This window comes from Sminthopsis crassicaudata, chromosome 3 (assembly GCF_048593235.1).
Source record: "Sminthopsis crassicaudata isolate SCR6 chromosome 3, ASM4859323v1, whole genome shotgun sequence".
Lineage (NCBI taxonomy): Eukaryota > Metazoa > Chordata > Mammalia > Dasyuromorphia > Dasyuridae > Sminthopsis > Sminthopsis crassicaudata.
In genome coordinates, this window is record NC_133619.1 from 220,311,483 (window position 1) to 220,383,571 (window position 72,089).

General features: G+C 34.3%; 1 protein-coding gene across 1 annotated transcript; it reads right to left on the reverse strand.

The window, feature by feature from the left end:
• Positions 1-13,956: 13,956 nt before the first annotated feature.
• On the reverse strand, positions 13,957-36,252 carry MSL3 (MSL complex subunit 3). Its single transcript, XM_074300009.1, is given in 14 exon segments — positions 13,957-14,650; positions 17,496-17,580; positions 17,905-18,004; positions 23,539-23,648; positions 25,385-25,647; positions 27,672-27,830; positions 30,304-30,464; positions 31,206-31,328; positions 32,346-32,434; positions 34,694-34,794; positions 35,070-35,165; positions 35,550-35,632; positions 36,063-36,134; positions 36,136-36,252. Coding segments are annotated over 14 exon segments (1,644 nt in total). The 5' UTR covers positions 36,238-36,252; the 3' UTR covers positions 13,957-14,550.
• Positions 36,253-72,089: the final 35,837 nt, after the last annotated feature.

Consider the following 72,089-nt stretch of genomic DNA (forward strand, 5'->3'; position numbering starts at 1 on the left):
TGAATTATTTCAAAAGTTCTAAGGGTAATGGTCATTTTAATAGGATTTGCTTCATCAATGGGGAAACCTATCTTCAGTTTCTTATAGATGTATCTTTCCTGATCAATTAAGCCCTTTGCTGATATTAATATTTCTGTTTACTTATTCCAAAGTAAAAACACAATAGAAAATGAAAGAAAGTAAAACAAGTATGGTGCTTCCTTCCCATACTTGGGTTCAGGCCTTTATTGTGTTTTTGGCCTTTACTCAAAACCAATTGTAAATCCATCTAAAGCAAGATCCAAATCAATCTGATTTCTGAATGACCTGTGCCACTGCTCTTTTCTATCCATGCAGAAGGCTAAGTAAGGATCCAGGTAGATTGAAAGAGTTTTTTAAAAGATTTTTTTTCCCCCAAACTCCAGAAAATTATTGATTGTTGAAACTTTTTTTATCATGGTCTCAGTGAAATACTACCAGGTTAGCAAATTAAATTGATGACCTGGAAGAATGAGCAAAGTACTCAAGTGGCTTAGAAAAAGTTAGAAATGTCTTTTGGTTTATGTCTACTCTGGCACATGGCTCCTTATCCCTGTTTAGCTTTCAAATATCTTCTCCCAAGTGTTTTATCCTTATCTCATTGAATTTTCCATAATCCTGAGGGAATAGTACTAAATAATTTCTAAGATTTATATTCCTCATTTCTATTGTAATTTTCTACCACAGTCTTTTTTCCATTTCAACCAAGGAAATCAACTTGTCATTTCTAGCCAAATTGCTTTAATTTGCTTCCATGTCTTTATGTAAATTGTTACTCTCTTTAAAAGAAGTATGAACCTCCTCTCTGTTAATAATAGAAATGAGAAAGTTATAAGAGATTTCTAGCTCATGTCTTCTACAACATCCCTGAAGAGTGATCTTCCAGGTACCATTTTAAAATGTTCAATACAGGGAATTCATTATCACAATAAAGTTACACATTCCATTTTGAGATGGTTCCAGGAGTGTGCTGGTAAATTTTAACCATGAGTTCTCTGACAAAAACAAACAAACAAACACATGCACTTTTAAGTTCAATCAACATTATTAACCTTTTCTCCATCACTTTCTTAAGTTTGGACAGGCAACAAAATAAGCTCTTATCAAGGACTGAGCAAACCCTAATTTACAATGATTTTTGCCCACCCTAGAAATTTAATTGTTTCTTGAAAGAATGATCTGATTCCAGCACACCTCTGAAAGCTCTATCAGGTTAAGAAAGTTTTTTGCTATAACAAGCCAAACTATGTCTTCTTGTAATTTTATTTATTTTTACTAATTCTGTCCTAACCCCAGGAGAATTTTATAGAAGGTGGGATTTTAAGGAAGCTAGGAAAATCAATATTAAGATCACTAGGCTAAATAAAGAGAAGATGATTCTATTCTATCTAAAATGTAACTATCTAACACATTAGTTAATGATTTGAGGTGATGGGTTTGGGAGTTATCCTGGTACAAATTTAATTCCACCAATTTTCTCATTTCTAAAATTTTTAAAAAATGAATGATGAGCCAATCATATTCCATACACCTACAATTCTAGTCATCTCTTGAGCTCAGGAATTTTGAGCTGCAGTGAATGAAGCAAATTGAGCATCTGCCCAAAATTCAGGATTAATATGGTTAGCCACAGAGAACCAGGCATCCACTGGTCAGTCAATAAGTAAACACTTATTAATCACCTACTATGTCCCAGGGAGTTTATAATCTAATAGAGAGACAACGTGCAAACAAATAAAAACAAAATAAGCTATGTACAGAATAAGTAGGAAATAATTAAAAGAGGAAAGGCACAGATATTAGGGAATTCTTCCTTTAAAAGGTGGGATTTTTAAGTAAGTCAGGAAAGTTGGTATTTAAGAATTAGACTTCATAAAGAAAAGCAAACTCTTTAGTTGGAAACAGGGCATACTCAAACTTCTGTACCAATCAATCAGTAGTGGTTTAGAGCCTATGAATAGCCATGGTGTTTCATCTAAGCATTCAAGGAGAATATAAATTTAAAGAAAACTTTGAGAGAGAGCCAACAAAACAAAATCGTCCTAAAGACAGATAAGAATGAAATTTGAAGGAATGCAAACAGACAAAAATGGTTACATATAAAGATCATTTTAATAAATTTTTCACCAGAAGGAAATAGAGAACATCCCATTTGAATTTAATGTCATAAACCTGAAGAAGCTAAAAGAGAAAATGATACTGAAGATTAAAAAAAAAAAAAAAAAAAGGCAACTGGACTAGACAAAGTCCACACAGAAGAATTGTAAGTTAAATTCTGATGTATTAGGGAAATCTTAAAAAGGGGAAGATGCAAAGAAATGGAGGAGAAGACAAATTCTATTATGAAATAAAAGTCTCTGAAAATATCAGTAAAACCAAGCCATAAACCTACTATCCTATTTGTGAAAATGTTTTATAACAATAATTTATATACATATCAAGGGTATCTTTAATGGAAGTATAAGAAGGAAACAGGAAAGTAATACCACAAATGTTATTGAATGTCTTTGCAGTCACATAACTGACTAAATATATAGAGTATGTAAGGCCTTCTTTTGCTCAGTATTTGTTGATGACTTTTAAAAGGCATATCATTTGGTAGAGTAAAATACCATCTAAAAGGCACTCTTCAAAATTATTTAAGATTCCTTGAAAAATGTAACAATGAAATAACTTCATTGAAGGGTCCTCTATTATGAGGGATATGCTCATAAAAGATGCTTGCCAACCATATTCAACTAAATATAATTAATTATTAATATAAATAATTCAACTAGAATTATCTTTTCAGTTACCAACAATCATCTCTTAATTGCAATACTTATGGTCTTTTCCCAGTATTATCCTTCTTGACCCAGTGACTGCATTTGACACTGTTGACTAAACTCTCATTCTAGATATTTTCTCTTTTCTGGGTTTTTGTGACAGCACTTTCACTTAGTTCTCCTATCTGACTTTCCATTCTTCAGTTTCCTTTGCAGATTCAGTATCTGTATCCTACACTTAATTGTGACTATTTCCAAAAGAATACTATCTTATTGAGCCATCTACACACAGAGAGGGGACTGTAGGAATTGAATGTGGATCACAACATAATATTCCCACCCTTTTTGTTGCTGTTCATTTGCATTTTGTTTTCTTACTCATTTACTTTTTTTTTATCTGATTTTTCTTGTGCAGCAAGAGAATTGTATAAATGTTTATACATATTGGATTTAACATGTATTTTAACATGTTTAACATATATTGATTTGCTTGCCATCTAGTGTAGTGCCACAGTTCTCTTTTATAATGTCCTGACCCAGTTTCCCTAATTGACTTATTTAGTTACTCTGCCTCAGGTTATAACCGTTCCCTCTTAATGTTAGGATAAAGGCCTTATATCTTAGACCTTAGGCTATAGTCATTCCCTCTTAATGTTTGATGAGATAAAGATCTTTTTTTTTTTACTTTGTTAAAATTAATTTTATAATTATAACTTTTTTTTGACAGTACATATGCATTATCCCTTGTACTCACTTCTGTTCCAAATTTTCCCCTCTTTCCCTCCCCTAGATGGCAGGCAGTCCCATACATGTTAAATATGTTATAGGAGATAAATGTCCATTTTAGACATGATTAGAATATCAGGAGCCTCTCCAGTACTTCCCTCCATTATCCCTTCCTCCATTATGTTTTCTCATTCTATGTGCCTCTCCCCATTAGGGTCATCCCCATTCAGGTACCTCCCCCATTATGTCATTGCTCTTGTTACCCTATAAAAGAATATTGTATCCAACATTCACTGCTGGATTCTTTGAGAAGATAGTCTCATTCAGCCCTGGGACCAAACCATGGATCTATTTGGTCCCAGTAAATCTCTCCATTAAATAAATGATTAAATTATTCTCTAAACTCTATCTTGCTCAGTTTCTCCTGCATTACACTAGGAGAGAGGGTGGAGGGAAGGAGAAAATCTGAAACACAAGGCTATGCAAGGGTCATTGTTGTCAAGTTATCCATGCATATGTTTTGAAAATAAAAAGCTTAAAAAAAAAAAGAAAAAAGTACTCTTATTTCTCTCTCCCCTCCCCCAACTCTTCTCTCACTTTCTGTCATGGTGACTTAATCAGTTCCCAGGGGTTTAATTATCATCTCCATGCATGACTCACAGATCTATATATCCAGTTGCATATTTTTATCTTAAGTTTTAATCCTGCAGCAATTGCTTATTTGACATTTCAAATAACTTGAAAAAAAAAAAATTCATTATCTTTACCTTCAAACGTCCCCTTCTTCTTAAGTTTCCTATTTTTGTAGAAAAGCACCACCATTCTTTCAGTTTGCCAGGCTGCTATCTTCAATCCTCATTCTTCTTTATCCAATATATTCAGTTGCTAAATATTGTTATTTTTACCTTTAAAACATTTCAAATTATGTCTCAGAGGTAGCTTATTAAAATGTCCAAAACTGAATTATCTTTTCCCCCAAAACCCTCCCCTCTTTCATACTTTTCTATTTCTATTAAAGGCACTACTATCCCTCTGATCTCAAGTTTGCAACCTTATCATTTTCCTTGACTTCTCACTCTCTACCTCAAATATCTGTCATCATTTTAACCTTCCCATATCCCTTTTCACTCACATAATCACTACATTAGTTTACGACTTCATCCCTTATCATAACTACCTCCTAGATGATTTCTCCTTAACCTTCTCAACAATCCAGGTCAGATTTAAATACAGATCTGACCTTAAACCTTAAACATAAATCTGACCAGATCATTCTCCTACTCATTCCATTTGTAGCTTCCTCTAGGATAAAATAAAATTTTTTTTCTAATTTGTAAAAGTTGAGTGATTTTTATTAAGCAGGTATAAACATAACCAGGTGGAATCAGCCTTATGCTGAAACTGCTCAGTTTATGAAAAGCAAGGAGAGGTTTATATTATTTTTAGACAAAGGGAAGTGGAAGATGGACTGATCCAGGAAGGGAAGGGTCAGAGAGTTCCTGGAACAGGGCCACCGAGTTCTTGGTGCATGGAAATAAGCATGATAATGGAGAGAGTTCAAGGTGTGAATACAGATAACTAGATGAGCAGGATATCTTGAATCTGCAGCTTCAGGTCAAAGTTGCCCCTGTGCTGATCAAGGGTGGTTCTCTGGTTTTATAAGCATCTTCAAATTCAGTTAGAGTTCACTTGAAAAGGATCATGGGTATGCCAAGCACCTCTGAGACTCAGAAATCCTTCAAATTGGCTGGTTGTTGTGTTACTCCACTGTCTTGCTCCCCTGTGAGGAAGGAAAGTAATGATATTACTATGTGTTAGAACTTCCCTTCCCTATCAATTCCTATTTTGAAATATAAAACACAAGGCACATATAAAGAATTCATAATAGTGTTCTCTTTGCCAAAAGGTACCTTACAAGAAGAGGTTACAAGTAAAATGAAGAGATTAAATAGATGCCAGGTGTGGTAAAAATGAAATAAATTCAAGAGAGCATATAATTAGCAAGGAAAGGAATTTTAACAATTAACAAGGGAAAAGATAAATTTTCTACTAGAACTCACAGGAGAAAGAGAAAACACCCTGAGGTGGGTGTATAAAATTGATTGGTAGGCTAAGTCCATAGAAGAGTTTACCTCCTAAAAGAATTAGTTAGCTATAATAAGGAGAAAAACACCATGGGTCATAGGGGAGGGGGTGAGAAGAAAGACACCATGAGGCTTGGGGAGGAGGGGAGGAGAGGAAAGACACTACAAGGAAGCTAACCCCAATAGAAATTCAGCAAAGATGGTATCAACCATGGACAGATTTATAAGGGAAGCTAAAATAGGGAGGAGAGGGACTAGACAGCATTGTTATTATAACTTGGCTTTCTGATTGGGTACAGTAAGGTGGGGGTTTGCCAACACTTTCATAGAGGTGGGATTGTAAGGCTGATCCCATCAGTGCCCTTCCCTTGCTTGCTTCTAGGAGTGTTATAATCTTCTCAGTATTTCTTTATCAACCCTCCCTAATTACCCTGTACCTCATCATTCTCATATCCTTGAAATGAATTTCCTACTTAGCATCTCATAATTTTACATTATCTCATAATTTTACGTTATCTTCATGAAAACTTTTCTGATTACTTCAAAGACATCTAAGCTATCTTTAACTAGTTTTATGTGTTTTATATATATATATATATGTATATATATGTATATATATATTTCACTTTAAATTTAAGCTGCATACATATCTTATCAATCAATAAACATTTATTAAGCAACAGGCACTGAACTAACACTGGAATAACAAAAGGAGATCAAAGACAGACAGAGTAGGAAGGAAAGCATTCCAGGCATGGGGATATGGGGTCAGCCAGAGAAAATATTCAGAGCCAAGATGGGTATCTTGTTTGTGGAATAGCCAAAAGGTCAATGGTACTGGATTGAAATGATGGGGAGTAAAGAATAAGGAGACTAGAAAAGTAGGATGGGATTTTGTATTTGATCCTGGAGACAGTAGGGAGTCACTGGTGTTTATTGGGCATGTGCGGGGAGGTGTGACATGTTTAGACATAAGAGAAATTATTATTTCTTTCATATATTGATAATCAATTGTTGAATTAAAATTAAAGGGTTTTCCACTTCCTCATTCAGAAATCAACCACTGTGGATTGCCCATCTTATGCAAGACTTATCCAGACAGGAAGCCTAAGATCTCATCAGACAGTAAAGAAATTCTAAGTTTAGGTGAATTAGTCGATTCCTGCTTATTGTCTTTACTCAGACAGGCCTGGGAAAATGTGGAGACCCCCTTTCATCAAATAGGCATATGGATTTTTATGTGTCTTTGACCAAAGCTGAGTGTTTAGTATCACATAACCAAGACTCATTGGAATAAGTCCACCTCTCATTAAAACACTCATTCTCATTATTTTTTAGCTAATCCTAACTGATTACCACGCTCATGTGCATCTTTTTTTCAAAAGGACTTTATAAATATTGAAAGTTCAATCAGCTCTGCCTCTCTGCTCATTGAGGGGAATAAGAAGCCTACTTTGTTAACTGTTTTCTAGATGCAGTTTTAATAAAACGTTATAATTTACCCAGAAAATCTGTCTCTCAGAAAATTTTAATCATTACAGATTTATGCTGTAGGAAAATCACTTTGGTACATTTGTGCTTTTCTCATTAGAATGTAAACTGGGTACAACTAGGGATTTTTTCATTTTTCTATTTGTATCCCTAGGACCTAGCACAATGTCTGTCATATAGTAAAAGTTTATCGATTTTCTCTCATAAAGAATATCCAGTAAAAAATCCAAGTTATTGAAATAGGATTCCCTAGATTGTGAGATCCTTTATATACTCATGTTTTCAGAAGGTACTTTATGAATTCCTCAACTTCAAGAATCCTAAATGAACTCCATAATCACTTGAATGAATTTGGCCAAATCCACATTGGAAAAATCAAGTAGATGAAAAGGTCTCTTGTTTGGAGTAGACTACAATATACCATTCTATCAATATACATACCTAACCTAAGATAAATACTGAAAAAAGGACAATAGTTGAGTTTAGAATTGAATATGAGAATAGGCTAGTTTGCCTTTGGGAAATGCAATTGTTTTTAATTACTCCTCACTTCTCCTTAACAAAAATGCCCAATTTTTTAGACAAATAACAAAACATTCTTTTGATATTATGTGCTACAAGTCTTAAGACTATCATGGTCTTTGAATCATGGAAGTTTTGGATTAAGCAGAGGAGAATAGAGAAATACATGGTTGATATGAGCAGACTGCAATACATTGTAATATTCTCTCTAAAATGTAACGTTCTCTGAGAGCAGGTTTCATGGGGGGCTTCTGCAGGCAGTCCTCATTTCAGTGGAGAAGTGAAGGCAGCCTGCCACCATTTCTCTGGTCTTCTCTAGTTCTCCCTGAATCCAAAGGTTTGTGCTTCAGCCTCCAGCCACAACAAAGGTGGACAATGGAAGGAATCAGCCTCATCCTCCAAGAGAGCTTCTAGTGTGCTTGTCCTTTCTGGCCCTGAGAGCTTCTTGCTCTGAGTATACATCAATCATTATATCACTAGGAAACATTGAGTATATATCAATCATTATATCACTAGGAAACCATTATTTGTTGTAGAATTAAATCAGTGCTAAACTAGATTTAACCACTGTCTCCTCAATTCCATTTAGTAATTCCACTCAGTACCTTGTTTCAAGTTCTGGCCCATAACATCTCCTGGTAGGATTAAATCAATCATACTGAACCAAGCTAAATTAGATAACTATTGTCTCTATCAATTCCACTGACTTAGTACCTTGTAAGAATCCTTTGTTTCAAGTTCAGAGTTCTGGCCCATCACAATACATCACAAAGAATTATGCATATCTAGATGAAATTGAAATTATATCCACTCATATGAAAGTGTTCCAAATCACTACTGATCAGAGAAATGCAAATTAAGACAACTCTGAGATACCACTACACACCTGTCAGATTGGCTAAGATGACAGGAATAAATAATAATGAATGTTGGAGGGGATGTGGGAAAACCGGGACACTGATGCATTGTTGGTGGAGTTGTGAAAGAATCTGGCCATTCTGGAGAGCAATTTGGAACTATGCCCAAAAAGTTATCAAACTGTGCATACCCTTTGATCCAGCATTGCTGTTATTGGGCTTATATCCCAAAGAAATACTGAGTAGGGGAAAGGGACCTGTATGTGCCAAAATGTTTGTGGCAGCTCTTTTCACAGTGGCCAGAAACTGGAAGTTGAATGGATGTCCATCTATTGGAGAATGGTTGGGTAAATTATGGTATATGAAGGTTATGGAATATTATTGTTCTGTAAGAAATGGCCAGCAGGAGGAATACAGAGAGGCTTAGAGAGACTTACATCAACTGATGTAAATGAACAGAACCAGAAGATCCCTGTACACTTCAATGCTGTATGAAGATGTATTCTGATGGAAGTGGATATCTTCAACATAAAGAAGATCCAACTCACTTCCAGTTGATCAATGATGGACAGAAATAACTACGCCCAGAGAAGGAACACTGGGAAGTGAATGTAAAACGTTAGCACTACTGTCTATCTACCCAGGTTACTTATACCTTCGGAATCTAATACTTAATGTGCAACAAGAAAATGATATTTACAAACATATATTGTATCTAGGTTATATTGTAACATATGTAAAATGTATGGGATTGCCTGTCATCAAGGGGGGGGGAGTGGAGGGAGGGAGGGGATAATTTGGAAAAATGAATACAAGGGATAATATTATTAAAAAAATTACTCATGCATATATACTGTGAAAAAAATTATAAATAAAATAAAAAAAAAGAATTATGCATATCTGTTACCAAACAAACATACTACCAGAAAAAGAAAAACAAACAACTCTTATGAGCTAATCACATAAGAAAAAAAGATAAATGATGGACAATTCATTTGTTTAATTAGTATCCACACAATATCAATATTCAGTGAATCCCTTGAGGCAGATTTATGAGAAGACAGAAAAGTTGCCCAGGAAGGGCAGGAACATATAAGTGACAACCTATATCACTGAAGGAATTAAAATCACAGATCTATTGGAGTATTAGAATATTTGAGACAAATTATTGATTTATAGTTTGAAGTCTACAGCTCCCTTTTCCCCCAATCATCTTTACATGTACTCTTATCTATCCATGGCTCCTCTCCTTTTCTTATATAGTTAACATTTTAATTCAAGTGTAAATTCTATCTTGTTGAATTCAGTTTATCATTATTGTCTGTTTAAATACTTCTTGATACTGGCTCTATCATTCAATATATTAGGCATCACTTCCAGCATTGTGCCATCTGCAGATTTTATAAATATTTCCTCTAAGGGAATTTAAATGCAACCAAAATCATTTAACTTTAGAAAATTAGAAAAAAAAATATTGGACTAGATATTAATTTAAGATTCAGGGAGAGAACATTCCCCCCTCTTTGGGCCTCAGTTTCTTCATTTATAAAAAAAGGTTGGCTAGATAAAATTTAAGGTCCTTTGCAATTTTAAACTTCTATGTGTATAAATGCAATTTCATACATAGTACTATCTACATATCTCATTGATCCATTGACAGAGCAGTGTATTCACGTCAAATGCTAGTAAAAGTTAATAAAAAGGTTGTCAAATATTTTATTATGAATTAATCAAATTAATATGAATCAATATACCCAATACTTTTTCCTGAATAGATTATTTTAGTTAATAAACTGAAACTGACCACTACAAGTTTATCAGTACCTTGGAATTCCATTATGAAATTCTCCAATGAATTAATGTTAATCTAATAATAATGTTATCTTCCATTACTTCCACTACTAATGGAATCTTTCCATTACTAATGGAAAAAGTCAATGTAGGGGCAGCTGGGTGGTTCAGTAGATATAGCACCAGCCCTGAAGTCAGTCGGACCTGAGTTCAAATTTAACTTCAGACACTTAACACTTCCTAGCTTCTGACCTTGAACAAGTTAACGCCAATTACAATACAATCTGGTATTTTTCAAATTTCTAGACAATATACTTAACCACAAAGTTAACAGTGACTAGCTTTTGCTGGAGACTTCATTTTCTGAAGAGTATCTTTTTTTGCTTCAAAATTTGTAGTGTTACAAAATTACTAGCAAATCAAAAATGCAAGTGTTTTGTCAAACTTACAAGCTAAAAACTAGCTCACTTTGTAACTAAATTTTAAGCAAGTGGGTTAAAGAGATCTAAGATTCAAATGATAGTTTTCCTTTTTAAAACATTTACAAAATTTGGAGGTTTGGTGAAGAGTTGGGTAACAATCATTAAAGGAAACATCCATGTTGATATATGATCATGGAACCACTGGACTATTGGAATATATTTCATTATTTGTTTCTGCGAATCATTCTAGGTTCTTGAAGGTGTTCACTTATTTCAGAATTTTGTGATATCTGTAATAGTAAATTTCATGATTTTTTAGTTAATGTCTATAACTCCATAGTGTTTATTCAATTTTATGTCTAAATTCCTCATTTTTTTGATTATTTCTCCTGAATTTTCTGGTGAGTTTTTTGGGGGGAGGGGGCAATGGGGGACAAGGGAAATTGTTTCTTTTTTTTTCCATCCCATATTTTTCATTCAATCTTCTCAATTTCTCCCTAATTTTGAATTAGGATTAGGTTTCTCTCTATCATACCTTTGCAAATAATCTCAAATTCATGAACTATTTTCTAATTTTACAGAAGAGGAATGAAAGCTCATAGTACAACAGTGTCATAGCCAGGACAATATACCTATTTCCCCAGTCTCAGTACAAAGCTTTACTACTCTGCCATACGACCTGCCTAGTGATACTTCCACTCAAATATCTGTTAAGCAGATTGGATGTTATTTTGTGGTTAAGACTGGGTTATTTTGTTTTTTCAGGCAGAGATAAGATGGCAGAATAAAGATAGGAATTGACAAAGCTTCCCTCTAACCCCTCCAAATTCCTTTAAACAATGATTTTTTTCATTTATGATTATATGAATTAACATTTGCCATCTACTTTCTAAGGGAGCTGAATTTGCTGGAAAAGATATACTATATAACAAAAACAAAAACAAAACAAAGTGTTGAAAAAGATAATGAAGCAAAGAACTGGAAATAATCTGGCATCTCCATTACATTGGAACTTTCCATTTCATTCCTGTGGATGTTCAACTAAGACCATGTTAACAATTATTTCAGACCCTCATTCAAGATATTAAAAGACAAAAAATGGACATGTTTCACTCAGTTTGTGTTGAGGGCGGATGCTGAAAAAAAGATAAGACAGTTGCCTGCTGCTCTCTTTCTTAAATTGAGTGAGAATGTGTTTCAACTAGCTATAAGGAGCAAAACCTGAATATAGCTCCAGGTCAAGATTGGGATGTTTAGCAGGCAAAAAGCAAAAGATGTAGAAAGCTAAGTAGGTGGACATTTTTGATGGGATTTGAATTCATTAATTCACACTCTTCAAAGTCCAGGAAAGTTAAGAAATAAAGTCACCCAGATAATAGCAAATTCAGGTCTTTTGACAATACAGTTCAGGGCTCCATATACCACATAATAAAATAAATTTATCTGTTTAGTCATTATTTTTCACAGAAATAATATCAGGGTTAGTCTAGAAAGAATACAGAAATACTTCTGTTGTATAAACAGATTACTTAATTTTGAAGTCATTCATAAATGAACCAACTTAAAAACTGATTGTTGGATTTTTTTTTTAAATAAAAAACTTGATCAGATAATCCATTTCTGTATGCCTTGGAACTTTCTGTTAAGTTCTCTTGAAGCAAATGAGCAACGGTATTAAAATTAAAGTAATCCAATAGTCCAAGATTGCCATCTAGTGATGCCCCAAGGTAGTAACATTTGCTCAGAATACTCAAGTATTTCTAGTTCTCATAAGGTTTAGAACTGGGACCAGACATCTAATCCAATCTTTTAATTTTATAAATTAGGAAACTGAAGGTCAAAGATATCAAATGACATATTCAAGGTGATATTTCGAAGACTATAATAACTGACAGAGGCATGATTCAGACAAATGCTCAACTTAAAAATCCAGGATTTTTTCACTATACTATGCAAGTGACAGTGATCACACTCTAAACTCTCCAGTTTTATATGCAATTTCCTCATATCATCTGCAAACTTTTGGTTAGGAATTATAGTTTTTATTCTTTTATACTTTCTCACAATACTAGATGGAAGGTATTCAATTGTTAGTAGTCTATTAATGAAACCAACTAAGCAGAAAATAATTTCAACAAGAACAGGATGAAATTTAACAAATGAACAAATTTTGGCCCCATTAGTTCAATACATAAATGAAGCAATCTGGTACATCGGAAAGAATGTGTACGTTTGGAACCAGAAGACCTACATTTGAATTCTGGTTCTTGCCAGCTGTCTTAACCTTGGACAAGTCATTTCACTTAAAGAGCTCTCATCTCATCTGTAACATGGAGAGTTTCAGACAGCCTGATACACAGCAAATGCACGTATTGACAAATTTTATCTGTGAAAGTAACATTATTTACTTTAGCAGATGGAATAGCATTTTAATGAATATATCAATAAAGTCTCAAACATCATTCTGTTTTTTAAAATCTACTTTTAAGAACATTTATGAATTAACTAAGAGTAGATGATTAATTTTATTGTCAGAAAGAGTAAATGTGAGTTAATATCAAATTGTTCATTGGAGAACATAAAAAGTCACAATCAGACTGAATTAATTTTATTTGGAAATCTTTAACAAGTATACCTTATATGTCAAAAACTATTTTTTTTTTCATTCACAATTTTGTTTACTATTAAATTTCTTGAACAATTTCAAGTATATCATTGGCTCAAAACTTTAAACAACTCTTCCCTAAATCAAGTTGGGAAAACCTTGATATAAGGATTTTAAAATGGAAAGGGCCCCAGAGTTAAACTATTCTGAAATTAGACAACCAACACACTTTTTAATTAGCAAATACTATCCCCCTAAGAAAAAAGGCATCTAAAATGATTCTATAGTTACCACATTTTCACCAACCATCTGGAATCCTTTAAAGAATAAAGCAAAATTCTCTAGTCCTTAGAATAAGATGAATTTTGTCTAAAAGATATATTAATATTTATATAATATAGAGATCTATCAATTTAAACAGATATCAATTTAACAAAAAGTGAAAATATCTAGGGTTAGAGCCAATGTAACTGCTAGAAGAATGAGTTGGTAGAGTGAGTCCAATAGCTTCTCCAGCAGATATATAGTCAGAACAATAGGATCCAAGAAGAGAAGTCAACACAAAGAATATAGTACTTTCAACAAGAATGGCACAAAAAAGCAGCAAGAAGTTATAAGAGGATTCTTCTTTAATATCATCCCCTCCCCTCAAGAAGCAAAATTGCAACAAAAGTCTTTTATTGGTCTGAAAACAAAGGCAATATTTTATTCAAGTAACTGAAAATGTATTTCCAGAAATATAAACCAAAAGCTTTGATTTATGTGTTTTTCCATCCATTTGTTTTCCCTCTAAGAGCAATTATGAAATAAAATCCACAGGACATTCATTTTTCCTCATAAGAATAAACTTAGTTCCATGGCAAAAAAATAAACCTCAACTTCACATTTTTTTTTTTTTTGTGCTGAATTAGATTAAATTATTTACACTTTCATGAAATGTTCTACAACTAATACAGCTGCTCTTATCCCATTTTAAAAGAGAAAATATGCAATTCTAAGCATTAGATGTTTTTGTAGTTCCTTAAGTCATCTAGAAGTGATATAAGAAATATTAGAGAAATTCATACTGCAGTAACTGGGCAACTCAGACAAAAAAAGAGATCCATTTCTGCCAAAGAATCCAGCTGTCTCAGTCTCTTCTTGATCTATCTAAAAAGAGAACCATGCTATTTCCATTGATTTTTCACCTTTTATCAACATGGCAAAGTGACAGTATAAACATCTCTATAGAGAGAATGTTTTTTATATTCTCATCAAAAAATTTAACTTTCAGTAAATTGCCCGGGGATTCTTGGTGCTGTAGTAGGCTTCACATGCAGCAACATAAGCAGATTCAGGGAAGAAATCATCATGGTATTCAGCTAAAAATCTAAAATAAAAGGAAGGAAATTGTTAAGAAATTTTTAGTTTTTATACTTTTACTTCAACATCATAAATGATATTTTATATTCAATCTAGATATTATATAATACATAATTATATAGGTGTTATACTTTATAATAATTATATATAAAATGTGACATTATATAAACTAATTCTATATCACATATATATAATATCAGTCTTATAATTCCAATTTATATTCAATCTTACACAACTTAAGAATTCATGGGAAAAAACAAACAACTCAAAATTTTATCAAAATATTAGAAATCACCCCCCCCCAGGTTCCTTAAAAAAAAAAAAAAAAAAAAAACTCTATACCACACCACTCAACATTATATTATCAACTACATTTCTAGAGGCTAAATATAGTTGAGCACAACATTCAAGTTCTAACTTGTTCTACAATCTAATTTTTTTTTGGCGTAAGGGGATAATTTTGATTTCAATACTCTTATCCTAAAGGGCAGTAAGATGGCATAATGCCTAGGATAATAGAATGAGAATCAGGCAGACATGAATTTGAAACCTGCCTCAATCAATAATTCATCATGTGATTATGGGAAAATCACTTAAACCCTCTCATCTCTAAAATAGTGATAACAACAGTACCTATTTGGCCAGGTCCTAGTGAAGATCAAATAAGTTATCATTTGTAAAGTACTTGCTGTTGTTATTATTTCATTGTGAGAGCTGTCATGTGAATTTGTTTCATTTAAACTTTTTTAAGGTAGACAAGCGTACAAAATAAAAATTCAGAACCTAAACAATGTCTAAGTACTTGGAAATTCAGGGGGAGAGGCTTGAACCTCAGTTACTATTTCTTCATTCTCTTGGTTTTAACATATTTGTGTTTTTTCAGGACAGGTCTTGTGTGACTCTTCTACACACAAATTTTCCCTAAGTGGCACAGGGGATACGAGTGCTATCCCTGGACTCAGGAAAACATAAATGTCAATTTAGCTTTAGATACTTTCTAGCTTTATAACTTTGAGTGAGTCATTTAAGCTCTGCTTCAGTTTGCTCATCTGTAAAGTAGGAAAGAGTACCTATGTCCTAAGATTGAAGTGAAGATAAAATCAGATATCCAAAAAGCACTTCGTAATCTTCAAAGTGCTATATAAATCTTACTTATTATTATATTATGATTACAACAAATTGAAGAACAAATTTCTAATCCTGGAAAGTCCTCCACAATCTTGTTCCAACTTACCTTGCCAGCTATATTTCATACCACTCCCTATTTATTTCTTCCATCAACAGAACCATTCTCTGTTTCCCTTTTCTCATTCAACTCTTCATGTCTTTGCTTTTCCCTATGCTTGTTTTCTTATGTCTACCTGTCAATTCCTTCAATCCCTCAAAATCCAGCTTAAGTACTACAAAGTCTCCTCTAACTCTCCCCACCCAAAATGAAAGTGATCCTTTTATCCTCTCAATTTTCTCATAGTGGTTGGCCTGGAATTTTTCTTTGCACATAAGTTTCATTTATCTTAATTCAACAAATATTAAACCATTTTGTGGAGTAAACTAGATGAGGGGGAGGGAATAAAAGAGACCCTGACTTGATGAAGCTTATATTTACTAGGAATATACAACTTTCAAATACAAAGTATAAACAAAATAATACAATATAATTTTAAGAGAGAGAATGTATTAACAAGTGAGAAGGATCAGAAAAAGCCTCTTAGGAAGTAGAACCTCAGGTATGTCTTGAAGGAAGCTAAAGGTCCCAAGAGGTGGAAGAAAGGAACAAGTGAGAGACCAGCTGAACAAAAAGAAAATGTTAGAGGAGATAGGATGTCAAGTATGAGCAACAAGGAGCTTGCCAGGTTGATTCAAATGGAGAGTACATAAAGTGAATAATATGAAATAAAATTGGACATGTAAGTAAGAGTCAGATTAAAGGATCTATACACTAGAGCTTGAAGATTTTGTATTCTATCCCTGAAGCAAAAGTAGCAACTAAATATTATTGTTCAAGAAAGTGACATGGTCAGATTTGAGTTATTATATTAGTTTGTGTTATTGATATTGTAATATTGCTCTGATAGCAAAATGGAAGATATATTGAAAAGGGAGGAGAACTGAGGCAAAAACAAAAAACACAATTAGGAAAAAGTCCAAATGAAAAGGTCCTGAACTAGAGTAGGGGGTTATGTAAGTGTAGAGAAAGGAAGTGTAAATAAAGAGAGATGTTGTGAAGAAAAAATAAAGATGTGACAACTAACTGGATTAAGGAAGAGGGAAAAATCAAGTTTTTGAACCTGGATTTCTTGAAGGATGACAGACATGAGAAATGTGAAGAACAATGAAAGAGAAAAATAATTTTTATGTCAAAATTGGGATTATATTTTCAATTTTATATTTTCATAGTTACTTATATCAAATTCCTATAAAGTCTACCTAAGGTCTCTCCCTATGGAAAAAGTAAAATTTATCCCTCAAGTCCAAGTCTAAAAGCCATAAAATGTTGGCAAAATCCTTTATTATAGAAGATTCTCCAAGTATACTAAATATACCATTAAAAATGGGATGAATTATGTAAAAAAACAAGTCAACCACAAGATAATTAGTTACAACTGGAAGACTAAGATGATTGTGCTGATTAAATATTTTACCTGAAGAGATATATCAATAAATTAAAACATATTAAATACTTACTGTTAAACAAACACCAGGCATAATAGTAATTGAGTACATAAATTTTAAAAAATGAGACACTTCTAATTCCCAATACATATCTGCTTAAAAAATTATTAAAAGTAATAATATATGTTCATGATATTCTAAAATCACAGCATACATTTTATACAAAAAGAGCAAGTTACCTCAGGAAAAGCTCAAAGTGCTTAACTAGAGCCTTAAGGTTCTTATCAGAAAAGCACATCTTCCCAAGGATCTCTGGAAGTTTTACTGTGAATAAAAAAAAAAAAACAAAACCCACAATCAATAAACCAAGCCAAAGAAGTGTGGTAAATACCTACCCTTACCCCACTTTTAATTTTCTCATTTTGAAGTTTGGTTTTCTTCTACTCCTATTTCTAATGAAAATGACATTTTAAAAAAATGAAATCTTAGCTAGCAATGGTTTCTTTAAAAATGGTGTTGAATATTTAAAACTAGCTTTCACTAAAGATTTACATGATACCCAATAGAAATTTCAAAATAAACCTAAAACTCTAGCTATAACTCCAAACTGGGGCAAACTTTAAAAGATAAAAAATAAGAACTTCTTACCAAACATTCGCAACAAATGCTGTGACCCATAAATATATGAAGGAGGAGGAGGCTGATCACTTTGGGGATAATTTTCTGGCATAAGTTTCCAAGAGAGCACCTGAAAGTAATAATTTAATAGTTTCATGGTTAGTTTATAAAAAACAATGTTTCTGTCAAAGTGACATTTAGGCTATTTCCAACCTGCCTCTCATCTACTTTTATGTTTTTATTTCATATTACTACCCTTAATTTACACAATTAGCTAATCTGGTCTATTATTATAAAATTGCCCACATTGTCACATCTTCTGACTGCCTCTTTACAAGAATGATCCCTAGTGTTTGGAATGTGTTCTTTTCTTACCTCTACCCCTCTTGAAATCCTTAACATTTTTCAAGATAAAATTATTGAGTTTTACTTCCTACATTTAGCCTTTCATCATAAATGTTCTTTTTTTCTTGAAATTACCTAATAGTTTGTGTATCCTTTATATTGCTTACTTGCAAATACAAAATATCCCTGTTCCCCAGTAGAATAAAAGCTGATAAGTTCTATAATATACTTTATCAACTTAGGAGAATTCTGAACTTGGTAGTAAAAACTCATAGATTGAAGTTCTGATTTTTTAAATTACTAGTAATCTACTTTCAGTAGATCATTTAATCCCCTGAGGCTATTTCCCAATATATTAAAAAAAGATGCTATCAGTATAAACCTTGAAGAAGTAATTAAGAAAATTAAATTATATAATATGTGAAACCACTTTTCAACTAAAGTACTATACCCACATGAAATATTACTTATCCTAGTTTCATGCCCAACATTCCCCCCAAAAAAAAAACCCAAAACAAAAACCTTTCTTTTTAATATCAATATTCTCTCAACACATCTTTGAGAAATTAAAATTAGAAATGACTCAAGAAAGTTATAGGTCAATGAAGACAGATTATAATATGCTGCCAAAAACAACTTGGACCTCGATAAAAATATTTTGATTCTCAAGAATGAAATTCAGGGAAAAAGGGGGGGGCAGTAGGGTAATTCCAATAAGTAAAACACTTGAATTGTCTGAAGAGACTGATGTGGGTGCCTAGGTAATCTCAGCAATTTGGACTTTAAACAGCCAGGTAGAAATGATAAACTTTGGTTGTTCCCTCTATACCTTTAGGACTAAATATAAATTCTTATGGGTCACTTAAAAGTTTTCACAACATGGCTCCAAGCATGTCTTTCTAGCCTCATATATTATTACTCTTTACATATTCTATGATCCAAGCAAAATGACTTTATATATAAAATTCCAGCTGCCTGTAGCTAGGCTATCCCTTATGATTATGCTTCCTCCTTGTAAAGTACAGACTCGATCCCCTGGAGCGCTTCAGGGTCAGCCAGAGTCAGGATAAATTAAAGTCTTTGGTCTTCAGGGGAGAAGTGAAGGAGGCAGGCAAGCTGCCACGAGGCTTGCCAAAGATGTATCCTGGATTCTGAAGTCCGGAGTCACAAACCTCTCTCCTCCTCAACCAAGTCCTCTCCCTTCTCTCACTCCACCCCCCCCCCCCCCAATCCTAGCCTAAGATTATCTTACTTACAAACATTCAGCAAGCACCAAAGGTGAAGAGAGAGCCAAGATCCAAATCTATGCTAATAAAGCCATTGTCTCACATCGAATTGGTAATTAGCCTTAAGTGCTCTGCATTCTCAGATTCAAATACACCTATTCAGAGTTTCAGTCCTCTACACCTCCTCACCTTTGTCTCTTAGAAGAATTTTCCCTTTATTGTTTACATCAAAGCTCAACTTAAATTATACTTCCCACATTAGGCCTTTTTTTGTTTTTCCCACTTTATTAATATCTTGCCCTTCCAATATTGTCATGCATTCTGTATCTATTTAATAAAAATAATAACAACTAACAAATACATAATGCTTTAGGATTTGAAAAGCACTTTACAAATATTTTATTTTATTATACTCCCAATAACATGGCAGCTAGGTGTTATAATTATCTTCCTCTCAAGTTTTTCTGACCCTGATAAGGAAATCCCAAAACTCTTAAAACCTCTTTGGACTCTGCCTCAGGGAAGGGACTCCACCCCAAGCACAGTTTCATCCTTTATCTGGCTCAATTCCAAAACCCATTGAATTCTATTCAAATTCTAACCCTGGCTGAAACTCAAGACCAAAGCCACCTGGGACTCCACCCACAAGCCCCTACAGCTTGTCCAAAGCTCTCCTATTATAAAAGAGCCAAACTGGAGTCCTCTTTTTGCAGAGGTCCCAAACATGGAATTCTTACGTCTTCCATGTCAAGGATTTTTGCCCACTGGAACCACCCTGGCTCTGGTGTCCTTCCTCTCTTTACCTAACACCTTTTAACCTTACTTCCAAACCCCATAATAAACCTCTTTTATCAATCTAGGTTTTCAGGTCTGTAAATTCCTTTACAGGGGACTCTTGTGCCGCTAACAGACTTCATTTAACTCTGTATCCTTGCGCCAAATCCAAAAGGGTTGCAGGGGAGCTCCATTTGACTCCCTGTACCCCGAACTTGCCACTAGACATCAATTAAACCTAATTTCATTTAGGTACCCCTTATCTAAATCTCATCAACCCCACATCTAATGCTCTATTCACTAAAGCACCAAGCTAGGTCAGAAGTTTAAGGGCTGCTTCATTTTTATCTTTGTAGTCCCAACACCTAGCATATTTGCTGGCCCAAAGAAGACATTTAATAAATTGACACAAAAGCAGGCAAGAGAAAATGAATACCAAAATGTGGCGCTATATGATAAAAATAGTGTCAGAGTATTAAACCTTACAGTGATCTGGTAAGAAAAAGGGGATTTTGTTTGTTTTGATTTCCTGTTTAAGCTATGATCCCCTTAAGCTAAGAAGGGAATCAAAGAAGGAATAGGATAGCATGGGAAAAAAATAAATAAAGGTGAAAAGGACAATGAAAATGACAAAAGAAAGAAGACAAAGTTTTTCTATTTTATTTTGTTTCTGTTTTGCTTCTTTCTCCAAAAGAAAATGACCTTTGGACTGAAAAGACAGAACTAAAATAGCAAATTAGAAGTTAAGAGAAAAGATTAGTTAAGGAATAGTTTTGGTTTTTTTGTTTTTTAAAGGCCCCTAGTTTTCCTTAATAAAATTATGTCACATACTACAAATGAACTACATATCCTCAATTACTTCAAAGAAGTGGTAGGTATGAACTAGTTGGAGGAAAAGGTTCTTTCTACCCTTTTCCTACATGGAGTCCCTACTTTCTGCTAAAATGGATTCCTGAACATAATTTAAAAACATTGTTTCTTTAAAGTCAGCAGTTATCCCTTTTGCCACTAGATGGCAACATCACACTGGCAAGGTGAAAAGCCCTGAGTTAACATAGTCAGCTGATCAGAACATTTTTCTCCTTCAAATAAGAAACAGATGAACCAATCACATATAATTAAATATGGGTATTTTATGCCCTTCAGATAAACTCTGTAGAAATTGTAGGTGTGGAAAAAAATTTTCCCCTAATCAAATATTGTATTTCAATATTTTTCAAACCATACTACAAAGACAGTTTAAATGAACTTTACATTATGTGTTTACAGACATTAAAATAATAATTTAAGAAGATTTTACTGGAAGCATTTTGCCAGTAAATTTGAGAACCACTTCCATTCCATAAGCCAAATTATTCTATTCACTTTATCTGAATTTGTCTCCTTGCTGAAATTAACTCTTCCACCCCATAAGAAAGCCAATTTTTAGTTCTATTTTCATATATTCTAAAATTCTATTCCAAAACCTCAGTGGCAAAGAAATTTGCTTTGTTACTACTCAAAGCTATCCTAACAAGGCACAAAATATGATAGGTGCTTCCAAGCTGCAAAGATTCAAGTATGACCTGATATGTCATCCCACTGTGGTTTAGTGAGTAGAACACTGAATTTGGAATTAAAAAACCTGGGATCAAATACCAGGTCTATTACCTGTGTGAGCCTTTGTGGTTCTCAGTCCTTTAATCTATAGACTGAGGAAGTTGGATTAATGCATGGAATCATTAATTTAGAGAATGAAGGAATCTTAGAGGTTATCTTAATGCAAACCTTTCTTTTATAGTTGAGGATACTAAAGCCAAGAGAAGTTAAGTGATTTGCCCAAAGTTACAAAGGAAGGTCCTTTTTAACAAGGTCCCTCCCAATTATGAATCTGTGAGAAGTTCAGAAAGTTTCATCACCAGGCGACCGGCCACAATGCAATGAAGTTTTGGCCAGAGCAACTCATAAAATTGTCTCTAAGAGCAAAGGAACTGCATTTGTGGTTGAAATTCTGACTCATTACAGTGTTTTATATGTACCTCCATTAAATTTTTATTCTGCTGTATTATCATGGAAGGGAATGACCAGGGATTGTTATCAAAAGCTACACCAGTAGAGAATATCCTATAGAAAGTCCTTATAAAGCTCAAAAGGGTTATCTGAAGATGACCCTAAATATGCTAAAAAAAAGCTTACCTCCAGAAAGCCAGCTCCTGAGCAAAATGTAGTAAGGAAGAAAGGTAATAATTGTAAAAGGGAACATACTAAGACAAGAAGCAGTTGTAATCTTTGTCTGGGAAAGCATTCACATCAATAAATCAGGGATTTCATAAAAGAATTGAATAAAAATTCACAAGTATAGATCTTATCTACACCAATTAAATAAGCACAATGGCATTTCAGTTCTAGAACAGACTTTAGAAATTTGGTGCATGGTACTCATTTTAAAATGAGGGAACCACAACACCGAGATTAAGTAACTTGATCAAGCTCAAACAACTAACTGTGGCAATGTCAGGGTCTAGGAACCTCTGACCTTCAAAGCCAATACTTTTTATATTGTATCTTGTGGCTTCTGTTTTTTTGCAGTATTCTTTCTTTTGACTCCCAAACTTATTTTCCTTATTCTTTTTTCCCCTACCAGTTTTTCTCATCTTATCACCTCAGAGTGAAAGGCTTAAAGAAAGAAGAAAAGCTTCTAAGAATGTGGTGCTTTCTAAAGTCTGTAAGTGGGTAAAGGAGAATAACAAGGCATGAAAGATAAGTTGGAGCCAAGGGCTTTAAATGATGAGGAGTTTCTATTTGATCTTAAAGGCTAAAAGAAAGCGTTTGGAGTTTACTGAATAGCTTGGTCAGACTTGAACTTTAGGAAAATAATTTCAGCAATCATGTGGGGGAAGGATTTGAAAGAGTTAGAAAGCTACTGCAATAATCCAGGAGAGAAAGAAGTGAGGGCCTGAACTAGGATGGTGGCAATGTGAATAGAGAATGGAAAATAATATTAACCTTACACTCCTTGATATTACTGAAGGTATAAGGAACTAGAAAAGGATGTGGCCAATTGCATATCAAAAATGAAAAAGCATCCATGTGCTATACACTCTGAACCCAACATGCTGGGTCATCTTCCATGGAGGACTTATGAAAAGTAAAACAGCACAGAATAAAGAACAAAAAGGTGACCTTGAAGCTAGAGCTCAAGATCTGCCTCATATGCAGGCTGGTTGTCTGAGCCAGAGCAAGTTAATTAATCGCTCAATAACAGAAACAACTCTCTAAGACTAATGTTTTTATCCTTCAACTATTATTGATGATGAATTCTAAAACATTAGTTCTTTACCTCATTTAATTCATTATTTCTTCTACCTTCAAAGCCAGCAAACACTGCATTCCCCTCTTTGCTAGGAGTCAAAGTAATAGGTGATGATGATCCACTATGTACTGGGGTTTCTTCCAAAAGATGGGAGGGAAAAAAGATAAATTCAGCTGCAAACTATACATTCCATTCAATTAAAAAGTATACATCATAAATATCTCAATTATGTATCATGTAGTATCATGTCTAAATCTTCATAAACTATAAAAACCATAAGGAATAAATCTAAAATAGATAATTCAGTTGTTATTCAAAAATCACAGTGATACACAACCCAATGTATTATAATTACTTTGTAGGTTTTTTTAGTCCATTTGTAATTTCTACCTCTACTGGGCTTTATCCTCTGATTCTCTTTATTCCTCTTCTCCATTTTTTTGATAGTAGTGTGAACTCTTCTAGATAGCGCTTGCTATTTTAAACTTGTGTGCCTAGAAACTCCAGATAAAAAGAACTGAATTTGGCTAAGGTGGAGTAAAAGGCTCAAGAATGCCTTCACTTGACTTTTATACAAAAATATTCATCTTCAATCTGTATATTTGCCTTAAATTCAGCATTAATACAAAAACAGCCACTGAATTCACAAATCTGACAGGAAAAAGCATAACTATACAGCAAAAATTAACATTTACAAAGAGTTTTAAACTTTTCAAAGCATTTTCCACATTTAATCATTATAATAACCCAGTGATAAATATTATTACCCCCCATTTTACAAAGAGGGAAATAGAGGCTGAGACTTCTCCAGATCACACAAACATCAAGTGGCAGAAGTGGAGATTCAACTCAAGAATTCCATAAAACCAAGTCAATATTCTGCCTAACTTAACTGAAAAATGGTTTAATTTCATTTTTCTCTGTCATAATTTAGAATGGCTATGACTAATAAAATCAAATGTTCAATAGACCAGTTTCACCATTCTCATCCCATTTTATCTCTCACTATGCCCAAGACCAGAACCCCAGAAAAACTATAAAGGCCAAGTTGTTTCTTAGTGTCCTTAGGAATTCTATTTGTATCTTCCTAAATTGTTACCCCCCTTTTTCTCTCTTTATATTTCCACATTCCTCATATTTTTCATAGCTCATTTCAAAACATGACTTCATTCCATGAAGCCTGACCTACAGTAATTTTTGACCATTCCCATAACAAATGTTAAATCTGGAAAACATTTTATTACATGCTGTCTTATATTTAATTGCACTTTAAAAGTTTCAGAAATGGAAACAGAGACCCAGAGGTAGGGGGTCAGTATGGGTTAAAAAAGGGAGAAGGAGAGGGAGAAAGAGAGAAGAGAGAAGGAGAGAGAGAGGGAGGGAGGGAAGAGGAGAGAGAGAGAGAGAGAGAGAGAGAGAGAGAGAGAGAGAGAGAGAGAGAGAGAGAGAGAGAGAGAGAGAGAGAGAGAGAGAGAAAGAGAGAGAGAAAGTGGGAGAGATCTTGACTCCTTAACAAGAATGAAAACTAAAGGGCTAGGAATCTGTCTTCTATTTTTTTCTTCCTCATAAAAATGTTATATATTCTATTAGTAATTAAGATTTTCTGAATTTAATTATGATTTACTTTTTAACACCAAAATGAAATAAACTTCAGGAGAAGGTAAATAATCCTTAAACTAAATCTTAAACTGTTTTTATTTGTTGAAGTTTAAATCTAATCAGTTTTAAAATATACATTTTGTAAAAGTAGAAGCGTCTCAACAAGAAGAGCTCGTGTACTGGATTAGCAAAAAGGAATAAAAAATACAAAATAAAAGATTTTAAATGTTAAATTTTATGAAGAGAATAACTTAATAAAAAACTTTTAACTTACTCTTTTCCAAATGCAGAAACAATTTTGGCATTGTGGCAGATGTGTCAAGATGCCTTCGCTTAGGCTGTGGAGAAGCACTGCTTTCAGACAGCCTGTCACAGCTGGATGTGTGACGTGTAGAACGCCTTAGAGATTGTAACATCTCTGGTTCCGCTTTTCGTCTTTTGGGTGTTGCAGGCTCTCCTGTAGCAGGTTGACTGTCTGTAGACTGAGGTGTTGGTGGATTTAGCAAGGGTGGACTTGGTGACAGTTCCTCCTGATTCCTAAAGAATAAAAGCAAAATTCTTAACTACATTAGCCACCAATAATAATTACAAAGGGTTTTGGTTTTTTTTTTTTGTAATGGGAAAATTTATCCTTTTATATCATGTGCTATGATAATAAAGGAACACTGACACAACTGAAAATAAATGTGTTTTAAAATAATTTAATTTGTTTTTCAATTGTGTCCAATTCTGTGACTCCATTTGGAGTTTTCTTGGCAAAGACACAGCAGTAGTTTGCCATTTCCATCACCAGCTGCCTTTCTTTACAGATAAGGAAACTGAGATAAACAGAATTAAGTGATTTGCTCAGAGTCACAAAACTATTCAGTGTCTGAAGGTAGACTTGAAACTCATTAAGATGAGTCTTCCTAACTCCAGGCCCTGTGCTCTAACCACTGTTACACTTAGCTGCCTTTTTTTACATTAATCTAGTATTTTATAGTTATAAAACACATATCTTACATACCTTATTTCATTTGATCTTTGCAAAAAACCCATGAGATAGTCCAACGAGTATTATCTGTATTTTACAGGCAAGAAATCAAAAGTTACAGTAATGGAACACTAGTGGAGGAATTAACTCCAAAAAGATATCTCAATAATCTTTCCAAGTATCCTGAGAAATATATAATCTTTGTATGGCTTCCCTTATATGTGTATGTACATATATGTCAATTGATCAAAAAATGTGCATTTGTTACATGAACACATTTTGCTTAACAAAGAGCAAATTGCTGAAAAAAATTTCAAGCAAAAATTAGATTTACTAATTCCCAATACTCCTATTAGACAAGGACTAGGATGGACAAAATTAATGAATTTTAGAGTCATGCTCCTCTAAACTTTTAAGAATAAGAAGCTAAAAACAATGTATTGAGAATGTTCATTTTTTATGGTTATTAAAAAAAATCAAATTAGATCTTTAGCTTAATTTTAGGTGGCCTATGGGATAAACATAATATTGTTTGGTCTAAGTTTTGCTTACCTGAACACATAATAATTCTTTGGTAACAGTGCCCCAAGATGAAGTTGAGCAACTTATGGTATATTAAAGGAGATATATGAGGTAATTCCTATTTCCTTTACCAATACTGGACATTAAGCAAAATAGTGAAATAGGTGAAATTTTTTGTTGGCAATCTCCTATTACTTTTATAGGTTTCTTTTATTCTCTCCTGACAGTACCATCCTATTACACAATAATAGAGAGACAGATGCTATAAAGATTGTCCCTATTTTACAGATGAAGAGAAACTGAGGTGGACAGAAATTAAATAACTTTCCCAGAATCACACAGCTAGTAAGTGTCTGAGGCTGATTTTGAATTCAGGTCTTCCCAATTCCAGATCTAAGATTCTCTATCTACTGATAAATAAACTGAGGCCCATAGAGATTAAATGAGTTGAACAAAATCACTCTGGTTATAAGTAACTAAATCAAGATCTCTGATCTAATTCAGTGCTTTTATACTGAATTAATAGAAGACAGGAAACAAGATAAACTTCTAGAAGGCAAAGGCTTTTTTGTTTGTTTGTTTGTTTTTTAATTTTTATTTATTTAAAGTCCCAACAGAGTGCATCCACATGTAATAGTTGCTTAAAAGATATCTGTTCAATTGAATTACATATCGGAAATCTCTAAAGATTTCCAAGGTAGTGTGTTTACTAGGAGAAACTAAAAAATTGCCAGAGGAATGAAAGTGATGAATACAGCAAGTACATGGTTCTTTTTGGCACACCACTTTATAAAAAACTATATTGTTTCAGGGAAGATTTAACCTAAGTTCTCTAACTGGAAATTCACTGAAGTGATTTAAAAATATAAAAAAGATTAACGATAGTTAAGATTGCATGGCAAAATGTTCATTTTGATATCAGTCTAAAAGAAAGACAGCGGTGTCCAGAAAAGAGCAAATATACAAGTAGCAATTTTGCTGAAGAATAAATTTTTTGAGAAAATTATTTCAATTATTAAATTTCAATCATTTGGGGGAAAAAAAAAAACTAATGTATATAACTTACCTATTTGTATTTGTTGCACTTTCCTTGATTGGAAGAAAAAATTTTGATGAAGTCACCTTTTTATATTGAGCTTGTTCATATGGATAAAGCAAAATCAATGGCAGAGTGAAATCAAAGGTTATCCTTAGTCCATCAACCATTTCCTTACAAAGCTCAACACTGAGATGTTAAAAGAGAGAGAAATAGTTTAAATATATTTTGTAAAATAAAGGCTAAAGCTGACAGTTAAAAATTTCAAATATATGAATAAATACCATACAAATGAAAACAGGAAAATTAGGTTCTAAATTCTCTTACTTTTATGAAACCTCAAAAAGATATTCAAATTTTAAAATAAGATATTTTAAGATACAGTAAATTCTAAACAATCACAATTTTATCACCAAAGTCTAGGGGTTCTCAAACTACGGCCCGCAGACCCACTGGGTTATGGCAAATGGGCTGAGGGGTGGAGACTGAGTGTGAGTTTTTGTTTTTTACTATAGTCCAGCCCTCCAACAGTCTGAGGGACAGTAAACTAGCCCCCTATTTAAAAAGTTTGAGGACCACTGGTTTAGGCAGTCAACCAATTCAACAGAAGAACGGAATCAATTAAGTTCTATTCCTTAAGGGATATGTGACTTCATACACATAGGCACTAATTGACAACCCTTCTTAAACTTTAGTTGATTGTCTTCATGTGTTAGTGTGGCTAAAAGAATTCATCATCTAGTGGCCAATCTTCTACAAATGTAGATTGCCTTTCTGAATTTAATTATACTCAATCACTGAATCAGTCCTTTTTTGGGCTGATATTTCAAGTCGTTCTAAATAAAAACTAATACTTATACATAATTTTAAATTTGCAAAATTATTTAACCTTTTCATCTTACTTGACTTCATAACAACCTCATAAGGCAAGTACAATGGATGTCATTATGCTCTTTTGACAAAAAGTTTATAGAGGTTAGAAAAAGGCTAATGAGCAATTTGGGGGGGAGGGGGGCTATGATTTCATTAATGTAAGAAAGCCTTTCTACCAACGCAACAGTCATTATTCTACAACTTACATTCTCAGAGAGTCTGAGCTTCTGAGAGGTCTGAGTCATATAGGCAAGTTTTCTAGATTGCAGCAGGCAACATAAAGCCACTCTTGATAGTTCAGGAGAGCCTGCAAGGTTTTCACTCCACATCATGGAGTTATCCCAGAAACTCTATAGGCTAAGTATTGTCAAATTTTAAAAGTTCTAAATCTTGTTTTTAGAAACAAGAGTAAAACAATTCAATTAGGTGAAAAAATGGATAGGGAACTGGACCTGAAGTCAGGAAGATAAAGATTTGAGAGAAATTATCTGGCTTCAGTCACTTACTAGCTGTATGACTCTAGTTAAGACACTTCACCTTTGTCTGCTTCATCATAATAGCAAGATTATTTGCTCAAGATCGTTGCAAAAATAAAATGAAATTATATTTGTAAAGTGCTCTACAAATCTAAAAGGCATTATATAAATGCTAAGATGATGTACAAATTTGGCAAATTTGTACATCAAATTTTTGGTAGGGAAAATACACATATTATACAATCCACAAAGTACCAAATGATAAATTACCATATTTAATACAATATACAATAACCATCATATCTAAAACTGGCAATTAGTGTGCTGCATCCCCACATGGCTTAGAAGGATAATGGTTGTTTTTTTGGCCCCACTTTTGGCTTCAATAAATGGAGTGACAGTGGCTCTAATAGTGTGGCTAAAGAGTGATAGCTGCCCAGTGAAGCCAGCCATGCTACAGAATCATCAAAGAACTTCTATCCCTCTTACTGGTTTTCACATTTCTTCATCTGCAGCCACCTCAGGTTACTGAAGGCATATTCATTATAGTAATATGTTTTGCAGCTGAACCACAGAAACTGTATTGAGGAACATTACTCTCCCCTACCCATCCCTTTTCTGTGGTACCTTCATGAGTCACCTGTAAATATGTATGTTTCTCATGCCTGGCTTGGAAAAGGTACTTCCAGAAGGTCCATGGAGGGCAACAGTTTGTGGTAAAGTTCAATTCACAAACTGCTTGAAATGGGGTTGAGATTCTACCTTTAATTTCTAATACATGGATTAACAATAAGGAACTTTGGTGAGACTGACAGAATCAGGATATGAACAAGGGACAGTCCGAGAAACTTAAGAGCTAGCTGGGCAGGCTAAAGCAGCTGTGGAGCTCAAGTATCATTAAACATCCAACAGGCCAACAATTGCCATTTAAGGCAACATTAAAAAAAACAAACAAAAAAAAAAAAAAACAAACCTATTCAGACAACTTTTAAGATTTATAAATCGTTTTCTTCACAGCTACTGTATGATAGACAATAATACAATGTTATCATCTTTCTATGGATAACAAAATGGAGACTCAAAGAGGTTCCACTGTCAGGCCTGTGCCTCTCACCTATGTGCTGAGCTACTTCTCTTAGAAAACAAGCACCCCCAAGATACTTGTGATTTAAAGAGAAGCAAGAAGACAAAGATCCAAGAAGGGGCAAATATAAAACAGAGCTGAAAACTTCTGAAACACAAGTGTCACCCATTTGAATTCCCTTTCTGCTTTCTCTACATAACAACTTGTCCTTTGGGCACAGTATGCTCACTTCTTTTCTGGTGGGATGTAATGCACATTCATGTTCACATGTGGAGTGGTTTGGTGGTGACGAGATCTTTCGTTGGCTGAGAAAGCTGCATTGATGGCAAAGTGTTTCACATATGATTCCAGAATGGTTATTATGTTAGTTTGGCATGGAAGTTTCACAAGCTATGAGAAATAAACATTTATACTGTTAATCATTCAAATAAAAACAATGATTTCAATGACAGCAAACTACTATTATTTTCTAGCTAACAATTTTTTAAAATCTCTAACTTTAGCTATTCCAACTCAATTTCTCTACTTAATTAAAGAAAAATAACCAATTCTATTCAAGTACACCTTCAAAGAGAAATATTCTTGGAAAAATGAGGTTAAAAAAAAAAAAAAGGAAAATTTCTAATTTTCTAGTTATCTTTTTCCTGACATACATAGCAATTATTTAATTACATCTCTAATAATTATAATATAAATGCCATAAAGCAGCTATAATGATAATTTAAATTTCATCATGATGTATGGTTATGAATCATGAAACAATATAATCTCAAAAGAATAAAAGTTAAGGGTACCACAGAGGACAATAAAAAAATACAGGGCTATTTGTCAGGGACGCTGTAGAAATGAGTCTTGTTTCAGATATGAGCTGGAATAAATGACCTCTAAGGTAGCTTTCAAATCTGAAATATCCTAAGTCCACACAGATAATAAGAGGGGGAAAGTAAGAGTTAGTACTTTAAAATATTTTTAAATATCATTTTATTACAATAATTACTTTTAAAATTAAACTTTAAAAAATATAAATTTTATTCTCTAAATTTTCCTCAGGTACTGTTAAGATTAGTTGAATGTAATTCAAGCAAATTTAAAATATAAGCTACTCCCCAATTTATATTCTCCTTTACATACACGTTTTCGCCTATTAATATAGTAGCAATCTTCTTCAAGTTTCTTCTTCAAAACTTCAGGTATTTCTATACTTATAGTTCTTTCTTCCATGTCCCTTTTTGTATGAAACTCCTGTTCTTCTTTCTGTGGTAACACAAATCCATTTTCAACAGTTTAACACAGTAACACTTAAACTGCAAAGAGGTAACAACTTCCATGAGAGATACCTGAATTTATAAATTGTTAAAACATCTAAAACCCTACAGGTAGCTCTATAATTTGTCTACTACTTGTTTAGCATTGTGGAGTTAAGTTCTCAAGTAACCTGACAAAAAAATGAAAAAAACCAGAAAATAAGAGTATTAATGTCTCCAAAAACAATAAACAATTCTACAATCTAAGCAAATGGCTACAGGCCATATCATCATTTGTCTGATATCACTGACTTGATCTATTTCACCTAAACCATCATCTACCACAATGAATTTGAAAAATGGATCTCTATACCCAGGCAGTCCAGAATCCATGTGCACTGTCATTGAGAAAATTTATCTATTATCTTTGGAGCTCCACCCCAAGACCCAATACAGTTGATCAGTAAATGAGTGTGTATAAACTAGTCACTTTAAGCAGATTATATTGAATGATCTTCCTACATAGCAAATCATGCTTCAGCTTAACCTCCCATTCAAACCATCTCCCCTGGACCCCAATTTCCACCTCTTTAGAATAAAACTCCTTTTCTAGGACTTCATTCCCCTCTAGGTGTAGTCTTCTCCTACATAAGAATGTGAGCTTTGCATCCTCAATGCTCAGCATAGTGCCTTGCAGACTGTAAGCTCACTTTCTTTTACTCATTCAACCAAGCAGTCAAATGTCAAAGGTGACTTTTTTCCTCACATAATAGGAAAAACCATTTGTATTTTAAAATCACTTAGAAAGATTTAATACCTGTACAAGTACCTTTGGACATCCGAATAAATGCAAAGAGCCAATAATATACTCAGTACAATATTGTGAATAAGGTAAATCTTTTCTATTAAGTCAAGTAAAGTTTTAAGAGAATTTTTAAATCTTATAATTAAGCCATGATTCAAATTTGAAAAATTCTGTTATGATAAAAAATATATTTTTAAAATGTCTTAAGTTTTAAATTTTTACCATTTCTGTTTTCTCTTCAATGTCACTTTCTTCACTTCTTATTTCCTCATCTGTTTCTTCACTACTATCTTCAGAAGAGCTACTTATGGCTATATAAAACAAACATAAATCATACTTTATCATAAGAAACCTTTTAGTATACAATTTATCAAAAAAAAAAAGAACTGATTTTAAAAATGGACCAAGTCATAGGACCTCCTCAACGAAATTCCCACTTACTCTAAAAAGAGCAGCCAAACAATCCATATAAGAAAACCCAAACAGATAAAATATACTTATTTCCATCCTATAACATATGATGATTAATCCACTGAATTAGCACCTGCAGTAAACCTAGATGTGACAAATGCTGTGGATGTAATGATCTCAGTCCCCTCCCCCAAAAAAAAGAAAAAAGAAAAATTGTAAATTTTAACATATTTGCATTGTCAAAAATCTCAAATCTCAACATGTATCCTGGTACAAAATATTAATATTCTTCCAGGGATGATGGATGTAGTTGTGAATTTGTTAATAATATCACAATTACTGAAGATCTAGAAATTGTGGGAGAGACCTATAAGACAATGGAAAGATTGGTGGGGAAAAAGTGAACTGCAGTTATTTGCAATGATATCCACATGTAAGAATCTGTGTAAAGAATATGAATGTGTGAAATGGAAAATGTGTGATCATAAAAAGAAGACCTGTCATATAACAAGAGAATAGGATAAAAAGTGACATTTTTCCAAGAACTGTTAAATATAACAAAAAAAATCTAGAAAAATGTTTCCAATTAAATAAGAATTGTACAGGATTAGAAAGATAGATAACTGAATTATGATCTGTATCAGGAGAATCTCCTATCAGTGAGATCACAGATGCATTCATACATTTAAGAAGTAGTAAAATTATTTCCTTTCAATTTTTCAAGTAAAACACAAAAGTGCCAAAAGATACAATTTAATAATCTAAAACTGTTAGATTAAAAAAGGATCCTGTGGCTGAGTACTTAATCACATGTCATGCAAACACAAACATAAAATATGTTTAAAGGAAATATATCAGAACCTCAGGTTTTGCAAAGGTTTTTACTCCCACTTAATGGATTGAAAAAATTTATCTAGAGAATTTAAGTTATCTGAATTTACTTCTCTTATGTCCAATGTTCCTTACATCATGACGCATCTCTGTGGTTAGATAAGTCTTTAAAAAGTAAACTTATCTGGGAAAACATTTTTAGTTAAAGGTTCTGATAAAGGCCTCATTTCCAAAATATATAGAGAATTGATTCTAATTTATAAGAAATCAAGCCATTCTCCAATTGATAAATGGTCAAAAGATATGAACAGACAATTCTCAGATGATGAAATTGAAACTATTTCTACTCATATGAAAGAGTGTTCCAAATCACTATTGATCAGAGAAATGCAAATTAAGACAACTCTGAGATATCATTACACACCTGTCAGATTGGCTAAGATGACAGAAAAAGATAATGATGAATGTTGGAGGGGATGTGGGAAAACTGGGACACTGATGCATTGCTAATGGAATTTTGAATACATCCAGCCATTCTGGAGAGCAATTTGGAACTATATTCAAAAAGTTATCAAACTGTGTATACCCTTTGATCCAGCAGTGCTACTACTGGGCTTATATCCCAAAGAGATATTAAAGAAGGGAAAGAGACCTGTATGTGCAAGAATGTTTGTGGCAGCCCTCTTTGTGGTGGTTACAAACTGAAAAATGATTAGATGCCCATCAATTGGAGAATGAGTGGGTAAATTATGGTATATGAATGTTAGGGAAATTATTGTTCTATTAGAAATGACCAGCAGCATAAATACAGAGAGGCTTGGAGAGACTTACATGAACTGATGCTGAGTGAAATGAGCAGAATCAGGAGATCATTACATACTTCAACAACAATACTGAAGATCAACTCTGATGGAAGTGGCTATCTTCGGCAATGAGAGGATCCAATTCAGATCCAATTGATCAGTGATGAACAGAACCAGCTACAACCCAGCCAAAAAACACTGGGAAATGAGTGTGGATTGCCTGCATTTTTGTTTTTCTTCCCAGGTTATTTTTACCTTCTAAATCCAATTTTTCTTGTGCAATAAGATAATTGTATAAATATGTATTCATATATTGGATCTAACATGTATTTCAACATATTTAACATATATTGGACTACCTGACAGCTAAGGGAGGGGGTGGGGAAGGAGGGAAAAATTTGGAACAAAAGGTTATGCCAGGGTCAATATTAGAAAAATTACCTATGCATATGCTTTGTAAATAAAAAACTTTAATTAAAAAATTTTAAAAAGTAAATTTATTATCTAGTAAATTAGCCAACTTACAGTTTTCATCATTTTCATCTTTTTCTTCGGCAGGAAGACTTTTTAACACAGAGTCAACACCAGGCAACCTGCAGCGTCTCTTCTTCCTTCCTTTTCTTCTCCTAAAGAAGAAAAATTCAATTGAACTTCATTTATGTGAATTTACCAACTTAAATGGATGAAAAAAAAAAAAAAAAAAAAAAAAAGGTAAAATTAAATAAGGTAAATGGTTAGGGTCAGTTTTTAATATCCTAATAGAAGCACCACAATACTCCAACAACTATTTGAAGTTAATGGTTCCTTGTTCATTTAAAAATTAGGCAAATGTCCATTATTAGTTTACATCACATTACTTCAAAATATAAAAAATTTGCACTGACATGAATTTAACACTTACATGCGAGCTACAGCTTTTCTTGCCAATTTACGTTGTAATCTACGATTTTCATCTGTGTCCCGAAGAACATGATCTTCAGCTGCCCATCTATCCCAGCTAAGGAAACAAAAGAAGAAAAAAGTGACTTGAAATATCCAAAATTCTAAAATTACAATAAAGCAAACTCTAAAAAAGCAGCAGGGGGAGAGGGAAAAAGGGATGTCATAGAGCTTTCCCCCCCTCAATTTTAGAAGCACATTCAAATGGATTAAAATCAAAAATTAGACAAATAATTAAGAAATCAAGTATACTGAAAGATTAGGATTCCTTAACTACCCATAGATTTTTTAAACATATAGTCTGCCAAATATCATTCTTTAGAAAATGAAAACAATTATTTCTTGGTTTAAAAAAAAAAAAAAAAAGTGTTGTTAAAAGTTTATTTGTTTTCTAATGTTTTTGATAGTCTCATAATACAGCTGTTCTGGAGTATGCACTTACCTTCTGTTCCAACCATTAAAATGGATCAGATATTCTGGGATCTTTCTGCCCTTCTCATCTTTCCCAACAATAACATCAACAATCTGAAATAAGAAAAAACAGGTGAGATATCATTTATACATTGGGAGGGCATACATGAGAAATTCTGAGTCTGATCAGAGTGACCAGAAATGATTTTTAACAGATTTTTCTCATTTTTTAAATCTGTGCCGGAATGACAATTTCTTCCCAAATCTCCGTGTTTTTTTTTTTCTTTAGTGGATGCATCCCACTTGGAATAGGAAGTATCCACCCAACTACCTTCTAATTGGTCTCCGTGGATTTTAGTCAGGGCTATTTTCTTCACCCCATTGGCCAGGGAACCTATCATTAAAATAACACCAAACTATAGGCAGGACAACTTGGCCTCAGCCATGGGAAAGTCTGGGAGATGTAGTCCTCGGGACTCCACCTCTTTCAAGCTTGAGTTAGAAATTCTGAGCTGGCTCTTTCAACTTTGTCTTTACTGCTTACCTCCAAGACAAAACACATAATTTCTCCTTCGCTGTCGATCACAATACACCCCCCTCCCTTAAATTGGAGAATTTTCTTCTAGTACATCCTTGCCAGAGGCTTCAAAGATTTGGAAGCGGAAGCTACGTGGTGACTTGGGGGCTGCATCACAGAGAACCATGCTGGGGGCGCCCATTTTAAAGTTATACAGGGCAGGCAGCCACAACGGAAGGGCCTATGGGAGGCAGTCGAGGAGAAAAGCAGGCGAGAGACACCAGTGGCTGAGGGAGGGAAAAGCACCAGGGTGATGCAGGCAAAGGGGGGCAGAGGAAGGATTGCTAAAACATCGAAAACAACAGCCATGCCAGAAGGCTGGCGCCAGGGAGCACAACTGTGCAACCAGGGAGGCCCGAGGGAAGCTACTCAGGAACAGAACTGGGAGACAGACAGCAGAGAAATGTAAATTCCCCGTAATTGGAAAGGAAATGACTTGACCTCTCCAGGGGATGTCACTTCTTTCCCACCTACAACCAGAGCTATACCTTAGGCTTCCTCTAAATCAAGACCTCAGTTCTTAACTTGGATGCTGTGAACTTGTTTTTTAAATATAGGGATAGATACATAGCTAGAGAAAGAAGACAGGTAAATAAATAATATAAATAGATGGGAAACAGATGAGAGCTATGGAAATAGATATATTAACAACAGACAGGTAGGTAAATAATATAGATAGGAGACATGAGAGATATAGACAGGAACAGATACCTATAGAACAACATAGACAGGTAGGTAAATAATATAAATAGATGGGAGACAGATGAGAGATATATACAGTTAAATAATATAGATGGAAGATGACAGATTAGATAAATAGGTGGGATATAGGTAAGACAGGTATATATAGGTATAAATAGAAATGAAAAAATATATGTATAGACAGACTGATATGGATGGCTAAAGATAAATATTTCAATGTATTTGGTTTCCTTTGTCATCCTATATTATTTTAGGCATTTAAAAACATTATTCTAAGAAGATGCCCCTAGGTTCAAGAGGGGCACCAAGGGGACTCAAGAGACTAAAACGAGCATATATAGAGGGCTTTAAGGTTTGCAAAGAACTTCACAAAAACGATTTCATTTCTCCTTCACAACAATCGTATGCAGTAGGTGCTATTGTTATCCCTATTTTTACAACAGAAGAAACCCAGCCTGAGAGCTTGACTGGCCTAGGGTCACAGACAAAAACTTCTCTCTAAACAACCCGATCTCGGTGTTCCTTAATTCCTAGAATTTTTTTTTTTCACGTCAGAGAAAACGACCCGTGAGAGACGTATAAATGTTACTCCCTTCTCGTGCACACACCACTCACGTAGGTGGAAGAAAAACGCAAAATAAAAAATAAAGGGATGGAAGAAGCACGAGTGGGTAGTTAAAATTTCCTTAACACAGGATGCTTTTCCACAGGTAGACGGGGTGCGAAACTGCACTCTACTTTACGCAGCCGCAGCGCCACCCTCTTGGGGTCTTTTGGGGAAGAAGGGAGATAAAGTATGAAATACCAGCATGGCCAAGCTCTTAGCCTCGCGCTGGAGAGCGCGCGCGCGCAACCTCGGGAGCCGCAGCCCCTCCCACGGCCCAGCCCCTCCCCTCCGTGCGCCCCCCGCGCACTGCCCTCCGCGAGGCGCAGGGACCTGCCGGCCGGCTCGCTTCCGCGCGCGCAGTTCCCAGCGCCAAGCGCGGTTCTCCCCAACCCACTCACCCACCCGAGCGGTTGGCGCCGGTCCGGTGCCATCAGCGCAGTTGGCGCCCTTTCCCCGGAACCGCCTGGAAGGAGCACGTCATTTTTCTCCCCCTCTCTCTCCGAAGCGTCGTCCTCCCATTCCCAGCCCCGGGGAAACCGCGCACCTATCTCCATCCCCTCTCCTCCCTTGCCCTCCGCTGGCGTCCCTTCCATCCCTTTTCCCCCGTTCCCTCCTCCCCCCCGCCCGTTCGTCCCGCTCAGTGGCACCTTGGCATCGTACAGGACTCGCGCCTTAGTGGGGTCGGGCTCGAAGCACAGCACTTTCTCCCCTGACTGAAATTTAAATTTCATTCCCCCGCACGAGCTCATTTGTTCATCGTGGCAGAGGGAGAAAATCCAGGTCGCGAGGAGCAGTGCGCGAGGTGGGGGTGGGGTGCGGTGGGGGGGGCCGGGAAAGAAGTGGGGAGGGGGAGGTGGCGCGCTGTGAGCAGGGGGGGGGCGGGGGGACGGAGAAAGAGGTAGCTCCGTCCCGGATTTTCCCCCCTCCCGCCTTAGCCCTCCCTCGGCTCCGCCTCCCTCTCAGGCTGCGCTCCTGCCTGCCCCCTCGGCCCCCCCCCACCCGCCCGGTCTCCCAGGCTTGTTCCTCCCTCTAGCTACCTGGCCCGCGCAAAAGCGCGGCGCGCACGCGCTCACCCACCCCTTTTTATTTTTACGCCGCCGCCGCGCCGACGTCGACGGGAGTGGGGGAGGGGGGGTGAAGAGACGGACCCCCCCCAGGGGAGCACAGAAGTGGGGGGCGAAGATCGGCGGGCTACTGAGCAAGCCCGATATATTCGGCCCGTTGGGGAGGGTGGGGTAGAGAAAGGTGCGAGGACTTTTCCACTCCGGGCTTTGGCCGCAGCCCGGAAGAGCGCGGGGTCTGGTGGGGGAATCGGGGGGAGGAGAAGGGGGCGGGTCGTAGTACCGAAGTGATCCCGTGACGTGTCGGCGCGCCAAAGTCTTCGAGCTAGTACGCGTGCACGCGTTCCGATTGCTAAATAGGAACCCTGCTCCTTGCCACACGGTACTCTGGGTTTTGCAAGGATGCCTCTGCGCACTTCCCCGAGCTGTGGCCCGATATAAATCTCCTTCCTCTCCCTCTACTTTTTAAAAGGAGGAAGTTAAACTTTAAAAATTAAAGACATTTTAAAATTGAAATGGAATAAGATACTAAGGATGGGAGGGTTTGGGAGGAAAATTTGCCACGTTCCTGCAATTTCCCACAAATGCTTATAGCAAGCATAGTCAAAGAAAGCCTGGGGTACAAGGAGAACTGCGTAAGATGTTCCCCTACACCCCTGCTTGTACATATTTGATATGTGGGTATAAAAGTTCCCTTCTCCTGTTCAATGGTATGCTGCTCAACATTTTTTATCCAACATGTATTGTACTTAGACTATATAGTAACACATGTAAAATGTATGGTATTGCCTGTCGTCGGGGGGAGGGAATAAGGGAGGGGGGGTAATTTGGAAAAATGAATACAAGGGATAATATTATAAAATATATATATATATAATAAAAAAAAATTTAAAAAAAAAAAAAAAAAAACATTTTTTATCCAGACAGTGCAAGTTTCTTGAGGACAGGAACTAGTTATTTGTATCCCCTACAGATAAACACATGCTTAATTACATTCCTGTGGCCTGATTGTAGAGCTATTTTCATTTTCCCCTCTTGTCTTTCCAGAATAATAGAGTGGGAAAAGCATGTATTTATTGGATTAGAGTCCAAGAACTTGGATTTCCAATCCAGTCCAGTAAACAATTATTAACTACCTGCTATATGCCAGGCATTGGAATGCTTGCTAAGCAAGGGATAAGAATACAATAAGACCTGCTCTCTAGAAGCTTAAAATTGAATTTGGGGAATGGACAGCAAAGGGTATCTATGCAATGCTGAAACTGGAATCAGGTTAAGCAGCAAGTGCAAAGTGGAATGAGTTTAAAATCCATTCTCTAATCTTTACAAAGGGAGGCATTGGGAAGAGTTCTCCATCCTCCAGCCCTCCTATTAGAGGGCAGAGGAGACTGGGAGAGGATTTGTGATGATTCTACCCTTCCTACTTTTTTATACAAGTCTGAGCTTTAGTGTCTTAAAATGTGTACAGGTCTTTTCTGTCTTGTTCATCTACATAGGAGAACTAAAAAGACAAAAAATTTGGGAACCCCAAATGATCATTGCTCCTCTTATAGGTTAGCACTCAGGAATGGAAATTACAACCATTAGCTAGTTAGGGTGAGATCTCTGGTAGAAAGACTAGACTTACCAGATCAGAGAGAAGAGTCCAAAGAAAGAGTGAACTTGACAGTGTAAGTAGCTGACAGGACTTAGCTCTTCTTCAAAAAACAAAAAAATTGGTTAGATAAAATGCTTAGCTTGTGGTGAGGAAGATCTGAGCTCAGATTCAGCATATTAGCTAAGTGATCTTGGACAAATCACTCAACTTTGGTCTGCTTCAGTTTCCTCAACTATAAAATGGAGCATAATAGCACTTACCTCCCCAGATTGCTATGAGAAAGAAATAATGCCTATTATAAATCACTTAGCACAAAGTACATAGAAAATAGTAGGTGCTTCATAAATGCTATCTATTATTAAAACACTTTCAACCTGCAGATGAAATTATCCTTCTAAAAAGATGAGAAAGTATCAGTAGTAAAAATTCTGAGGAAAAAAATGCAGGGAAGTTATAGTTTCTACTTTTTTTTTTTTTTTAAACAAAGTATCTTAAACTGTGAGTCACAAACCTATATGGGGTCATATAAGTGCCTATGGGAATTGTGAAATTGTGATTTATCAGTAAATGTTTGATTTGTATACCTATCATACACTTATCTGCCTGGAATCTCATAAAAGTTTCTTGGGTGGGAAAAAAAAAGTTTTAGAAGCCTTGTTTTAAAAGAACAAGGAAAAACTATATGCTTTATTTAAGCTAAAAGAGCATGACAGTACCTGCTCTTCTCTTGAAGAACTAGCCAAGAATGTCAGCTATGCCAGAAGCTAGAGACTTCTATGAAATACTATAAATTCAGTGGTCAAAATCCAACAGAACAGAGTCTGGCAGTGAAAACTACAAGTTCAGCAGAGCAGTATCAAATGGTAACCATAAGACCAGCTAGGCTTATATTACACCAGTGATTCCTTTCACATAAAGGTGATAGCTAACAAATCTTAAATTCTGTGACTGAATTGTTGCCCCTTCCACATATGTACCATTGCTATATGTGTTCCCTATGTGTATAAAGTGGACACATTCATATAGATATTCACTTTTCCCCCTAAGTCATGATACGTTTGTAGAAGTAAGTGGTTTAATATTTCTTTTCTTCTTTTGCTATTTTTCAATAGCTTTGAGTTCATTCAAGTGTCTTTGCTTTTTACTGATTGTGTCCTTTAGCTGACTACTCCCTAAACAATATCAGTGGAAGTTCAAGACTTATGGTTTGGATAACACAGACCCATAAATTGCCTTTCTGGGGTTCCTGGGAACCCACCCTACATATGTGAATGTATAAAAATCATAGCCTTAGAATTAGAAGGGAATTTAGAAGTAACTTGAAAATAATAATAAAATAGTTTTATTTGTTGAAGTTGTTGATACTGGAATATGGAACCATGAATATTTGTTAGCCTAGAATAATTCCTATTTTCTCAACTTTCCTTTTAACATCCTCAATGAATTTTAAATGCTACAGAAAACCTGTTGAGCACTAAAATAATTTACATGCATTTCTTTATACTTCTGTAACTGATACTGCTTACACCTGTGGCATATCAAATTAGCACTAGTACAGAGTATTATTTCCATTACAACTTGTATTCACAATCACATTATTATACTATGCTTAATTCTATGGTCTATATGAGATTTAGAATTATAGTATAGACTTTAGCTCAATTAGGAAAGTTTTATTATTAAATACCAAGGGAAATTCACTGGTGGACATTGAGTTTTCATTTAAAATTGTAAAATTGTATAGCATTAGGGGCACTATTTTTAAAAATATTTTGTTTTCAAAATCATATTAAGTTAGCTTCTAATTTCCAAATATCCAAGTCCATAAAATTTGAAACATAAAACAATGAAAACATTAAAGTTTGAAGTAAGAATAACATGCCAACCTCTGAATGTCTGGTCCACTTGAGATTTGTCTTATATGCTATTTTCAAAAGAGACTTATTTTCGAAGTTTGGCCTTGATCTATGTAGCATCATTAGAGTTTTCCATTGTGTTGTAAATAAAAAAATTTTCTTCTATAAATTTCGTTTTCTAAATTAGAATTGATCCATGACTGAAGAGTTAACATTCATATGATTGTAAATTTTGCTATTAACCACATCCGGAAAATTGCTTGTAGTTTAGACTTTTAAGTACTCACATTCTGGTTAGTGACCCAATAAAACAAACAACAATCCTTGGATTTATCTGATTAAAAAAGATGCAGTTTACTTCCACTATTAATTTTTTTTAAAAATCATTTAAGGAGCTTTAAAAGAATAGGTTCAAAGTGCTTTAAAAAGAAAAACTGATACAAAAAAAATTGGGCCACTTTAAACTACATATCAACAGATTTTACATCTTTCAGGAAACCTGAATAAGAGAATGGTGATTTTGTTTTTGTTTTTTCTGTATTGAAAAATTAATATTCTCAGAGTACCATCTTGACACAAATTTAACTTACTATACACTAATAAAAACCAGATTGTCATGTAGAGGTTGTAGATGAGGCAAAATGAATAAAAAGAACATTCACAACTGAACTAAATTCCCAGGCTTAAGAAATGTCCAAAACAATCTACATTTTCTAAGCTGAGACTTCAGTAACCATCTAATGGAAATTTCTCACTTCTTTGGATAGCTCTAAGTATTTTCTTAAGTGAATTTTTCTCTTTGTAAGTTCTACAACCTATTCTGATCAAAATAAAATGAACTTCCTTTCTAAAATTTGAAGACAGTTAACATGTACTCCCTGAGTCTTCAAGTTAAATATTCTTAGTTCCTCTAACTTCCTCATAAGCTATTAATTCTTAACACCTTAAGTCAATTGCTCTCCTCTGGAAGTTCTCCAGCTCAACTTTCTTTAAAATAATGCCTGTAAATAAAATATTCTAAATATAGTCTAACTCTAGTTAGACAGCATACAATAAAAATATCAATTCTGTTCTTGGAAATTTTGTCTTTGTTGATATAGCTCAAGATCATATTTGTTTTTGTTGTTTTGATTTTATACTCTTAATCACAAAAGCACTGTCTTTTTTTAAAAAAGACAAATTGTCTAAGCATACCTCTAACCTATTTATCCCTATTAAATTTCAACTTATTAAATTCAACTCAATTTTCTAGCCTCAAGATCTTCTTATCCAGCATGTTAGCTCTTCCTCCTAGCTCTATTACAAATTAGTGGTGTGGATCCCTTTTTCCATGTCAATGATAAAGATATTGAGCAATAAAGGGTCAGATATAGATCCCTGAGGCATTCATTTAAAAACCTTAAAAGTTTACATAGAAGGGACAGTTAGTTGGTACAGTGGATAGCACACCAGCTCTGAAGTCAGGAGTAATTGAGTTCAGAGCTGGTCTCAAACACTAAATATTTTCTAGCTATGTGACTGGTCAAGTTATTTATTGTAGATCTGCATACTATATTGTTACTATGTACAATGTTCTCCTGGTTCTGTTCATTTTACTTTGCATCAGTTCATATAAGTCCAAGTTTTTCTGAGAGCATTTTGCTTGTCATTTCTTAAAGTATTCCATCACAATCATATACAACAACTTGTTTAGACATTCCCCAATTGATGAAGATGCCCTTGATTTCCAATTCTTTGCCACCACTAAAAGAGCTACTATAAATATTTTTGTACAAGTAGGGTTTTTTTTTTTGGTTTGTTTTTTATCTCTTTGGAACATAGGATTGGCATTGCTTGGTCAAAAGGTATGCATGGTTTTATAGCCCTTTGGGCATAGTTCCAAATTGCTTTCCAGATAGATTGAATCAGTATACAACAATAATACATGAATGTTTTCATTTTTCCACATGCTCTCTAACATTTGTCATTTTCCTTTTATGTCTTATTAGCCAACCCAACAGGTATGAGGTAGTAACTTAATTGTTTCAATTTGCACTTCTCTCATAGTGATTTAAAATGTTTTTATATGACTATAGATAGCTTTGATTACTTTATCTGAAAACTGCCTGTTCATATCCTTTGACCATTTATCAATTGAGGAATGGCTCTTATTTCTATAAATTTGACAAAGTTTTTTTTTTTTTTTATATGTTTTGTTATGCCACAGTTCTCTTTTATTGTCCTGATTCAGTTTCCCTAATTATCCTGACCCAGTCCTGCCTTGTTCTGCTCAATCCTGCAAAACCTCCCTTCCCTCTTTATCAGAATATTTGATAAGGATATTTTAGAATATCAGATTGCCTCTCCCCATCCCAAGCTATCAGAATATCAGATACTGTCTTATCAAAATGTTTCTCCCCATCTCCGAGGTGCCTCCCCCCATCTCTAGAGGCTCACCCCACCCTGTCAGAGTACTGTTCCTGCTCTCAGCACCTGGACTCCTCCATGGCTCATGAGTCTGAGCCATTTGTATACATGTCATTGAGAACTCACATTGTTTGCTGGATTCTTGGAGACGATAGTCTCATTCAGCCCTGGGACCAAATCATGGATCCATTTGGTCCCAGTAAATCTCTCTCTTTTAAATAAATTATTAAATGCTCTCAAATCTCTATCTTGCCTCAGTTTCTCCAGTATTGTAGTTTGAAAAATGAAGTCTTTATCAAAGAAACTCACTGTAAAATTTTTTTCACAGTAATGATTATCAGGTATGTATTTTTCTCCATTCTCCCCCAACTCAATCTCTCCTTTTACCCTATCTATTCCCCCAAAGTGTTTTGCTTCTGACTTTTACCTCCTCTAAACTGACTTCCCTTCTCTCAACTCCCCCCATCTCTTCTTTTATCCCCTTCCTCTCCTTTTCCGTATAAGATAAATGTCTACCTGCAACTGAGTTGTGTATGTTTATTACCTCTTTGGCCAATTCTTATGAGAATAAGGTTCATGTGCAGATTCTCTCTCTGTTTCCCACATTTCCTTCTCCCTTCAAAAATCTCTTTCAGGCTTCTTTTATGTCAGATAATTTACTTCATTCTTCCTCTCTCTTTCCTCTTCTCCCAGGAGATTGAAATTGAAATGTCACCAATTTTCCTCCTTGTTTTTATAGGCTTGTACTTGTACACTGGGCAGTTAAGTGACACAGTGGATAGCATATTGGGCTTGGAGTCAAGAAGCCTCATCTTCTTGAGTTCAAATCTGGCCTTAGATATTTCCTAGCTATGTGGCCTTAAGCAAGTCACTTAACATTATTTACTTCAGTTTATTATCTGTAAATGAGTTGGAGAAGAAAATAGCAAATCACTCCCAAATCTTTGCCAAGAAAACTCCAACGGGATCACAAAAAGTCAAACATGACTAAAATAACTAAACAACAACAAAAAGTCAGTGGCCAACAAGTGTCATTTCTATTTGAGTTGAAAAACCAATGTCTTAAACCATGAGGTAGGTTAAAACTGTTCTAGCTAATATAAAAAGGCTCATCAGAGTAATTAGAAGGATATCTTTATTTAAAAAGATGGATCTTTGTTTTAGGAAGAAACTTGGTGGAGGAAATCATTAAAACAACTGAAAATACCCAACATTAATCTAGACTACTTTCCTCCTTAGCTTTGGATTATAGTCAACGATATATCATAAGGTAATAATTCTTCTGTAAGTTGATCTCTCCTATGTGGGTAATTAGACTCCCTTTAGAAACTCTATGGCATTATAAGGAATGATTCAATCAGTCTGTCAACTTTTGAAGGGCCAACTAGAATAACTGGAAGATCTCACCATGTATTGAGAACTCTAACTCCAAATTTTGTGGAATCAGAATTCAATGTATGGAATAAGATGCTACAATGCAGCTAATAGGGGAAATTCCATACTGAAATGGAAATAGATTAGTAGCAAGAGCAATAAATTTGGAATCATATCAATATGAGTTCAAATCCTACTTCTTCACCTGTGTGACTCTGCTAGTCATTTATGTCCCTGGGGTCTCAGTTTTCTTATCTGTAAAATTTTGGGAGATAGATTGAATGACTTTCCATATAGCTTTGAGTTCTAAATCTATCATTCTGTTTCCATGACTATGTTTTGAGACTTAAATTTTCTGTTAAGCACCCGTGACCTCAGGCAAGCTGTTTGCTTTGGGTATTCTCAACTAGAAAATGGAAGGGTTGAACTATGTGTTTTATCTAAGTCTCCCTCTATAATCGCAGATCCTATGATGTGATCTACAGCATGTTTAAACCTATAACCTTGAAGGACAATGAGATACTCTTTTTTTATTATAGCTTTTTATTTACAAGATATATGCATAAGTAATTTTTCTGCATTGACAATTGCAAAACCTTTTGTTATAACTTTTCCCCTCCTTCTCCCCACCCCTTCCCCCAGATGGCAGGTTGGCCAATACATGTTAAATATGCTAAAGTATTATTTAAATACAATATATGTATACATGTCCAAAAAGTTATTTTGCTGTACAAAAAGAATTGGACTTTGAAATAGTGTACAATTAGCTTGTGAAGGAAATAAAAAATGCAGACAGACAAAAATAGAGGGATTAGGAATTCTATGTGGTGGTTTATAGTCATCTCCCAGAGTTCTTTCCCTGGGTGTAGCTGATTCTCTTCATCATTGAACAGTTGGAACTGGTTTGGTTCATCTCATTGTTGAAGAGACCCATGTCCATCAGAATTGATCATCATATAGTATTGTTGTTGAACTATATAATGATCTTCTGGTCCTGCTCATTTCACTCAGCATTTCAATTTCTTCGTCTGAGAATTGTCTGTTCATATCCTTTGATCATTTATCAATTGGAGAATGGCTTGATTTCTTATAAATTTGAGTCAATTTTCTATATATTTTGGAAATGAGGCCTTTATCAGAACCTTTGACTGTAAAAATGTTTTCCCAGTTTATTGCTTCCCTTCTAATCTTGTCTGCATTAGTTTTATTTGTACAAAACCTTTTCAATTTGATATAATAATTTTTTTTCTATTTTGTGATCAATAATGATCTCTAGTTCTTCTTTGGTCATAAATTCTTTCCTCTTCTACAGGTCTGAAAAGTAAACTAGTCTATGTTCTAATTTATTTATAATCTGACAATGAGATACTCTTGAGAGAGACACTTTCAGACAGAGAGATAAAGACAGACACAGAAAGACAGAGACAGAAAGACAGAGAGAAAACAAGAAAGACAGAAAGAGGGAGAGAGAGACAGAGAGACAAAGAGAGAAACAGAGAGAGAGGGAGAGACAGAGAGAGAAATGCACTTTACATCAATACCAGACACTGTTCTCACCATTCAATGTTTGCTTATTTACCATATTCTACTTACTGAAGAAAATATCTGAAATAGAACATCTGAAAATGACTTTCAACAACAAGGTTTGAGTTTAAAAGACTTTTTTTTTCTAAAATATAGGTTATTTTTTGTTGTTGTTGTTTGTTTGTTTTTAGCACTTAACAGGCAGTAATAAATTCTAGTTCACGTTTAAGTGAGGTGTGACCTGGAATAACTTTAAACTTAATGCAAATCTGTACTTATGTGTACTTGTGACAGGATTTTCTTTTTCTTTTTTTTCCCCCCATTGGAGGGTGTTGTTTATGGCAGAAAGAACACAATTGAGAGGGAACTAAAAATGCTTTTTAAAAATAAAATTTACAATAAAAACCAAACTTAGTAAACTCCATTATTTTCATTTATTTCTTATGTAATAAAAAGATGGGATCAAAAGACTATGAAAAATCCACTTCAAATAAGATTGAAAAAATAGTTGCTTATTAATCGAAGAACAAAATATAGTTTTAAAATGTAATGGAATAGTATTGTGTTATGAGAAATTTTTTTTAAAAGGTAATTTCAAGAAGACAGGAAAAGACTTCTGTGAATTGATACAGAATAAAATTAGGAGCATCAGAAGACTAATTTATACCATAATATAAATATACAAAATGAATATTATATCAAATATTATAGATATGAATATAAATCCAGGAAAACAATTTGTACAATAAGAGTAATAGTGTAAAGGCAAACAACTTTGAAAGTCATGAGAGGTATGATTAATATAATAGCCATTCCAGAAGACTGATGATGAAACATCTCCCCTTAACAGAGTGATAATGGACTCAAGGTGCAGAATGAAATATTCTTTTTCTACACCAGACCCTTAAAATAGGTGTGTAATGAAGCAAACACAAGCTTTTCTAGATTAATCCTGACATAAATCCACATAAGCTTACAATGGACAAAAAAGCACTTGAGAATTCAGAACAAAAGATTTGCACATTTTAGCTCCTAGTAGTGTTTTTATTGTTTTATTCAGCTCCTCTAGGAATAATCCAACATAACAGTCAAATTAAAATTTGATAAGAAAAATTCTAGGCAAATTAATCCAGTATGAATGTTCTAAAGCTATCTTTTATATATAATTAGGAGAAAGAGAGAGTTTGAAAGCTTAACAAAGCTTGACAAAATGCTAGAGGAAAATATTCACTTATGGTCATATTTCTCAGCAGCATTCTCACAGACTTAACAATAACAAATGTAATAAACACCTTTAAGTGTGCCACTTAAAGATATAACAGATAGGGCATTAGATTTGTAATCAGGAAGAATTGGATTCAAATTTTTTCTTAGACACTAGTTCTGTGATTCTGGGCAAATTATAAAATTTCTTTATGGCTCAGTTTCTTCACCTGAAAAATGAGCAGATTGGAAAAGTCCCTTTCAACTCTAAATCTATGATCTCATGTATGGTATAGGGGAGATATGAATTTTAAAATGGTCTATAAGTGTAATCATAAACTTACCTAGGATGTGATAACTGAAGCTTTTTTGTCAGGACATCGAAATTTAATGGCATTAATGATAATGAAAGTCCTTCAACAACATAGGAAAAATGGAAATTGCACCTAAATAGCAAGAATAATTAGTTAGAATTTTAAAAACTGGATAATGTACTTTAGGTGAACATTCTCAAGTTAATTCCTCTTGCTCCCCTCTGACCACCTTTCCCTGACCACCCCCTCCCCCATCCAGTCAGCTCTGAATCATGCTATTTTTGAAGTTTCAGTTGACAAAAGTTAGTATCTTTGCCCCAGGTACAAAAATACTGATTATTGCTTGGTTACTATGTCTTGCTCTAGGAATTCAAAAACAATATAAGATATAATAACTACTGTCAGGAGTTTACATAAATCTCAATGAGACACAAGACATACATAAAGAGCAAAATTGGAAGAGCAAAATGTGTAGGATAATTTTAAATGCTGGAATGTATGATCCAGGAAAAAAAAGTAAGCACGAATTAACAAAGAAGAATAACTTACGTTTGCTGATATTAGCATTGCCATGAGCAGAGGCTTATTACCAAGGTCAAAGATGCCCATAACTATGGCATCCAATATATAACTTCCCCTTTTTCTCTTACTAGTAAGGTATCATCCTTTAATGTGTCGTGAAAGTGACTGCGCTTTTAAAGCTTTGCCAAAAAAGTTTAAATTAAGCCACATTCTCCTACGATAGAGAAGCTTCACATATTTCCTTAATAACAGACTGAATTTATTTTAAAGGATCAACTTAACTAACTAAAATGAGGCATTTCACCAGGGTGCTGACCACCTAGTGAACATCAAGATGACACAGTGGATAGAACACTGGACCTAGAGTTAGGAAGACTTGAGTTCAAAAGACAGAGCTCCAGTAATTCTGAGCAAGTCACTTTGTCTCTATTTTTCTCTTTCATAAAATGGGGGTGATAATAGCACCTACCTCTGAAGGTTACTATGAGAATCAAATGAGGTAATAATTGTAAAGCTCTTAGCACAGCATAGAGTTAGCATTATATAAATGTTAGCTATTATAATTACTTTTTATCTTGGCAATTCAGGACACCAAGAAAAATATAAAAATCATACAGTTCTGTTTGGTCATTTCTTCTTCTGTGACTGGGATGGAGGATGCTGATGTTATCCTTTTAAAGGGTCACTTTCTCACTTTAAGAATCATAATTTTTGGAAAACCAATAAATTTTAATTTGACTGTTATGTTGGACTATTTCTAGAGGAGCTGAATTCTATCAATCTTGATATTCTTTCTGTAAAACAAACTAAAAGAAAATAGAAACTGTCAGTTAAATGTAAAGATGACTAATAAGTACTCCTTGGAGAGGCAAAGCAAGGAATTGGCAGAATAGTTTGGTTGTATATCTTGTGGAAACAAGAAACATTATTTCATTGGAATATTTGATTTTCATATATTTCAATATTAATAATAAGAATTTGCAAATTCTTATATATGAAAATATATGAAACTATGAAAATAATTCTAGTTTATGTATTAGCAGTGGTTGTAGGGGTAAAGTGATAGAGAAATTTTATGAAAAATTTGATAAGATCCTCAAAACTCAATCAATATAATTTTTATATTTTGTGACTTTAATAGGGAAAAGATAAAAATAAAAGCATAGTATAGTAAGAAGGAATAAAAACAAATATTACTTCTTGCCTCTATATCATGAACACCTTTTTTGAGAAAAGAATTAAGTAGATGCTAGAAATTAGTAGGTGAGCACTAAACAATGCCATAAAGAATAGAAATAGAATACTTTATCACATGATCAATAAATGCACATTTATTAAGCAGCTGCTACATGCCATGTTGTTGCTTTTCAGAAATGTCTGACTCTTTGTGATTCTATTTGTTATTTTGTTTTTGTTTCCAGAGATATGGTATGGTTTGCCACTTCCTTCTCCAGCTCATTTTATAGATGAAGAAACTAAAAAATCAGAGTCAGTAGCTGAGAATTCAAGATGAGTCTTGGGCACAGTGGATAGAGAACACATTCCTGAAGTCAAGGAGACCTGAATTCAAATCTGGTCTCAGACAGACAATTCAAATTTGGTCTCTGTTAAGTGACTAGGCAAGTCACTTAACCCCAATTGCCTCAGGAAAAAAAAAAAAAAAAAAAAAAAGATAAGTCTTACTGACTACAAGTCTAGTATTCTCCTCTGGTCACCATTGGCTACATACTAAGAATAGCCAAAATAGGCAGAAGGCTGTTCCTGCTCTCAGAGAATTTGCAATTGAATAGGGGAAGAAAGCATGCAGACAAATATATGCAAAGCAAAATATATACAGAATACATATGAAATAATTAATGGAAGGAAGGAATTGGAATTAAGAAAGACTAATAGGGGGAAAAAAGGCATTCTTTTTGTAGGAGTTATTCTAAATCAGCTGTTTTCAGTCAGAACAAATTCTTCAGAGCTAAAACCAGAATTAATTTTTTTTAAAAGAAAGAATACTAAGAAATATATGTGACATAAAGCTGAAACCACTAATCCTGAACTATTTAAATAAGTAATTAAAAATTTTAGAATGGGAAATAGACAACAGAAATGACATTGATTGACTATAATGATATTTATCCAGAAATTTAACCAATTTCAATTAATGGCCATAACAAGGGCCCAAAAAAGCCTGAAAATCATTTTAGGCATTAAATGTCTGATTTAGTTGTCAATTGAAGAGAGATAAATACTAAAATAAAAATTCATTTGGAAAATCTTTTGAAGAAGGATTATGAGTTATTATGAACTGCATTATCATAAAATAGAAAGAAGCAGTGGAAAATAAAAACAGTTTAAGGAAAGCTTAGGAAAATATCAAAACAAGCACCTCCTTCAAAGGGCACTCAAAAATGAACTTGGAAAGAATATTGCAAACAAAAGAGAAATTGAAGCCTGTTGGGGTCCCTTTAAGAAACTGTATTTCCTATTGATTTGTGATTCCTTTCAGATTTCCAGTCCCTCCTGGCTGAAGCATATCAGTTCAGGATGTCAGAGCTTTTGATTGACAAATCCTGGTCAAAAGCATCCCTTTGAATTCCAATTGGAGATCTGGGCTTGTCCCAAACCCCACTGGATCTGAACCAACTTGGCCTCTCCCAGCCCCCACTGGTTCTGATCTGCTAGAGTTTCCCAACCTCCACCAAGACAACAAATATAATGAGCTTCCATCAGCTAAGGTCTTTGCAGATGGACCTCAGCAGCTCACTCAGCTGCCAGGACTTTCTGTCCACTGAGAACTGCATTCTCAGTACAAAACTCTATTTTCCAAAGATCTGCCACTATAGAAGTCAGTCTCTGGTTAAACTGATTTCTATCTAACAATAAACTTTCATTTTGCAATTAATATTTGGGAATGAGTGAATTATTTCACTCCTAGAACCTGCAGCCAATTTAATGGGTATTCTTGATAATTCTCTAATAGCCACTAAACTCTAGAACCACCAGGGATCTAGACCACTCAAATAGCATCATATCAATTTGTCCAAATAGTTTAAATAAATTTTTCTCTCCATCAAGGTTAGCAGAAACATTATACTTGTACCCTAACATTATAGTGCAAGTGTTTATTGAGGAGGTAGCAATGAGATTAAAGAAAACAAAGATAGGAAAAGCAGTTAGATTGCACCAAGTATACATAGAGAAAATCTGTGATGGAAGTAATGCAACTGCAAGCAGATTGAGAGACTAATATACAAACTATCCAAAGGAAAAAAAAGATGCCAAAAGCATGGTTAAGGTTCTACTCATTATTAATACTGAAGAAAAAAACAAACAAACACTGACAGAGATAACATCAATACCTATAAAAGCTTTGTGAGAGTTATCTATCCATGGACATGACTTGCATAAGATGTTACAATTTGCATTATTAGAGTAATTTCCTGAATTCTTGAAATCATAAATTCTATTACGAGAGTAAGGTCTGAGTATACATATGAAGATTATACACACATAATCATAGGCACAAAGTAATTAAGTACAATGCAATTAAGAGGTATTCTTGTGTATTCCTTAATTCTGTATCCCTTTAAACAGTTCAATTCACTTCCGACCCATATGTTTCCCTTCCTAGTTATCCAAGAGGTTTTCCAAGAAGTCAGGTTATGCTTTTATCTTCAACCATAACAAGCCTTTCTTAAATTCCCTTCACCTCAGAGAAATTAAATTCTTTCTGCTATCTAATTTATCAAATTCCAATCCCTAATTCCGAAAGGATATATCAGATCTTGCTCTGAAATTTGGTACCATGAATCTGACATGAGTGAACTGTAAATTTTGTATAAAATAATCACTGAAAATGACCCAAGTGAACTCTGTAAAAATTGTGTAAAATCATAAAAACCATGTCCCCATTGCTCTGCAAAAACCCAGGCTCCAAATGGTCTCACATCCTCTCAGAGTGAGATAAGCAGTACCATTCAAGAACAAATCAAACTCCTATTGGTCTTTTAGTAAGTCTCATCCTAAGAAAAAACTTCACATTCAATTGAGAAATCCTGGTCTAATTATCAAACCTCTCCCATATTTATCCATAAAATAGGTCTTTTGCTAACCATTCTTTGCAGATTTTCTTCATTGAGAAAATAGGCCTACTAAGGGAAAAACCTCTTAGTGAAAAATTAAACCTCCTATTTTTGTCACAGCCTCTGGGTTAGCGAATTCTTTCCCTTCTGAACTTGCCTCTCTGAGCAGAAGGGATCTCATTCATTCAATCATCATTAGATCTATACTGACACCACTACTTTAATAAAAATTAATTATCCTAAGACATCTTAGTTTTAGTTTCTTGGGACTGGTAATTAATTCAGGGGATATGAAATTGTTTCAACATTTTATCTGGGCAATTACTTGCTTCAGAATTTTTTTCTCCTTCCACTAGGAAGTTTTAAGCTTCCACTTAAAGCATATCTCACCTAACTTTATATGCCCCTCATTTTTCCTTCTCTCTCTGTTGCTCTCTGTGTCTGTCTTTGTCTGTCTCTGTCTGTCTCTGTCTCTGTCTTTCTCTCTATCTCTGTCTCTTTCTCCTTTTTCTTCCCTTCCTCCCTTCCTTCCCTTCCTCCCTCCCTTCCTTCCTTCTTTTTTTTTCCTTCTCTTTCTCCTTCCTTCCTTGGTAATGCCGGAGAAACTGAGGCAAGATAGAGATTAGAGAGTAGTTAATAATTTATTTAAAAGGGAGAGATTTACTGGGGCCAAATGGATCCATGGTTTGGTCCCAGGGCTGAATGAGACTATCCAACAAACAATGTGAGTTTTCAATGACATATATATACACATGGCTCAGACTCAGGGGATAGACTGAGGTAGGGGCGGAGTCAGGATGGGGTGAGCCTCCAGAGAGTGGGATGACATAATCGGGGGAGGCATCTGGGATGTGGGGAGAGGCATCTTGATAAGACTGTATCTGATATTCTGATAGCTTGGGATGGGGAGAGGCATTTTGATATTCTAAAACATAAGATCTTTTATCCTTATCAAATATTCTGATAAAGAGGGAGGAGAGGTTTTGCAGGACAATTATAAACTGAGGCAAAACACTTAAAGAAACTGAGTCAGGACTGGGTCAGGATTATTAGGGAAATTGAATCAGGACAATAAAAGAGAACTTTGGCATAACATTCCTTTAAATCTTTTTCTTCTTAACTAAGATGAAATGGTTAAGGAATAGTGCAGAGGACTTAAATCCCTATTCTGGATAACAACTTATCCTAGGTATTTCTTATAAATGTAATTTGTATTATTTTACAAACTTCTATGCTATGTCTGTAGAATTTAAAACAATAGACCTTCAAAAAGATTTGATAAAAATAAAGGTAAAGGATATTTTTCTGAGCTTTCTTTGAAAAGTGAGGATGAATATTTTCATACTTATTAAATTGTTGTTTAATTTTCTACAATCTAATAATACCTGTGTCCATTTTTCTTAGAGTAGATTTTTAAGGTCCCCACAAGAGAGAATGTTATCCTTAAGTCACTTTTGGCCCACACAGATAATTATATAATAAATGATTTAAAAAATATTTTAATAATAATGATGGTGATTTTTATGCAACTAGTGGAAAGGAAATAATGGTTGTCTTTTTTGGCCTTAGCCTCTCTCCCTCCTTTGAGAAACCCTTAATTTCTTTCTAATTTATTTGTTTTTATGTGTAATTAGGAGGTAATAGTTCATATCATTCATCAGCTTTATACATAGTCAATAAAAATGAATCAAGAGGTCCTATTAAATTCTTAGTTCAATAACTCATTGTGACATGGAGTGGCCATGAGTTCTCAAAAACTATGTCAACTGAATACATTATCTGACAGCTCCTACTAGCAAGAAACAGTAGCTAGATGCCCAGCCACAGACAATCTGTTATCTCAATAACAGGCTCAATACCAAAATGTTGGTCACAAGTGATAATTTTTTTTCAGCTAAAGATAAACATGAAGACAGACCATCAGTTAAAGAATAGAGAGTTGGTGATCTATGTTGTAGAGAGTCTTCCCAAAGCAATAAACTTATCATGAATCCTCCAAACAACCAGATGCAGATAAAAAATCTGCTAGATGAGCAACTTGTGTCCTAAGGTGGTGCTTTGGTAAATGCTCCAGTTAAAGTCAACTCTGTCTCTATAATTTAGATTTAGTACTACCTAAATCAATGTATAGTATTAAGATGACCGCATGAGGAATACAACTTATATATTTTAGGGACTGTTAGACCTTAACTAAAACATTTTAAGTGTTATCATCTTTTTCTGACATATTTAGTAAAAAATTTTCCTACACTGTGCTGAAAATTAGATTACATAAATTCTATTGTACATATCCAAATTATGTCTATATCTTACCTCTTAATTTCCACACTCCCTGTTCCTAACGTCTCTGTTCCTACTGATGAGGTACAAATAAGGAGGTTAAAGATAGTGAAGAAGTGCAAGAATTAGGGTGGGGAATGCCCTTCTGGTCAGTGCAGGTCCAATGCAAAAGAATTTGCACACCTAAAATGGCAAAAGAGGAATTTTATTGTTCACTAAGAAGGAAGCTTTCTTAGCAGGCAAAACTCCTCATTAGGAGTTTGGTAAAGGTGGGTTAACAGACCCATAGTTATATGGATAAATGTTGGCCTGGGGCTGGGAGCTGTCTGGGCTAATCAATAGAGGACCATCAGACAGAGATTTCCAATTGAATAAAATCACTTAACTGGGAGTTTGAAGACTTTTCCCAGGATCTGGGAACTCCCTGAAGGAGGTACAATTTCCGGGAGCCCCCTAAAAGATCTCAGTTGATGTCAATGGAGGGGTGTGATTGACCAAGATCTCCAACTGAATGAAACCACTTTACTTGAGAAGGGCTTGTCTGGAAAAGGTATGCTTTTCCCAGGGTTTGAGAATCTCCCCCAAAGATCTCAGTTTATGTCATCCTCCCTTAGGCCTCTTCCAGAGGACAGTTTGGACAGTTTCAAAGTTCACCCCCATCATTACTAAAGCCACCACAACTTCCTGGGTATTCGGGCTCCACATCTCAGTATTCTCAGTTCCTCTCTCTTACTCCATTTATCCAATTAATTTCACCAAATCTTGTCTTTCTGCCTTTACAATGTCTCTTATACTTTCCTTTTTCTCTCTATTCATGCAGCCTCTAACCAAATTTGCTCCCCATCCCTTCTCATCTATCTCCCTTCTCAGTATATACTGGGTATATACTATTGAAATTCCTTGAACTAGTTCCATGGAATTCCTTTTCCTTTTTCCATGCCTTTGTACTGGCTGTCCCTGATTTCTGAAATGCTCTGCCCCCTCACAATTTCTTAAGGGTGTTTTTTACTCCTGTTCCTTTCCTTATTAGTTATATGTTGCAGTCTGTTCACACTTACTTTCTACCTTTCCACTGCCCTTTAAGTCACATTCATTTTTAATTCTTTGGAAACACTTGTATTCTAGTTTTTGCTACCAAACAGAAACAGCATTGGTTTCTTGGGAAGCTTGGGGGCTGATAAAAGATCTTTGCAATTTCCTGAAGACAATCCAACCTGCTATGTTTCTCTAAAATATATAGATAGTGATTCATTAATCACCACTCTTTGAAATTGGCTGTTTAAATTGGTGCTAAAGGGCAAAAGGGAAGAGAACAAGCAGCTGTTATGTACCAGGCACTGTGATAAGTACTTTACAAACATTATATCTTTTGAACCCAACTAACTGTGCTATCTTTTAGTTCCTATCTATCCATTTTCTTCCTAAGGATGTCTGTAATAAAACTGTACTAAGAACCTTGTGGAAAACCAAATATACTTTGTCATTAGCATCTCTCCAACTTAGTTGTATCCTTTATAGCTCCTTGACGATAATTTGTTAAATTTGTCGATTTGCTTGGTCTACTTCTCTTTCTGTTTTGCCTGGACTTTTTTTCTCTGCTTTGCACTAAAAGACCTAAACAGAGGAACTTGACTTTGGACTGAATAATGATTTAAATGTTAGGGAAAAACTTTGCCTAGCTATAGTTATTACCTGTGATTATCTGCCTATATTGAAGTAGGCAGAACGTCAAGTCAATTCTGAGTTCATAGATGTCAACAAATGCAGAGGGCTAGGAAAGAATAATTAAAGGGATCTTGAAGCTGTTGATCAGGCCAATGAGGAAGAGGTATCAAGGAGCTAATCTGATGACTTTGGAGGGAATAGCTCAAGGCAATTTAATATTGATTTATCTCCCTCCAAGCCAAAATTCTTTAATGATGATGTTGTTTTTATTGTGTCTTTTCTCACTCAGCTTCATCAGTGTCATCATGGGCCTAATGTTCACTTTGCTTCTTGGTACCTCTCACTGTATGCCTTTCAACATATTGTTGTTTGGGGCAATTTCCTGCTACAATAAAATTTTTGTTCCTCAATTTGAAGCAATGACTGAGTACAACTGCAATAAACAGCTCAATCAGGCCATATATTTATATTACTTTATTATTATTATTATTAAATTATTTATATTAGTATATTATTATAAAGCATGTGGCCTGATTGAATTACCTATCACAGCTTTCTTTTTACCTTTTAGCCCTGATTCTCTTTTCCTATTAAATGAACTACTTTTAAAGTTTTAAATAAATAGATAAATACATGAAATTCTAGTAGAAAATATTTTACTATAGTGTCTTGAGACCTAGTAATATGGCAAACAGATCTGACAATAGGGGCAAGAAAACATAAATAGAAGATTTTCAAATGATTTAGTCAGGGATGATGAAATTTAGGCAAGTCACCTAAGACTCAGGTTTCAGAATCTGTAAAATGGAGACAATAAATGCTTACACTGTTATCTCCATAGAGTGAATAAATGCACAATAGTAGAAAGAGATCTGTAGAGGCAGAGGAAGGAAGAAGGAAGCTTTTAGAACCTGACCATTAAATAAGTAGAATTGAAGAGAAGGAAGAGTTGCTAACTATATAATAATTATATTCTGTTAGAAACTCTAAGGACATAATATAATAAACAAAATATACTTGACATTTTAATGCATAAGAATGACATTATGACAAGATGCGGTGGAACAAAATAAATGGCTGAATTGTGATAGTGGAAGGATATAATTTATTGAAAAATAAATGTTAAGACAGATTATTGTAGAGGGCCACAGACAGTGGGGAAACTCTGAGTGAGATATGAGATCCTTCAGCTTAGAGGGAACCTGTTGACAATGTCTGATTTGGCTCTCCATCTCCCCTAAGGGTTCTTGGCCTTCCTGAAAAGTCAGGGGGTGGTGACAACTTGTGTTGTGATTGAAGCAGTTATATCAGGTGGCAAACTACATACAATAGCAAGTTGTTTATGTGGTTCCACATGTACAGTGTTGTTTTTGTTACATCACATAAAGGGGAAGGTCCTTAAAATAAACGGACTCCATTTTTCCACCATCCTCAAGAGTCCTACCACATCACTTCTCCACTAGGAAGGTATACTTTAATCACCCTGGTGTGGGGGCTCTAGAAAGCAACAGTACATTTTGTTACCCCAACTTGGGGTGTCTAGAAAGACACAAACAGCTTATCTCCATAGAGAGCTCAGATCCTAAAAACTCAGTATTTGGAAAGAGAAGCACATAACAAAGAACAAATACAAAAAGAGTGATACTGAATTGTAAGACTAGCATCTACATGTCTAACCTATAGCAAGTTACTTGCCTTCTCAACAAGGGGAAAGGGGAGAAGAGGAATGGAGTGAAAAAATATGGAACTTAAAATTTTAAAATACAAATGTTAAAAATTGTTTTTTCATATAATTGGAAAATTTTACATACTTTCTACTTTAAAAAAAGACTGGTATCAAAAAGGATAAAACTCAAAATAAAGAGGAAGTTTGTATAAAAGGTAAATAATATTTAATATGAGTTTTAGGCATGTTTAAAACAACAATAAAAAAAGGCCAAGACAGGCCCTCCATTTGAAGCATTATTAAATGCTAAAAAAATTAAAAAGAGAAAGCCAAACATCTCAAATCCCAATTTTCTTTCATCTTCCAAAAAGGAATGATTTTCAATTCAATTCAATTCAAAATTGAATGAGATTACTTCTCTTGGGAGTTGTCTGGGAAAGGTATGCTCCTCTCAAAAGCTGGGAGGGTTTGAGAGTCAAGAGAATCCTTCCCCCCAAAGGAGACACAGTTTACATCAGGGCCCTTCCCAAAGATTAAAGATAACACAATTTACATTATATGGAGACTGAATGTGGATCACAACATTGTATTTTCATTTTTTTTGTTGTTGTTGGTGTTGTTTGCTTGCTTATTTTTCTCTTTCTCATTTTTTTCTTTTTGAATTGATTTTTCTTGCACAGCATGATAAATATGGTAATATGTTTAGAAGAATGGCAAAAAAAGATTCAATATGAGAAATATATTTTTGTACATGACCAATATGAGAATTTGTTTTGCTTAACTAACCATATTTGTTATAAAAAAAAGAAATCTTTCTCCACATGGACTTAGTCTTTTTCTGAAGTCATAGATTAGATGTTCAAAACTGAAAAAGTTCGTAGAAGCTACCTCATATATCATTTTATAGATGAGGATTAATACCCAGAGAGAGTAGGTAACTTTAATATCCCCCAAAAGGGGAGGACATAGAACTCTGTAACCCCAAAGCCAGTGAGAACCAGAAAAAAAAAATCAGAGCCTAAAGTCTCATTCTGTTTCCTTTTAGACCTTTAATTCTTTTTGATTCATGGGAAGAGTGCTATCTCTATAATGAGAGTTAAATTATATATGACATCAAGTTTAATTATTGAGTCTGATAGATATTATAGGGGCTGAAGACCTAACAAAGGAAGGAGGAAACATTTTATAAACTTAGTTTGGCCTATATTGATGTAATACTAATTATAGTCACGGATATAAATTGTTAAATATTTAGGATTAATTACTCTGAAGATCAACAATAATTATGTCTATCATTAAATATGCCATTAACTTTAATGTAAATTTTATTTGATTACAATACTAAACGCTGTTCATGTGCACAGTCTACTGTCATATGCTCAACTGTTCACACATTAAAAATAATTAGAAGGCACATTGACTTCATAGAAATCTTAATGTAAGCTTTTTCACTTTTGTAGAGTCTATGGAATAAGATGCCATACAAAACAGAAAATTTAAAGACTGTGGAATTTAGGGATTGATTAAAAATGTGTTTGTTTTACATAAATGAATAACTTATTTTGAACTTCAGTTCATCTTAGTCCAATTTTTAATTCAATTGTACCTGAAATTGCTTTTGAACTTTAAAAAGTTATCAATGTTAAAATGCCTTGTATATAGTTTAGAATGGTTAGTCTCATATTATCATAGAATCAGAGCTAGAGTTGGAAGGTATCTTAGAGAGTTTTAATTTATCTCCTTATTACATATGAGAAAACTGAGGTTTAGTGCTTTGTCTAAAGGTATAAAAAGTCATCATCAGAGTCAGGATTAAGATCCTGGTCTCAGACTCTGGTCCTCTGACATCCATTCTTATTACTACATTACACTCTACTGGACCTACTATCATTTATTTTTGCTTTTTCACAAACAGCTCTGCCATCATAGTCTCTTGCTTATATACTTCACAATGACAAGATGATGAAGACATAGAGAGTCAGCAGTTCTAGAAAAGATCTGGGAGTTTTAGTGGATTGTAAATTGAATAGTGTCAAGAGTGTGTTATGAGTATTAAAAAAGATCATGTGTTCTTTGGGCTGCATTAAAAGGGATAGAGGGGAGAAGACCTTTGCGGAGGGATTATTGAGGAGAGAAGGAAGAAAAGATTCAAGGGAAATGTAATAACTGTTCTTAGGTTGTGAAGAGGGGCTGGACTTAGTCTGTTTGGCCTAGAGTGCTGTATCCAGAAAATTGGATGAGAGTTACAAGGAGATAAACAGGTCTGATGCCAGCAAAACTTCTTTTACTACTAGAGCTGAAAGTGGAATCAGTTGGTTGAGTGATGGTGGGTTCCTTCCACTTGGAGCTTTCTTCAAAAAGAGGCTGGACAACCACTTAGCCAGATTTTATAGTGGATATTCCTTTCATCCGTAGGTTGGGACTACATGGATGCTGAGGTCGCTTCCAAATCTTAAACTCTAATTCTTGGAAATCATTCCATAAATCAATAGCTATTTATTTATTAGCAAATTAATGAATAAATTTACTTATTAGCATATTAGTAATATGCTAATAATTTATTAGCAAGTTAATAAATAAATGTATTTATTGGCACAAAATTTATTTATTAGTACATGAATAAATACGTGCATTTATTAGCACATTAATAAAGAAATATAATAAAAATTTATTGGTACATTAATAAAGAAATGCAATAATTACATTTATCATATTTTAGCACATTAATAAATAAAAATTTTTATTAGCAAGCTAATAAACTTATTAGTAAATAAATTTATTTATTAGACAGCATAGTAGATAGAATGTTGGTCTTGAAGTAAGGAAGATTTGAGTTTAAATCCTCCCTCAGACAGTTATTAGATATATGATCCTGAGCTAGTTTCTCAATCTCTGATAGCTTCAATATTCTCATAAGTAAAAAGGGGATAATAATAGCATTTATCTGAAAGAGTTGTGAAGGTAAGGGGGGGGTAAACTATGTTAAATGCTTTTGAAACCTTAAAGCATGATATAAACAGTTAATACAGAACTATGTTTTATATTATTTCACGTGTATAATCTGCATCAAATTGCCTGCCTTGTTGGGAAGGGAAAGAGAAGAAAGAGGGAGGGAGAGAATTTGTAATGCAAAATATTTTTTAAAAACCCAAGTATTTTAAAAGTTTTTATATTGAGAAAAAATATATATGCATATATATATATATATATATTTTAAGTCATAAGTATAATGTTCGGGCTAGCTTTCTGGAGGACCTCAGGATCAGCCCAAGTCCTTGGTTTTTAAGTGGAGAAGTGAAGAAGGCAGGACAGCCATCAGGAGGCTGATCAAAGATAGAATGTCCTTCTTAGCTATTATGTAACTTATTGTAATTACATCATTATAGCATACTGGTTATGTGTGAACTTAGAGAACTATTACATCACCATTCTAAGTACTAAGTATATATGTGAACTAGACAACCATTATATCATCAATTCCACTGAGTTACACCTTGTTAAAAGTATACTTCTCCAGAGTAATATGCTGTCTCTAGTAAGTAAGATTACACTACGAAATAACTGCTAAAAGTACAGGTTCTTTGGATATTTTTTAATTCATTGATGATAATAAATTTCAATACTCTGACTTTGTCTTCCTTAAATTCCTCTTTCAATCAATGACACTTGAATAACTGAGGGAAGAGGGAATTTGAGAAGTGGTACACAGTCAGTTAGTGGTGAGGGAATTTTCACTGTTCAGCTGTAGCATAGTAACTCCTTGACAGTATTGGCATGTGAAGACAGAGAGTTTCAGTTTTTTGTTTGTTTTTTTGCTGAGATAATTGGGGGTTCAGTGACTTGCCCAGGGTCGCACAACTAGAAAGTATTATGTGTTTGAGGCCAGATTTAAACTCAGGTCCTCCTGAATTCAGGGCTGGTGCTGTATCCACTATACCATCTAGCTGCCCCAAGAAAGTTTCAGTGTTAAATAGAAAGATTAGCAAGCCTCATTGATCCTTTAACATCATTTGCAGAAGAAATTAGATAATGGTAACATATAGAAAAGGATCCATCTCAATTTTTAGGAAACCTTTGATATCATTCTATTTAACTCACAACTTAAAAGTGCACACAGCAGGAATCTTACTGGAACCTAAGAGATGGAGCAGGAGGACTGGGGAAAAAAATCACCTATACTAGAACAAAACAAGAAACAGAGTGAAATATAATGGAAAACAGAAAAAAAGATGAAATTGAATCTTAAGTGGAAGGGAAAGAGAAAGAATGGATGTTGGTAATTATAGTTATTTTATTAATAATATAAAATAGGGAGTATTCAAGTATTCGAGACAAATTCATGATTTGGCTGATGCAAGTGACATGAAGATTAAATGATAGTGTTCAAAAATACAAGGAACAGCAAATGAGACTAGAAAATCTGTTAAAGAGTTTTTTGAAACAATGTAAGGTTGGCTTGCTTTGAAAGATAAGCAGTTATCCAGCTACAATGCTAACATTTTCAATAGAAACATTCTCTTGTTCAAAGTAAACCAGTGTGATCTTATACTTGAATCACCATGGAGACAAGAGATGCTTCTCCAGAATCTGACTTTTTATATTATAGAGCTGTTTCATGGAGAATTCTGAAATAAAGATGCCAGAAAGAAGAAACATAACAAGGCAACTTCAAAGTACATGTGGTATCCTCCATTTTGGTACCACATATGGAGACACTGGACATCCAGTGCCTCGTCTGATGACCTTCTATATTGATGTAGTTAAGGTTCTTGAGAATGTTTCTGTGCTGATAAAGACAGTAGTAATTGATAAGCTAAAAGACATTATTATTATCCCTTGACTACAAGTTGGGAACAGACAATATTCATAGAAATGAGTAACTTTTTTGAGGTCTATTTCTATGCCATTAGACTGTAAGCTCCTTCTTTGTAAATTCCTTTAGGGAAGGGACTATCTTTTACCTTTGTGTGTGTGTGTGTGTGTGTGTGTGTGTGTGTGTGTGTAAGAGTATTCCTAGTACTTAGAACAGTACCGTACACGGTAGGCATTTAATAAATATTTATTGATTGATCATTTTCATTGGGGGAGTAAACTAAGCAGAAAAGTTGTTTTTTAGTCCGATGATCAGAATTCTATCGGTGCTGATACTGCAAATCCAATGAAAGTGTCTTTTCACCCTTTTGCTCTCACCCCTAATATTCCGTTATTTATTTATCTTTATTGAAAATAAATTAGGGGTCATAGCCCTAGTTGCATTATCAATGCTAGCATCTCACAAATAGAAGTTGGAAAAATTGCTTGGTATAGGAAAATTGAGAGTATCCAGTTTTGGCAAGAAGCACAAGAGAAAGTAGATGAATGATTTTTCTCTGAAAGAACATAAATATCATAAATCTTTGGTCACTCTGTGATTAAATTCATTAATCAGTTTGAAAAAGGTTTACAAGAGACAATGTAAATAGAGAGGTAAATAATCCACAATTTTTAAAAAATTCCCTAGAACAGAAAATAAGCCCCTTTGGGGTGCTAGCCTAGGAAGGATGGGGAGTGTTTTGCATAGAAATGCCCCTTCTAGGTCTGTTGTTATTGCTTACCTAGGATTCTTGATATTTCCTCTTCTAGCAGCTTAAGGAGTAAAAGACTTTCCTTAGTAACCTCACCCATGAATCCTACACTCCACACCAGTTTTTATACACACACACACACACACACACACACACACACACACACACATGCAAGCTACCTTCCATAGACTCATTAGTGTAGCCTCTTTCAAGAAACAGGTCATTCCAAACTTACATGAAAGAGACCAGGGGAATGTTGAGCCATGTTTATACTCCATTCAATTTTACATTGGTATTCTTTAACCACGAAGAAATATTTGTAAATTAATAAATTAGTAAATAATTGACTCACTAAAATACTCTCTCAACCTGAGAATGTTTAGGAGGGGATGAGTAGACACTTTCTAATCGATTTAGTTCCTCAAGATATGATTGCCTGAGTTTTAATGAAGTATTCATGATTCTGAGACAATTGAATGATGTCATAAAACTGGTACTGGAATCTAGGCAGAAATGAGAGAACAAAAAAAAAGAAAAAAACAAAAAACAAAAAACCCTGAGACTAGGAGATAAAGGGAAAGAACTGAGAACAAAAACTTTAAAAAACATTTTGTGAACTTCCTTATGTATCAGACCCTTTAATTAACTAGAAATGAATTGGTCGGTGGTGCTTTCTAGATGATTTCCAATGTTTTATTAGGATCAATCTAAATAATGATTCATACCTGGTTCACAGATGTTTCAAATTGATATGTGCTAGCTAATCCTATGAACTTTTTTTTTTTCAGAGTAAAAATTACATTGGATATGAAAACATGGATGACAAGTATTCTAAAGAAAAAAATTCTTATATCAATTTTATAGTTCTACGGAATGCCTAATTTTTTCATTATTTTGTGAAGCATAAATCAGAAAAGGATAAAATCCAGATTTGCAATGTTGGTTTGTTTTTAAATCCAAATTTCAAAATAATTGTCCTAAGCAAAAAAAAAAAAAAAAAAAAAAAAAAAAAAAAAGCAGCAAAATAACCTTGAAAAACCTTGCATTTGTAAGTCAGTGAAGTATGCAAATAGTATGAGTGATTTGAGAGGATGTTCTACAACTCAAAAACAACAACCACCTACTATTTTCTACTGGAATTTTCTTCCTCTAAATTTTTTTAGCTTAAGTCAAATCTTGATTCTGTTATTATATAAATATCACCAAAAGGTATGTATTTTGATATACCTTAATAATTTGTCAACTAACTTATAAAGAATTAGCAGGATTGGGATATAGAATTCATACTATAGGAAAAAGAGAATTAAAAAAATAAAAAAGTTAAGGTAGGAGGACAGGGAATATAAATTTCCATGATTCATAATTTTGTCACTCTCTAGATACAAAGTTTCCAATTTTCTTCCCTTGAGATTCTTAACAAAGTACAAAATAGATGCTTCACTTTAGTAAAAACAAATGGAAACATACTGGGATGAGAGAATAATTGTCAAAATTACAAATTTTATTGACAACAACAATAATAGTAATTGTTATTTACATATAGCCTTTTAAAGTCTGCAGATTCCTTCTTGTCCATGAGGACCAATTAAAGCAAGTGTGGGTAACATTCAGCCACCTTCCACTGCTTAAGAACTACAAGCTGATAATTTTGTGTAGCCCATGAATGATGTTACAAATATCTAATTGGCTCTTGGCAGAAAAAAAAAAGTTCCTCATCCTTGAATTAAAGAAATGAAGATGTTTAAGTGGATAAAAGAAGTGTAGCAGTAACAGAGTAGCAGATTTAAATTTGACATGAGGAAAAACTGGTTAGAGGTGTCCAAAAGCAGTAGGTTCATCACCATATTCTCCCGGGTATCTGTGCCTCATTTTGCTGTATACAACAGAGTTACCCGTATGGCCCCAAGAAAATTTGATTCATAGTATGAATCATAGCATGGCAATTTTCCAAGCACCCCAGTTCTTCCAGTGTGAGAGCTAGTTGGAGTAAGCAAGTCAGCCCTGGAAGTGGAAATTGGTGGGGAAAAGGGGTCATCATCCCTATGCAGTGGGTATACTGAAGGGTCATTATTTATGATACATTAGAATGTACTTTGAGTTGGCAGGGACCTATTGAAGTTATTTTTCAGATAACATTTTCTGGATACTCTCATGTCCCAAAGATCCTCTAGAGGAAAACAAAAATGACTTAAAAAAAAAAAACAGTTTTTTTCCAGTATATTTTTCTGATTACAAATAAAATCATTTTCTTTAACATAATTTTGATTATTTGAATATTTATTAATTAGCATCTATTGATTTATTATACTTAATATTAAGTATATAACTTAATATGAGTAATCCTATATAATATGTATAAGATGCTGATACTTAGCTACATAAAGAGGGGACAAACAGAAAATTCTTAATGATAATTCACATAAAAATAAAGATATTGAGGACATTTTTCTATTAAAAATTTGAGGAAATATAAAAGGAATTAGTTTGAAATTAGTGCTGAAGTTTCTTCTTACTCTAATATTGTATGATTCTATGAGCTGGGGGAGGAAATAAGAAAAAAAAAATAAGGAGAAATGCAGCCTGATGTCTCATTGCAATTTGATTCAAAGTTTAGGCAAGAGTTTGAGCTGGTTTTGGTTTCATCCAAACCAGTTCACCTATCTCTAACTGCACTTGGTGACTTCACCTTTAGAAATGTTTTTCATTGTTTAAGAAAAAAAATCCACTTGTTGATTTTTTTGTTTTTTAAGCAGAGAAGCCATATTAATTTACAAAAGAGAGTGAGTAATGGAAATAAGCATTGAAAGTTTAGATCAAAGTATAGATATTTATCAAGTTACAGTGGGACAGGAAGGATTGGAAAGCCTTTCCTGTTAGCCAAACAAACTTTTCAAATGATTTATCATGAGAATGAGAGGAAACAAAGCTGTTATAGTATCCCATGTCCTTAAAAAAGAGAAAATAAAATGAGAAACTGCACATAACCCTGATAAACTACTTGATGATTAAAGCCAGATATTTATTTTTATTTTAAATTTCTCTCACAGGGATGGGTGTGTGATATAGGCATCTTGTTTCCAAAAGGTCCCAGGAGTCTAAATCCAAGACAAGATTAAAAAGAAATTATCTATGCTCATGTGAAGGAGCAATATTTCCAACCAAAATTGGAAGGTCCAAATATAGAACAATAAAAACAGTTCTTCAGTAATATTTTGGAATGATATTTCATTTTTTTCCCAATTACATGTAAAAACAATTTTTGACATTCATTTTTTTAAAATCTTGAGTTCCAAATTTTCTCCGTCTCCTTTTTCCCAAGATAGTTATCTGTTTGATATAGGCTATACATTGGCAATCACACAAGACATTTTTCCATCTTAGTCATATTGTGGGGAAAAAAAAAACAGACAAAAAAATTCATAAAAAAGAAAGTGAAAAACAGCATGCTTTGATTTGTATTCAAACTCCATCAGTGCTTTCTGTGAAGGTGGATAGCATTTTTCACCATGAGTTCTTCATAATTGTCTTGGATCATTATGTTGTTTGAGCAAAATTTTGACATATATTTTTAGTTGCATTGAGGAGTATGGGAGTGATTTCCTAATAAGCTAGAAGAAAAAAAGTTTTGTAATAAAACTCAGAGAATAGAAATCTAGATCCAAATCTAGATAATTAACTGATTCTCATCTAAAATGCTAAACTTCAGGCCAGACTTCTCTCTGTATATTTGTCCAAACTTTAAGGCAAGGAAGTTAATACTACTTTATTCAACCAGAAAAGCCCATATAGGAATATATAAGATTCATTGCAAAGTGCTTGGAAAGTACAAACTTTGTCCATAATTGTCCATAAGTAGAAGGATCTGTTTCAGGAAGAGAAGGTTTCCTTCTCCTAGAAGATCTTTAAGCTGAAACTGGATGAGCACTTGAAAATTATTTTAATAGACATATTTTGGATTAAGTTTGAGTGAATAAATGACAGAACTAATGAATTTTTATAAACCATTGTGTACCAGTGTAGTGCTAAGTGCTAGATAATATAAATTCCAAAGTAAGTCCCCTATCTCAGAGAATGGATGTTCCAATAATAGAAGACAACATAATAAAGGAATGGCAATCAAATTCTGAGAGAAGTCAATTGAAAGACTTTTCCCCAGAAGCAATAGTAATATCAATTTGATCACCATGCCCAGAACAAGATTATTTTTTAAAATTAAAAAAATAATATAAAGCTTTTTATTTTCAAAACACATAAACGGATAATTTGACAACATTGACCCTTGCATAGCCTTGTTTCAGATTTTCTCCTCCCTCCTTTCACCCACTCCCCTAGATAGCAAGCAATTCAATATATGCTAAACATGTTAAAATATGTTAAATCCCATATGTATAAACATATTTATACAATTCTCTTGCTGCACAAGAGAAATCAGATCAAAAAAGGAAAGTAAATGAGTAAGAAAACAAAATGCAAGTAAACAACAAAAAGAGTAAGAATATTATGTTGTGATCCACATTTAGTCCCCACAGTCCTGTCAATCATCTCATTGTTAGAAAGAATTACATTCATCAGAATTGATCATCATATAATATTGATTTTGTCGTGTATAATCATCTCCTGGTCCTGCTCATTTCACTCAGCATCAGTTCATGTAAGTCTTTCCAGGCCTTTCTAAAATCATCTTGATAATCATTTCTTATAGAACAATAATATTCCATAACCTTTATAAATCACAATTTATTCACCATTCTCCAAATGATGGGCATCCATTCAATTTCCAGCAGAACAAGGTTATTAAGAGAGGATGTATGATAGTAAGATGAGTGGAGTGGATAAGTGGATAAGATGTTAAATATGAGTTGGGCTACATGGCTGCTAAGTTTGGTACTAATTCTAAAATTTTGTGATTCTGCATTTGTGTTTGCATTTCATACTTGCTCCTTTTACTGTAATTTTCCTTGCCAAATATGTCCCACTATGTTAAATTCTACATTCAACAATTTAGTAGATGAGAAAACTTTGTTCCAACTACCATGAATGAGGTTGGTTAGACATCAGAGATGCCAAGGTCATCCTTTGCATCCTGGGCCATCAACTTGAATTTTATCTTGCCACTGGAATTTGGTGACTCTTCCAGAGAGAGAGCATGATAATTTAATGCTATTCTACCTTACTTAAATCCAATTCATGGGCAAGTCAAGATATCATTCCCCAATATCACACTTGTCCTCTTTGAAAACTCATAATGAATAATAAACAAACATGGTGATTATCTCTTTTGTCACCAAAGCTATTATAAATTTATCTGATCCAATTTGTCCCTTTTTGAGTCAATTCTCAGTATCACTGACAGCTATCTGTTATTTGTCCCATGCCATCTCCCTCCTTAAGGATCTATCATTATCACTATGATTAGTGGCTTTAAAGACTTTCTTCAAATGAAATAATAGTTATAAAATACTTTGAAATCCTTAAAGTATTTATTGTTATTATTATAAAATAGTACATTGCCTCAAACCCTTGTTTTCTCCTCCACATGACAATAGTACAGAGTAAAATTCTTTTATTACTTTTTTATTCATCTTCATTTTTTTCCTGCAATCTCATAATTTACCAAACTATAAAATGGTACTACCTGGAGTGGAATGAGAGATGGGCTAAAGAAAGAATTGCTTTCCTGCACAGAGAACTATTATAGGATTTGAATCAGAAAGAATCTTGGAAATTAATCTAATTCAACTTATTCAGTTTAAAAATGAGAAAATTAAGATTCAGAAAGATAAAAAGAATTAGATAAATAAGTAAAACATTCTTAATTATTTAGTATGTACCAGGCATTGTGTTATGCTGGGGACAAGTAAAAAGCATGCTACAAAGTCCTTGCCTCCAAAATACATATTCTAATAGAAGAAAACAACATATCTAAAAGTGATGTAAATCTTTTGGGGAAAATGATGTAAATTGTGTCCCCTTTATCTTGGGGGGCCCTGAAACTCGGTCTCCTTTAATCTGTGGGGGAAGAGTGATTTGAGGTCTCAAACCCTCCCAGACCTCTAAAAGAGGAACACCCTTCAGTCCCTAAGGGCAACTCGCAGTTAAGTAATCTCATTTAATTGAAAATCATAGTCAATATTGAGTGGCTCAAACTCCTAGTTAAGTGGTCTCATTCAATTGGAGATCTCACCTGAGGCATAGTCAATAGTCCTCTATTGAGTGGCTCAAACTGTACCGCAGTCCCCAGGCCAAGGTATATTCAATATAACCAAGGGTTGGCCAACCTATCTTCACAGAAGTCCTAACAGGACCTTACCCACTGCTGAAGATATTTTCTTCTTAATGTAACCCACCTTTGCTATATTCCTTGCCCACTAAGAAGGCTGACTTCCTAGAAAACTGTCTTCACAGTGTAAATAAGTCCCTTTTGCCACACTGATGTCAGGTTTGTTAATTCTTTTGCAAAGAACCTGTGACACCGACTACAGGGGATCTCTCACCCTCCATTCTTGCATTCATCAAAAGGAGGTGGGAAAGATGACATGAGTTTGGTGGAATAGCTAGAAATATTTCTTTAGAAAGGGCTATAAAGAACTAGAACTGAGGTTGATAAGAGCAAAGCTGGACTATACAAGTTCAAAGCAGTTCCAGGGGTACATAATCCTTTCTGCCCCACTCACTCATCCAACATAATTATTTTTTCAGAATTAGAACACAGGTCTCCTGAATCCTAATCCAATGTTCTTTCAACTATACTGTCCTCCAACAGCCAACAAATTTAAGTAGAACATAAAAATGTCTCTCTTGGTCTCACAGAGTTAGCAGGATTATTCTTCCTTTGAAAGAACATCTAATCATTTAAAAAATCTTTTATAAAGTTTACTACACTAATTGACAGTTATGAGTTGATCATAAATTTCCACAAAATTCCAATAAAAATATGCAATAGATACTTTCCATGACTATGAAGGGGGAAAAAAACAATAAAAGAGATTCTGAGCTAAATCACATAGTCTGATTATACTCAATTCAGTTATTTTTCAATCTTAAAAATCTTTAAAAAAAAAGTATACTTGAATATTGACTGTTTAAATTCTCTGTAGATTAAAAAAACACTCAAAGTATACAAGCTATAAAAAGATGGACTCATTTCTGTCCAGCTGAAACAAAGCAACAAAGAAAGATATTCAGCCAAATTTTTAAAACTCCTCTTAGGAGTTTATCTCTTTAGGGAAACATGTCATTCCCCAATAAGACCACTAGATGGCCCATCCATTACAATCAGGTCAGGTTAGTTATTTCTTCATGTAAATTAAAAATGTTAAATAAACAAACATTTTTTAAAAGATTTTTTAACGTCATCTTTTATTTGTCCTCTTGAAATCTTACTTTTTGGGTATGCTTTTGTGAATGTTTGGGTGCTTGAACTATTTTTTCTTATTTTCCTCAATTCCTTCCTTCCTTCCTTCCTTCCTTCCTTCTTTCCTTCCTTCTTTCCTTCCTTCCTTCCTTCCTTCCTTCCTTCCTTCCTTCCTTCCTTCCTTCCTTCCTTCCTTCCTTCCTTCCTTCCTTTGTGTTTCTTTTCT